This window comes from Pyrus communis, chromosome 14, assembly GCF_041283825.1.
Source record: "Pyrus communis isolate YQ-2024b chromosome 14, ASM4128382v1, whole genome shotgun sequence".
Classification (NCBI taxonomy): Eukaryota; Viridiplantae; Streptophyta; class Magnoliopsida; order Rosales; family Rosaceae; genus Pyrus; species Pyrus communis.
The window spans coordinates 11,182,326-11,254,414 of NC_142578.1; the positions used below are offsets into that span (position 1 = coordinate 11,182,326).

The 72,089-nt window shown below is 35.9% G+C and overlaps 4 protein-coding genes, 3 long non-coding RNA genes and 1 other non-coding gene across 16 annotated transcripts; 2 read left to right on the plus strand and 6 right to left on the minus strand.

The window, feature by feature from the left end:
- Positions 1–7,723: 7,723 nt before the first annotated feature.
- LOC137712004 (uncharacterized) lies at positions 7,724–9,467 on the minus strand. Its single transcript, XM_088683890.1, has 6 exons — positions 9,154–9,467; positions 8,960–9,027; positions 8,810–8,868; positions 8,597–8,695; positions 8,440–8,519; positions 7,724–8,338 (listed from the first exon to the last, which is right to left on the minus strand). Exons 1-4 carry the CDS (start codon positions 9,361–9,363, stop codon positions 8,616–8,618), a joined length of 417 nt encoding a protein of 138 aa, XP_088540016.1. The 5' UTR covers positions 9,364–9,467; the 3' UTR covers positions 7,724–8,338; positions 8,440–8,519; positions 8,597–8,615.
- An 8,220-nt stretch (positions 9,468–17,687) lies between these two features.
- Positions 17,688–21,935, minus strand: LOC137712768 (homeobox protein BEL1 homolog). Its single transcript, XM_068451927.2, has 5 exons — positions 21,547–21,935; positions 20,307–21,390; positions 19,686–20,068; positions 18,958–19,018; positions 17,688–18,718 (listed from the first exon to the last, which is right to left on the minus strand). The coding sequence occupies exons 2-5, from the start codon at positions 21,264–21,266 to the stop codon at positions 18,059–18,061; spliced, it is 2,064 nt and encodes a 687-aa protein (XP_068308028.2). The 5' UTR covers positions 21,267–21,390; positions 21,547–21,935; the 3' UTR covers positions 17,688–18,058.
- An 18,083-nt stretch (positions 21,936–40,018) lies between these two features.
- Positions 40,019–41,747, plus strand: LOC148691227 (uncharacterized). Its single transcript, XR_015955965.1, has 3 exons — positions 40,019–40,258; positions 40,745–40,799; positions 41,263–41,747. It is a non-coding gene; the product is annotated as an uncharacterized LOC148691227 (long non-coding RNA).
- A 4,128-nt stretch (positions 41,748–45,875) lies between these two features.
- Positions 45,876–48,494, minus strand: LOC137738408 (uncharacterized). 8 transcript variants are annotated; one of them, XR_015955602.1, is made up of 6 exons: positions 48,355–48,494; positions 47,479–47,732; positions 47,242–47,302; positions 47,096–47,144; positions 46,572–46,773; positions 45,876–46,072 (listed from the first exon to the last, which is right to left on the minus strand). It is a non-coding gene; the product is annotated as an uncharacterized LOC137738408 (long non-coding RNA). The 8 variants fall into 8 exon arrangements; XR_015955598.1 differs by having other exon boundaries at positions 47,242–47,383; XR_015955597.1 differs by having other exon boundaries at positions 47,242–47,393.
- A 7,729-nt stretch (positions 48,495–56,223) lies between these two features.
- LOC137712993 (phosphoglycerate mutase-like protein AT74H) lies at positions 56,224–58,238 on the plus strand. Its single transcript, XM_068452217.2, has 5 exons — positions 56,224–56,977; positions 57,064–57,183; positions 57,277–57,490; positions 57,726–57,806; positions 57,905–58,238. The coding sequence occupies exons 1-5, from the start codon at positions 56,416–56,418 to the stop codon at positions 58,020–58,022; spliced, it is 1,095 nt and encodes a 364-aa protein (XP_068308318.2). The 5' UTR covers positions 56,224–56,415; the 3' UTR covers positions 58,023–58,238.
- Positions 58,239–58,520: 282 nt separating this feature from the next.
- Positions 58,521–62,517, minus strand: LOC148691228 (uncharacterized). Of its 2 annotated transcripts, XR_015955755.1 has the most exons (8): positions 62,380–62,517; positions 62,112–62,206; positions 61,769–61,840; positions 60,453–61,179; positions 60,049–60,113; positions 59,083–59,211; positions 58,861–58,914; positions 58,521–58,700 (listed from the first exon to the last, which is right to left on the minus strand). It is a non-coding gene; the product is annotated as an uncharacterized LOC148691228 (long non-coding RNA). The 2 variants fall into 2 exon arrangements; XR_015955754.1 differs by lacking the exon at positions 62,380–62,517 and having other exon boundaries at positions 62,112–62,252.
- A 384-nt stretch (positions 62,518–62,901) lies between these two features.
- TRNAA-AGC (transfer RNA alanine (anticodon AGC)) lies at positions 62,902–62,974 on the minus strand. The gene has a single exon. It is a non-coding gene; the product is annotated as a tRNA-Ala (tRNA).
- A 972-nt stretch (positions 62,975–63,946) lies between these two features.
- Positions 63,947–66,818, minus strand: LOC137713160 (BTB/POZ domain-containing protein At1g63850). The gene is made up of 2 exons (XM_068452426.2): positions 65,451–66,818; positions 63,947–65,191 (listed from the first exon to the last, which is right to left on the minus strand). Exons 1-2 carry the CDS (start codon positions 66,468–66,470, stop codon positions 64,250–64,252), a joined length of 1,962 nt encoding a protein of 653 aa, XP_068308527.2. The 5' UTR covers positions 66,471–66,818; the 3' UTR covers positions 63,947–64,249.
- Positions 66,819–72,089: the final 5,271 nt, after the last annotated feature.

Sequence of the window (72,089 nt, forward strand, 5' to 3'; positions counted from 1 at the left end):
CACTCATAAACCACCACCCTCTACCACAATTTCACACCACACCATCCACCACACCTAGAGCCGTGCTTGCCATTCAAAACGTTGGATTGTTGGAGCGTTCCTAGGTGTATTCTATTCTTTGTTTTCAATGTTTAAATTTAATTATCTTTGTTTTGCGAACATGAGGAACTAAATTCGTTTTAGTTAGAGGTGAATTCAAAGCCATGAACATATATGTGATATGAATTGATTTCATCCAATTATTGTTTCATAAATCGTGAATGCGATTTACTTATCTGTTTGATTGATAACTTATTCTTGTATGTTGACTAAGGAGGCCTACTTAGTTTGCATGCATGAATTTGATGCTAGAATATAAGGGAGTTTCACGTAATAGTTATTCACTTATATTCACAAGTAGCGGAAGTCACTAGTCATGATTGTGTTAAGTGAATCCTTGGCAGGAGTCTCATGCATTTCATAGTGATGAATGCCTTGTCAATGCTTATGATTTTCATAGAATTTAATGATTTTTTTATATGTATCTCAATCATGCGTTTCATATAGGGAACTTGAGAAAGATAATTTGGTTGTAATGCGTATTCATTCAATTCAATGAAATAAGGAAAATCTGATGGTTGGTTGTGTGATGCAATTAACTTGGGGCGTAGTCATTCATGGTTTAAAGGAATAATAACTGGAAATCGATTTGTATGCATATATGTCATGTGCGGAGATGAACTCTCTAGCTAGCCATTCAACCATATTTCACCCAATTTCGTCCAAGTTGTTTAAAGTCTTTACAATCTGCTTGTTTTTACCTTAATTTCGTCCAAAAATCCAATCCCCCTTTACTTGGTTGTGTCTTTTAGTTAGAATATGTCCAAATTTATGTTTTTAAGTGTTTTGAGTCAAAGTTAAGTTAGAATTCATCCAAATCATCCTTTAGTATCTAGTTTGAGTCTATTTGATTATTTTGTTATGTTTTGAGTCATAAAGAGTCTAGTTGTCTGTTATTGAGTCTAGTTTAGTGATTTAGAGTTTAAATTGAGTAGATTAGCATCCCTTCTAATCCCCGGTCTAAAACGATCCCTATTTTCATATACTACAATCATAGGGTTTTAATTTGAGTGTTAGAATATTTCACATCAATAATCACTAGTGAATGTCCAATAACACCTAGGCCCCATGCCGGCTCCCTGTCTCTGAGCAAACAGTCAGAGGAAAATACACTTCAGACCCCATGCCGGCTCCCCATCCCTATGCTAATAGTCAGACGAAACACACTTCAGGCCCTATGCCAACACCAAACCGTTGCCCGGGATGGACCGGAATCTATCCCTACATCCTGTAGCGGAAAGGACCACTAGGTAAGTACAAAACCAGTGAACATACATATATTGAAATGCAACTTCATGGTATAAAGTCATCCATCATCTATACTATAAGGAAGTGTTCTAAATATGTTCTAAATATCATATCGTCATCCATCGAATATTCTATAAGAACACGGGTTATAGGAAAAATAGTAATAATTCAAACTAGCCTCAGTAAGCATGTTATCTCATAAAACGTTTCATAAATCATGCTTTTCATGTATGCATTTCTACTATCAAAACATGCATTTTTAGAAGGGGTCCATTTACAGTACTTAGCTATCGAAGACTCACGCAACTAGCGAAGATGGAAACGCCACAATTAATTGTCCCTAAGCACATAAATGGTACAATTAGTCAAACTGTACTCAAATGATTGAATTTGTGAAAACAGACATCGGAAACAGGTTCAAGACGTTGAAATTAGCCTAGGAGGGGTCCCGCACGAAAACCCCAAAAGTCAACGGTCAAAGTCAACGTTGACCGGTCTAAGTCAAAGTCAACGCTGACCGTTGACCGAGTCAAAGACAACGGATCCGGGTCAAGGGTTTTGGGTTGGACCGGGGTTTTGGATTTTGATGGGTTTGGTTGAATGGCCGAAAGGCTTATTTACAAGGGTTTTGGGGTTTTAAAGTGCACGGGCCTAAGGCCCTAAAGGGAAATGGCCCAAAGGCCTTTAAATTAACAAAATAAAAAGAAATAAAAGGGTTGGGTTGGGCTGCCCAGGGTTTTAGGCTTGGAAGGAACGGCCCGAAGGCCTAAAAGGTTTCTTGGGCCGGGTTTCACCCCGAAGAAGAAGGCCGGAATTCGGCCGAAATTTAGACAAACTTTGAACGTCCATAACTTTGTCAATACTCAACAAAATTGAGTGATTCATAAATAAAAATCATAGCTCTCGAAGAGACGAAGAGAATAGTATCTCGCACGACATCTAACTCGCCGTGGTTTGGCTGAAAACGCCTCGAAAGCTGCGGAGGTTGCCGGAAACTGGGTAAGATTCAAATGGATATAACTTCTTCAATACTCAACAAAATTGGGTGAAACAAAAAGGAAAGTTGTAGTGCTCAGCGAGACGAATGATACCTTGCATGTTAGCCAACTCGTCATGGTTTGGCCGGAAAGTGGACTGAAAGCCACGGGTATTTGATGGAATTTGGGTTTAGTTCTCTGAGGTGGTTTTCCTATGTCAAAATGTTCCCAAAACAATACCTATTTTCATTAAAACCACCAGATGATTGAAAATGAAGAATGAGTGATGATATTTCGAGCCTCACTTAGTCGAGAATATTAGAACTCGCTGGCTTGGTCTTTGTGCTTTACAGAGGGAGAGGGAGAGAAGAAAGGTCCAACGATGGTGGTGATGGCGTCGTGTATTTGTATGTTTGTGTGTGTGTGTTCGACAGTGAGGAGGGAACAGTAAGGTCAAGAGAGAGATGCAGAGAGTTTCGGGGAGAGAGGGAGGGGGAGAAAGAGAGAGAGCTAGAAAAAGAGTTAAAAAAATCAAAAAAGAAAGAAAAGGGTAACGGAACCGGCGAACAAACAAATCAGGGGGTGGGCCCCTTGGGCACACCATTTAAGACCCAAAACCATTTGTACAAGGAAAAATATCCCTAAATTTAGTGAAAATACAAAAAATACTCTTTTTGTTCCATAAATTTTGGAACGCGTTGTTACATCATGTGTCGATCTTAGATGTATGTCGGGATCGGAACGTGACACTTCAACATACATGCATGTCATTGTACTTTTCTCTGAATTATAATTCATATCTTTGTCGTTGAGATAGGTCCATTTAAAATGAATTCCAAATCATTCTTCAGGGAATCGAAAACTTGATCAGTTATTCCTATGTCTCAGATATATTCACAGGTCATAACCATTTGAATCACCTGTACAATTTAATACATATGTTTGAAAAACCTAAAGATTTACAAGCAAGCCCTCATGAACAATTTAGTAACCAATCAACATATTTTGAAAGAAAAAACAATATATATATATATATATATATATATATATATTGTCTTCAATATGTGTATTCAATTTACAGCAAAATCTTGCAGTAAGAACTGAGAAAACCACTATTTTATCAACCTTGCAACCGTTGGATGAAAAAGGCATCTTACAGTTCAAGATGCACGCAGCACGCTCATGTGTGAGCTAGTTTTTGTAACAAATCGTACATTAAGTTCTTAAAACGAAAAATACTTGGCTTGTAGTTATTGGTGTAATAGTACCCAGTCTCTACTTTGTTGATGTAAATCTTGAGTTCGAAGTAATTTTATATATTTGGGGCGTAAAGTAAGCTTCTTAAACCCCATGAACGTATGTATCATGCATGCATTGATATGCATTCTTTGACATGATCTTTCCTATACTGTCTCGTGACAATTGATAAGAATTTTGTGGAGCGTCATGTCATGATACGACTATAAATTTTTGTCTTGTATGAGTTAAAAAGAATGCTATGACACGTTTTAGATTGATATGAGTGATCATAATTTTTAACTGAGAGTTAATTGTGTTTATTAGTGAACTTCTGAACGTCCTCATGTGATTAAATGAAGAAAGTTCTTCAATATCAAGGTAAGACCATTGCCCTTCTCTACTGACTACCTTGAGGTGGCTAGAGACATCCCTTAAGGATGAGCGATGGAAAGAGAGAGAAGGGCAACACAGTTTAAGGTGATACACGCACCTAAATGTTCTCTCAGAGGATGAGAAACATTTATACTTATATTGCCTAATTCACTATAGAGTTCAAGTTAGCCATAGACCTAGAAGGTAGGTGGCGTAGCTTGAAGTTCAACGATGACGTTTGAAAGATCTTTAGCCCAGAGATGATTAGCTATACTTGAGTGCAGAAGTGGAACTGCCCTACTCCATGCAATTAGTCCCTAATTTGGGAAGATCCAAATGTATGGTTGCTTTAATCAGAAATGGTTGTTTCAATCCGAATTGCACAATAAGGTGCAGTCTGGAGATGTATCTTAAGCAACTAGCATGGTTAAAACCATGACTAGAGTTGCTTTTGACATTATGATTTAGTGGCTCATTTCATGCATGCGAACGCATTTTTATTAGATATCACCGAGCTTTGAATAGGTTCACTCACACGAATGATTCACTTGGCGCTTTGAGATAGCAAGCAATTAAGTTGAGATATTCATGTCCTAGTTGTTAGATCCCACATCGCTCAGGGGTGAAGATCATGTAAGCCTTATATGTATATTTCCATCTCTATCTAGCACGAGGCTTTTTGGGAGCTCACTGGCTTCGGGTTCCATCGGAACTCTGAAGTTAAGCAAGTTCGCATGAGAGCAATCCCAAGATAGGTGACCCACTAGGAAGTTCTCGTGTGAGTTCCCAGAAACAAAACCATGAGGGTGTGGTAGGGGCCCAAAGCGGACAATATCGCCCGGATGTGACAATTTGGACATCGCTGATAGGAGCATATTCATGCGACTTAAATGGCTTGTTCTCGTACATTTACGTTATGTTTCTTTAGTTATTTTAGTTCTTTATGCTTCTTTTGTGTGTTTTCAGGTTCTAAGGGCTTAGGGAGCAAGAAAGTGCATTTTGAGGCTATTTGGAGCATTTTTGGGCATGGATTGGATAGCTTATCCATGGAGCCAAAGTTTGGACGAATTTGAAGGCCTTATATTCACTTTGGACATAAAACAAAGGGCCTAGCCCATTCTCTCTTAAACCAACCCCAAGGCCATGCATTTCCTTCCAATTCCAAAACCCACAATCACTTCAAAGGCCATGCAAATCCATATTCAACACCTTAAACTACAACCATGCATCATTACACCACCTTCTCCATCTTTATTCCACATATAATTCACCCTAGCTATCACATTCACACACATGCAAATCATGCACTCACATTTCCTAGCCGTGCATCACTTTAACCCACATCTCATTTCATACACAACACACCACCAAACTTCCTTTGCCGTGGCTTCCCATCTCTCCCTTATAATCCAAACACCATTCCTCATCCATTTCCATAATCCCCCAAACCTCACCTTAGACCTTGTGCTACAACAACGAGGAAGATAAGAGGGCCTAAACGTTCATACAATTCAAGTTTGAGTTGTTGGAATGTTTAGGTGTTTCTTTGATTTCAAAGTTATGAGGAACTAATCCCCCTTTAGCTAGGGGGTGATTCGAAACTATGTTTATATTTGCAATATGAATTGATTAACTTTCGTTGGAATTTCATAAGTTGTGGATTCAATTTGTTTAACCGTTTGATTGATAACTTATTTATGAATGTTTATTAAGAATGCGCGCTTAATTTTCATGCATGAATATGACGCTAGAATATAAGTGAATTTCACCTAATCGTTACGAACTTATATTCACAAGTAGTGGAGGTTGCTTATAAACAATCGCGTTAAATGAATTCTTGGCACGAGTTTCATGCTCATCATAGTAACGAATGCCTCGTCAACACTTATAGTTTTCATGATGCTTAATGATCTTTGATTGTATCTTTATTGTGCTGTTCACGTAAAGGACTTTTGGAGAATGTTGTGAATTGCGTTGCGCTAACCCATCCAATTCATTAACTTAAGGAAAACTTGACGGTTAATTTAAGTGGACCTAATTAACCCGGAGTGTTGAGTTTCATAATTTATCGAAAGACCAACTGAGAATCAATCTTGTATGCAAGTGTAACATGTGTGGAGAAGAACCCCTTAGCTAGCATTCATCCATTCATTTTTGAATAAAAAATTCTGCTTTAATTTATAATCTGTGCATTTTAGTTTAATTTAGTCCAAAACTCAATCCCCTTTACTTTATTGTTCAATTTAGTTAGAAATCTGTTTAGTTTATGTTTTAAAGCATTTTGAGTTTTTGATTTGTCTTAGTGTTTTAAAGTTTAGTTTTGTATTCTTTGAGTCTAGTTTAGTGTTTTAAACTGTGTTTTTAAGTTTTTGAGTCAAATCCAAGTGATTAACAATCCCTCCTAATCCCCGGTCCAGAACGATCCTTACTTATACTTATACTACAATTGTCAAAAAGAGGGTTTAATTTGTGCGCGTATAAATCACGCATCAATCGCCTAGGGGTGAGGATCCTGTAAGCCTTATATGTATATTCACATCTCTACCTAGCATGAGGCCTTTTGGGAGCCTGACTTCGGGTTCCATTGGAACTCTGAAGTTAAGCGAGTTCGTGCGAGAGCAATCCCAGGATGGGTGACCCACTAGGAAGTTCTCGTGTGAGTTCCCAGAAACAAAACATTAAGGGCGTGGTCGGGGCCCAAAGCGGACAATATCGTGCTTTGGTGGAGTCGAGCCCGGGATGTGGTGGGGCTCGGGTAGGAATGTGACACTAGTAGCATGGAGTGCATGCATCCGCACATGTCCTGGGCACAAAGAATGCATCTAAACGTGTGCATTACTTGGTACAGCAAAGAATACATGTATATTATCTAATATGTCACCTTAGAAAGATAACTAAGATGAGACCTTATGATGGAGAAAGTCAGTTTTGGAGTAATTCATGGATATATTTCCATGACTCCAAATAGCCTGATTACAGCCAAATGTGAGTTGTCTCAAGTGGGCGCTGAGAGGGCATCTATACCAAGAGACTCAGGCAATGGCGTTGCTATAGTAACTGGACTAAGATTGGTATGACATATTAGTGTTTTTTTTCATACAAAGCGACATGCTCATATTTGAAGTATGAAAATACATCATATCATACATGTTGGAGACTAGAGTTAGGTAGTTGTATGTGCTTTAGCCGACCAAAATAGTGGGAGTAATGAATTAATCCCTTCTTCATTACTATGTGTGAGCAATTAGAGTTTCGAATCCAATATTTGTACCCTTTAGATTAAAGACTATGTCAAAAAAGGATACTTTACAACTTGTTACTTTATCATACTTATCTACAACGGTCAGCAATCATTACCGTCTAAGGGGGTGCGTCTGGAAAAGTGGTTAAGTCTAATCAGACTAACATGAGTGCTTTAGGGAAGATAGTTTGTCATTACACCACGTTTACTATAGCTCATTACACTAGTAAAAAAAACACTTTGCGCAATGTACGTACCTTCGTCGCGCAAAGTCAAAAATCGTTGCCTAAGGGTTTGAGTAACGCAACCTTCATCGCGACGAACAAGTAACGTGCATCGCGCAAAAAAGGGGTTTGCGTGACGCACTCGCGCAAAGAGGCTTTGCACGACGCAGGATGTGCGTTGCACAAAGATTCTTTGCGCAACGTAGGCATGTGTTACGCAAAACCCTTTTTTTTTTATAAAAATTATTTTTCTTTTGGTCAAAAATATTTTTTTTTTAATTTTTGATAAATATTATAATTAAATTCTAAAGAATAATTAATTAACCAAGAAAAATTATTTAATTATAAAATATATGAAAATGTATATACAAAATGTTTGAACAAAAAAGAAAAAACTACAAGTGAACTAGGTTTAATACATCAGGCTACTGGGTATCGGCAGGGCAAGGTGGCTCTGAGGTCGAAGGTGGAGCAAGATGAGATGATGGTAGCGGGATTTAGAGGCCGGACATCTGTATGGCTTGCACAAGGTCTTTCATTGTCCCGACATAGTTCCTCATCTCCTTGCCCTAGGCCCTCAGCTGCGCCCCCATCTACTCACTCTGAGCCATCACCTGTGCCCTCATCTGTTCGCCCTGGGCCCTCATCTGCTCTTCCTGGATCGCAAGCTGAACCTTTAAGGTTGTCACTTCCTCCTTCAATGCATCAACCTCTGCTGTGTTCGATCTGGAAGAAGAAGCACCTGTCTCACGAATCCGCGCTTTGCCCATACCCCGAACAATCTTGCCACGACAACGACCAAAGTTCTGATCCAAGACATCAATCATGATCTGAAAACCTACATCCTCGGGTACCATGATGTTCTCGATCGGGGTCTCCGGGGGAAGCTGCGATGTTGCTTTTTGGAGAACAGCAATACTCTTTTCCACCATAGTAGCCTGTATTAATAAAGAAAAGACATATAATGTTTAATAACAAAATATAAATAATATTTGAACGATTCATACATATAAGAATATTAATAATTACATATGCTTACATGAAGTTGCTTAGTGTTCTCATTATTAGGTCAAACGTAAACGTCCTTGAACATGTCGATCTCTGGGAACTTAGAACCCTCTTGAAGAAAAAACCATTAAGAAAATTTTATTAATCAATAATAATAGTATAAAATTTCAAAGTTAATATACTTTTACCTGACATCTTGCCTCAAGCCTATACGAAAAGGGTTTCGAACCGAAATGGTGGAGAAGTGTCTTTAATGCCCGAGCTTTCTGGCCAGTAACAGATTTCTTCTGTTAAACACACAATATACATGTTAGTGCGACTATTTGAAATAAATTAATAAAAAAAGCTTAAAAACATAACTAAAACAATAATAAATTATTATTAAAATATTATGTACATACCACAAATTCTGGGTCCGTAAAATGTTTGCAGAGCCACTCCCAATCCTTTGGGGCCGGTCCTGCAACTCCGTTGGAACATGTAGGTGAGCAATCTCCGGATTATCCCATCGCTTAAAATACATGTGAAAATTGTTCTTCCATTATTTGTACCTGATTGCTAAGGTCTTCTCTAAGTAGGCCATGGTCTCAGGGGATATGTCCTCAAGATCATAAATAACCTACGAATATGAAAAACAATAAAATAATAGTAAGAAATTTAATAATATTAAGATAATATATTTTGGTTTTTAATATTTGTAAACAAAATTACAAAAATGATAAAGGCTAAAAATTAATATACTAACCGACAACTTGTCTTGCACTAGTTCCCTCGTTTCCTCGGGAATGTCTGCCCAAGACTCCGACTGGAAAGGACAATTTTGTCTAACAACAACACCATAGCTACTAGCGACACCGCTATGCTGCTGTGAGGTAGCCGCTCCACAATGTTGCGAGTCATACGCAATCTTGATCTTGGAGGCACCCTGACGTGCACTATGTGCCTGCTTCAGCATTCGACTAGGCCCCCTGGTGTTTTTTTTAGCTGGCCAAAAATACTTAAATGGTGAAAACCCTAAGCTTAAATTTGTAAAAAAGAAATTTGACACAACCTCCCCTAATAGTATAGCATTTCCCAAAACCTTAAAACAGTAAAATAACAATAATTCACAACCCACAACACATTTTCACAATCCAGGAAATTTTCATCATCATAAAAATAATAGTTTTAAAATGAAAAAAAAATACAATGCAGTGAGAATTAGAAAAAACTACTTGGTTGGGAGGCCTCACCCCTGACTCTGGATGTTGAGGAAGTGTGATTAGAAGGCTCCGGCTCGCGGTGGCGCCAGTGACGCCACTATGCACTAAGCTGCTGAACAGACACTGATGACGTCGATGAGACAGGCACCTGGGACACCGTAAAAGTAGCCTCAGCAGGGGGTGTAAGCTCCCCAATCAATGGAGCACTCATGGCTGAAGCAGTAGATGCTGCTAATGCGGGAGGCGCATTGGTCACACTCCGACAACGAGTGACCAACTGCTACATCTATATAGTTTTTGAACCATAAAAATATGACATTAGAAACTAGGGGTCTTTTGATATGGGTCCAAAGTCACTAAAAATTGGACCTATTTCAAAAGTCAAAAGTCACTAGAAATTGGACCTATTTCAAAAGTTCCTTAGAAACTAATCCTTTCTTGCATTTGAAACTAGAAGAAAAAAGCAAAGAAAACTGAACAAATAAACCGTGTGTGAAAAAAGCATTGATATGACATCTTCCTAGTAAAAACACACTTCAACCCTGATTTAAGAAAAATACATTTAAAAAATCAATATGCTACCAAAATCAGCAACAAAAGTGAAGCACACAACAACAAATAAAAGGACCATGGTAATACATAAACAATGCAGCTACCAAATGCCAATATGGAAGTAATCCATGTTTAAAAGGTCAGTCAAACACTGCTTTTATTTAACAAAGCTAACATAAATAACAGTAACTGAGAACATTTATTTTATAAACTCAATAGAACCAGAAAACACGTCCTGTACATCTCAGCAAACTCTGCCTACCATATGTTATTCCTGTTTAATAACTATGCATATTCTTTTACAATTGAGCCATTAAGAAAAAAAATGAAAATTCTCCATAAAAAAAAAATATTTGATAATTTTATCAAAAAGAATGACAAAAGATAATATAAGGTGGTTTCTCAAAGATCAGACTTTTCTAGTTTTTCCTTTAGAAATCTACGTTCCAATAATAACTGCGGTGATATCCGTCTACACTTAATAGTTTTTTTTTTCTTCTCAGCAAAGGGACGTTTAAAAACGTAAAAGGACTTCCATTCAAAGGTCAACCAGATAACAAGCACACATAACTCAGAATTATTCATCCCTGTAACTATGACTTTCTAATAACAGATCCATACAAAACATTTCGAAACATAAAAGCACTTCCTGCCTCATCAACAAGTATTATGAATCGCTCACCTGAACATAGCAAGCCAATGTAACAAACAAACTAGAAAACCTATGTCCAAAAATAAACGGCTCAAGGTGGAAATGAACTTTTGTGAAATCAAAGTGCATTTTTTCCTGTCATAGTATTACCTGCCTTACCTCTGGATGGGGTTCTTCAACTTTAGATTGCTCACCTGACAATTCAATGAAAAAAGTTCAGTAATTATAAATTAAGTGCATAAACTCAGAACCACTAACTTGATTTACTTTTCATTAATTACATAAGCACCAACAACAAAAGATTGTTAGGATGGAGAACATGATCAGACGGGGAAGTATTTCTTGATGCAAACAATGAAAAAGAACATAAAAGCAAACATTTTCATTGAGCAAAAGATAACTAACCACTACGTTATCAAAAGAATGAGAAAGAATAATGAATTTATGAAGATCTTGCCTTGTAACCCAACGACTCCAATTAAGAGGGATTATCAGGACTTGCAACTTGTCATAGCCAGTAAGCACATAGGCACTTGCAACAACACGCAATATGTTTGCTCTAGCACCCTTAAACAGTGACTTAGCACCCTCATTTTTTATATTTTGCTTAAATGCATCCAAAGAGCTACTATATTTAACTGCTGCTTCTTAGGTCATCATCATCCATGGCGCACTATGTCAATGGGGGTAAGAAGCTAATCTAGCACCAATCGTAATTCCCCATCCCAAAAAGAAAACAAGAAGCTATCATGCAAGCCATCAGTTAAAACCACATGTTTTAGAGAATCGTACATTCCAAAGTAAAGTCCACAATACACGATAATTCCAACACAACTAAACCATTACACTGCCTTTCAACCACCCTTCTTGGCAGCCTTGGCATCACTTGCCAAGCACTGACCTCGTATTCAACGGGAAAATGCTATTGAAGATGGATGCCCAGAAATTGTTAGCATTTTCCTCCATGTTCATACACAAAACACACATCACGAAAATTGCAATTTGACCCTAAACCAGAACCAACATCCAATTTTATCTCAAGATTTGAACAAAGTACTCAGAAATCAACATGCAATTTGAGCCTAAACCCTAAATAACAAAAACCCATCGAAAATCAGAAACCCTTACCTTGATTTTGGGACTTGATTTGCGTCGGGTTCGAGAGCGTGGCGGCCCGTCTTTTAGAATGAGGGGGAGAGATTCACGTGGTGGTATACGAGAAAGAGAGAGGGAGAGATTCGTGTGGTGGTTCAACATTTGGGGTTCAACATTTGGGCAAAGAGAGAGGGAGAGATGAGCGAGAGGGAAGAAAGAGTTGGAGGTCTACGGGAAGAAAGGGTTAGGGTTCAACATTTGGGGAAAGAGTTAGGGTTCAACATTTGGGGAAAGAATTGGAAAATTGAAAAAGAAACCGCCTATTTTTCACTATGGAACCACCAAAATTATCACAACTAGCGCGACGAACGTATACAATTTGACGTCGCGCAAAGTGGTTTTACGCGACGATCACATTAAGACGTCGTGCAACGTATTTTTTGAAAAAAAAAATTTATTATAAGAATTAATGAAAATGTGACTTTCCTCCTTTCAAATTCAATTTTTTTTTTACATAAACCCCACAATAATATATTTTCCTAACAAAAACACACAATAATTTTTTTTACATATATATCATTCAATTTCTTAAGTGTTATAAGTAAAAAATAAATAAATTAAAATATACTTAGTATATACCATTGAACTTCATGGGAAACGCATTGTACAAAACTAGTTTCAAAGATCCAACTGTCAAACTTGTTTGTAAATGCTTTGAGATCGCATACGCCAAAAATCGTAAAAAACAAACATTCAGAGATCAAGTAACGAGGTAAAACTTTTCGATGGTTATAAACGAAAAATCACGATTTAACGGTTATATTAACTCCGATTTTGATGATTTTTTACAGCTACACTCCTTGACCTTCTATGAATACAACTAACTGATTCGATCGTCAATTTAAAATATTTACACAAGTGGATATCACAAAATCTTATGTTATAGTTGATGAAAGTATTAATAAATTCCAAGTGTTAGTGAATCTATCGTTTTGATGGGAAATGCATTGTACAAAATTAGTTTGAACGATTCAACCATCAAACTTGTTTGTATATGCTTCAAGATCGCATACGCCAAAAATCGCAAAAAACAAACATTCAAAGATCAAGTAACAAGAAAAAACTTTCCGATAGGTATAAACGAAAAATCATGATTTAACGATTATATTAACTCCAATTTTGATGCTTTTTATAGCTACACTCCTTGACCCTATATGAATACAACGTACTAATTTGATGGTCAATTTAAAATATTTACACAAGTGGATACCACAAAATCTTATGTTATAGTTGATGAAAGTATTAATAAATTCCAAGTGTTAGTGAATCTATTGTTTTGTTGGGAAATGTATTGTACAAAACTAGTTTGAATGATCCAACCATCAAACTTATTTGTATGTACTTCGAGGTTGCATACGCCAAAAATGGCAAAAAACTAACATTCAGAAATCAAGTAACGGGACAAAATTTTTTTACGGTTATAAACAAAAAATCATGATTTAACGGTTATATTAACTCCGATTTTGATGATTTTTTACAGCTACACTCCTTGACCCTGTATGAATACAACGAACTAATTCGATCGTCAATTTAAAATATTTACACAAGTGGATACCACAAAAATCTTATGTTATAGTTGATGAAAGTATTAATAAATTCCAAGTGTTAGTGAATCTATCGTTTTGATGGGAAATGCATTGTACAAAATTAGTTTGAACGATTCAACCATCAAACTTGTTTGTATATGCTTCAAGATCGCATACGCCAAAAATCGCAAAAAACAAACATTCAAAGATCAAGTAACAAGAAAAAACTTTCCGATAGGTATAAACGAAAAATCATGATTTAACGATTATATTAACTCCAATTTTGATGCTTTTTACAGCTACACTCCTTGACCCTATATGAATACAACGTACTAATTTGATGGTCAATTTAAAATATTTACACAAGTGGATACCACAAAATCTTATGTTATAGTTGATGAAAGTATTAATAAATTCCAAGTGTTAGTGAATCTATTGTTTTGTTGGGAAATGTATTGTACAAAACTAGTTTGAATGATCCAACCATCAAACTTATTTGTATGTACTTCGAGGTTGCATACGCCAAAAATGGCAAAAAACTAACATTCAGAAATCAAGTAACGGGACAAAATTTTTTTACGGTTATAAACAAAAAATCATGATTTAACGGTTATATTAACTCCGATTTTGATGATTTTTTACAGCTACACTCCTTGACCCTGTATGAATACAACGAACTAATTCGATCGTCAATTTAAAATATTTACACAAGTGGATACCACAAAAATCTTATGTTATAGTTGATGAAAGTATCAATAAATTCCTACTGTTAGTGAATCTATCATTTTGATGGGAAACACATTGTACGAACCTAGTTTGAACGATCCAATCGTCAAACTTGTTTGTATATGCTTCGAGATCGCATACGCCCAAAATCGCAAAAAACAAACACTCAAAGATCAAGTAACAGGAAAAAACTTTCTGATGGTTATAAACGAAAAATCACGATTTAACGGTTATATTAACTCCGATTTTGATGATTTTTTACAGCTACACTCTTTGACCCTATATAAATACAATGAAATGATTTGATAGTCAATTTAAAATATTTACACAAGCAGATACCACAAAAGCAGAAGGCAATGCAAGAAACCACCCCCCCCCTCCCAAAAAAAAAAAAAAAAAAAACTTTGCACGATGTACGTCCTGCGTCGCGCAATACATCTTTGCGCGACACAATTCTACATACGTCGCGCAAAGTTTTTTTTTTTTTTTTTTTTTTTTTTTTTTTTTTTTTTTTGGGCTTATGAGTACAAAATAAGTAAATGAAAATGTACTTAGTAAATACATATACCATTGATTTTGATGGGAAACGCATTGTATGACATTAGTTTCAACGATCCAACCGTCAAACTTATTTGTATGTACTTCGAGATTGCATACGCCAAAAATTGCAAAAAACTAACATTCAAAGATCAAGTAACGAGACAAAACTTTTCGACGGTTATAAACGAAAAATCACGATTTAACGGTTATATTCACTCCGATTTTGATGATTTTTTACAGCTATACTCCTTGATCCTATATGAATACAACAAACTGATTCAATCGTCAATTTAAAACATTTACACAAGAGGATACCACAAAAGCAGAAGGCAATGCAAAACATCTTTGAGCGACGCAGGACATACGTTGCGCAAAGTTTTATTTTTTTTTGTTTATTATTTTTGCCCTTTTGCTTACGAGTACAAAATGAATAAATGAAAATGTACTTGGTAAATACATATACCATTGATTTTGATGGGAAAAACATTGTATGACATTAGTTTTAACGATCCAACTGTCAAACTTGTTTGTATATAAGCGAGATTGCATACACCAAATAAAATTTGAAAAGTAGCAAAATTGTGGGGGGAAGAAAGCTCTCACCTTTGGTACGTTTAAATGGTTCTTGTGGCAATTGGGTTTTATCAGTTTTGAGTGGAGTGTTGGAATTGGAGTGATGAGTGTGATAAATGATAGAAGGACATTAATTTGTGGTTTCACTTTGCGCGACAACTGCCCATGTGCGTCGCGCAAAGTTGGGAAAAAAGAGGTAAATATCCTTCGTTTGGCGCCAAAATGTTGGGTGACGCACAAAAGCGTCTCGCAAATGCCTTTTGAGCGACACGACTTTCGCAGCGCAAAGTTTCGTTGCGCAAAAGATATTTTCCTGACGCTTTGTATTTAGCGTCGCGCAAACACACTTTGCGCGACGAAATTTACTCCGTCGCGCAAATAGATTTTTGTACTAGTGTTAGCTGGCCAGCGTTCACATAAAAAGATGGGTGTTTGCGCGACGAAATTTACTCCGTCGCGCAAATAGATTTTTGTACTAGTGTTAGCTGGCCATCGTTCACATAAAAAGACGAGAACATGAGTACTTATTGGACAAAGACATTTATTTCATGAGGGATTAAGAATGTCTCATCAGTGTTTTGTGAAAATCAGTTTAGGTTAGACGAAACGCTTTTGAGATCGAGAACATCTTCATTGGCTGTGCAAGTAGTTTAAAGTTTTATGTTCCTGTGCTGTACATGTTTTCATAGGGTCGCGCCATAATTCATTCTTTGTGATCGTGACAATGTTGGGATGATGAAAAGTGACTGAATGTGAGGATACCACTCGTATTTGTGTGACGGGGAGATATTGGTTTTATTTGACTTAGTAAAACAATATAATCGACCCAAATAAGAGGTGGATTATGATAATGGTAATATGCTTGGTATAATAGCTTTGGCTTAGCCTCCAAAGCCTCCAACCTCTCTCACAAAACTCTCCAAAATATTCGTTTCACCAAGATGGAGGCGAAGACTCAGGGGGAAACTCTTAGAAGTAATTCTAAGTAGCCAACTCACTACCCTACTTCCCAAACCTGCTTCCTCGCTCAGGATAGTTGTAAGAACAAGACGATTGTTCGACTCAAGGTTTTTCCTCTAGATATAATCCCTAAATCTTGAGTTTTTATATATGTTAGCACGTTCATTGGGCTAAAGTAAGCTTCTTAAACCCCATGGACTTACGTATCATGCATGCATTTATATGCATCCTTTTACAGCACTATATATCAAATGAGAAATGTAAAACATTTTTATAACATGATCTTTCTGCTCTATTAACTATAAGAAAGCATAGAATTAACTCAATTGGGGGCCATCGCCTCAAAAGAATAGCCAGGGAACTTCACAAACTTAACCCTTGATCACATGCTCATGATTAATTTGCTTTGTTACATGTCAACAATATAATCAAGCATATTTGTATACCTTAATTTCACCTATATTATATGATTTAATTGTTGAATCGCGTACATACTACCTTTCCTTGATTAGCCTTTTCCTTCTAAATGTTTTGCTTTGTATAATTTAATTGTTGAAGAACATAAGAGTTTTACATAAAATATATCTGATTTGTTACACAATAGTTTGGTGAGAAATCTATAATATTTTATGCATGGAACTCATCAGCATCCATTTTTACATAGAACTTATTTAACCATTGGGTCTGCATGCAATATAGAGCACTGGTTTAATCCATAACTGATGAATTTCATTGGTGTGCACGTACGTGTTCAACCAAGGGTAGGTGCATCCGAAAACCCTAATGGCCTTCACACTATCTAAAAAGGCAGCTAATAAAAGTACCTTTTTTCATTTACAAAAGCAGAAGCATATAGAACCAATCCCCAATTCAAGTTCACAAATAAAAAAAAGGAGACCAATTCTTATTGGTAAGAAAAATATCATCTTTTCACGAGCCTCATGGATTAGGGACCACAACTACACACAAAAAAACCATCACGATATTTTTGTAATTTCCTTGAGGATTTGTCTTAATCTCCAACAAAAAACTATATAAGGACCCAACACCAAATTGTGCTGCTAAACTTAATTGCCTCTATAGAGAACCACATAAACTGATAAAAGCAAAAGTATTCACTTAAACAAGAGCCACAAACGGTTCAATTATCACCTAGCTTAATTAGCCCAACCACAAATAATGGAGAAATGCAATTAAAGAGAGATTTCTAACTGCTTAGGTTAAATCTTTGGAAAAGCAGATTCTACCTATAAGAGGAAACAAAAATCGTATAATCTTGCAAGTGACGGATTGTCCTAATAAATAGGGTATCTTTCTCTTCAGTCTACTGTGTTTCGGGTTTAAACTCTTCATCTTTTTCTAGTTTAACTTAGAGTACTAATATCGCTTGTAATAACAAAAAGAAAAGAAAAAATATCGTATAACCTTTGAGCCAAATCACTGGCAATTCCAAATTAGCCTAACAATAATAAACATGTCCTTCCAAATTTTTTCTAAAAAAACAGGGGGCCCAGAAAAGCTATACCGGCCAGCCATGAAGACGATGAGCACCATATAATTGTTGTCTAACCCAGTATAGCCTTTTATGTATGCATGAAGTATTTAGCTATATATATTCATCTATTATTACCTAATTAAACTACTTAATTATCTATTGCCAATAATCACCAATTCATCACCATCCTTGTGGCACAAAATCAAATTAAAACCCCACTAGTGAACCTCTTGCAGTACCCGATTGAGAAATGTTGTTGTTGTTGTCTTCTATCCTGCCAAGTCATGTAGCAGCTGTGCCCCCATCAAATTTCTGTAAGGCAAATTATTCTCACCTTCCCCATCTAATAGCGAGTACTGAACCGGTTGACATTCTTCAATGTGATCTCTAGGGTAAAATAGAGAGCTCTGTGAGGCAGGAGAGAATGCTAAGCTCACCCCATTTCCGCCGTGCTGCTGCAACCCTAATGTCAACGACACACCACCACCGCCATTGAAACCCTGATTTGAGTGGTGATGATGTTCATTAGCATAAGAAACCGTCCCTCCAGAGTGTTGTTGATGATGATTATACGACGAAAAATCCAGCTCCATGGTCCCAAATGACTCATTTACCCTCCCAAAATTTTGATGCGGGTGAATGTGGTGACTTGAGATGGTATTCTTGCTGCCTCTAGAGTCATGATTCTTCTCCGGGTAGGTGATGATGGAGGAGAGGCACTCGGAGTCCATTTGGACGAGTTGATCGTGAGTCGGCTTTTCATCTTCGGGCCGGGACTGATGCGGGCTAGGATCGGTTGCGATACCATCTGAGGAGGTCATGTTGCTAATGTTCAAGTTGTTTTCACGTTCCTTTGTTTCTTCCATGTACATTTCTTCGACCATTGGCTTCCAAAGCCTAACTCTTGCGTTAATGAACCAATTGGAGACCTGTTGAAACATCCATGTGGCAACTAAAGGCGTCACATATATAATATGATTAATGGTGACATAGATTTTGGATTACAATATACATTATTTTATGATATAATATCATGTACAAATATAGTATTCAACTAAACTATGGATCCTAAGAAGATATGGCCCATAATAATATATATTAATTAAGTGGTGGGGAAATTTGAATTATATTATGGGAGGGATTGAGAAGGAGAAGGATGTGGACGTGCCTGGCTTCTTGAGAGACCCGTTTGGCGGGCTAAGATATGTTTATCGACATCGCTCGGGTACCTGCAACAAGTTTCACACAAACATTCTGTTTCTTTATTTGCAGTTTTTTGTAATTAAATACACAAATAAATTTATTACTGTTATTTCTTGAGAGAGAGGGTTTTTTTTTTTCCCTAAGAAGTAGAATAAGTGAAAATTCTATCGTGAATACTCTGAGTTGTTGGCCGTTAGATTTTCGCCATTCTTTTTTTTTTATTAAAGATCGAACGGTCAAAAACCTTGACGTATAAGATACTTTAGAGCATATTAAAAAATCTCGAATGAGAGACCAAGTGACCCACAATGGAATATACAACATAGAGAGCTTGGGGCCAAGGAAAAATATCAAGCAAAAGAAAACTGATGACATGATTGAAAGTAAAATGAAACAAAAATAAATAAATTTTTTTTTGGAATCTGAAAGGAGGTGGATAGAAACAACCAAGGAATTTGTATTGTATTTTCAATGTCTAGCAAAAATGATTGAGGCCGCACAAGATATGATTTGATGATGATCACAAAACTCTTGCCTTATTGATGATTAGTTAGCCAGTAGAAAATCATAACTAACATCAGCAAACTGTTTGTTTGTTTTTTCTCTTTTCCTTTCTTCTCTTATTACATTGATTCTCCCCAAAAATCTAATTTGTTGTTTACTTCTATGAGAGAGAGAGAGAGAGAGACGTACGGATGAAGAAAGTGTTCAAAGAGCCAAGCTCGTAGAACGGAGACTGATCTCTCAGGGAGGCCACGTTGGGGTCTCCATGGATGGCTTTCCATCATGTTCATCTGCTGAAATGCTCTCTGCTGTCGAAGTGTTTGATCGAGAATCCGAAGCCTCGGAGTCTCCCCTCTCGTCGTGCCAGGCGCCACTGGGTCCTTCTCTCCCATGGCCTTTCTTGTGGCCTGAATCTGACTCACAATCCCATCTTTCAAGCTCCTGAAATGCCTCGACATGGCCTTCGCCGCTAAGGCGGAGTACACGGTGGCAGCCCCAGCTCCTGCCACAGCCTCAAACGACGCCACCACCGCCTTCATTTGATCACAGTAGTGCTTGTACCTCCTCTCCACCTAAAACAAACACACATATGATCACGATAATAATTAAAGAACCAGAGATGGGTTTCAGAGAGAGTCTCAAATTTTAACCTTGATAACAATAAAAATCTAAAAATTTGAATTGGGTATTAATTGAAAAGATTAATCAAGCACAACCCGAGTAAAAAGTTTTTAACTTTGCCTTCTAATACCATTGAGAAATTATAAGAAAAATAAAAATAAATAAAAGATGGGTTTTACTATTATTTACCTCTTCAAGCATTGAAAGCAGTCTGGTTTTTCGCTTCTGCAACTCCACAAATTCAAGGGAGTAAATCTTGGATTGTTGCTTGTTTCTTGAAGAGCTAGTACTACCATTGTCCTCTTGTTCACCCCACCTTTTGTTTTTATGGGGCTTTTGCTTTTGTGTATCAGCAGTCGTTGGCTTTGTTGTTCCAAGGCTGCAGAACTCATTGAGAAGCTGCTGGGCAGGGCCCAAGTACTTTGAGTTCCTCAGCTGGAACAGTCCTTCATGTTGAAGACTGCTTGCCCCAGAAGCAGAAGTATGAGAAGCAGCTTTTCCCAAAAACCTATCTTGCATAAACATCATGTGGTCGTCCTCACCATCATCCTGATGGTCTTGATGCTGATGTGGCTGATTATGACTGGTCTGTTTGAGTTCAAAGGACTGCAACCCAATAGAGGAAGGATTGTTTGAGCTGAGAGAGAGTGAAAGGCCTTGACTTGGCCTCTCATTTCCTTCGCATGGAAAAACACACCTCAAAGAAGAATCATCTACCGGAAACCTGTTATTATTATTATTATTCTCTTGCCAACCATTGGATTGATGATGATGATGATGTGGAGGTCCTCCCACCAATAGATTGTTCTGATGATGATGATCAGTGCTGGTTTCTGAAATTCCAGTTGTGAAATCTGGTTGCTGTTGTTGTTGTTTACCAAAGAAGCCAGCTTTATTCCAGATGGATGAAGCTGCAGGGTTAGAAGCGTCATTTTGCTGCTTGGGGAACCCTATCATCTCCATGCCAGTGGTGAGGCTGAAGATCTCAGCAGGGTTTGACCCAAAGTCTTCGATCTGATTGGTGGTGAAGTGGGTGGTTGTAGGATTGCTGGATGAGACATCATAAGAGTAGCCGAATCCACCAACTGAGGAAGAAGCCATGTTGTTCCTTGACTTGTTAGCTTCACTACTCAGCAGTTCTCCTGCCATGAAAACAAAAGCTTCAAACTTTTCTTCTCCTTTCTTGCTCTTTCTCTCTCTCTGCTTTTACTGCTTTTTTTTGGGTGAAAGATACCCTCTTTTTTTCTCTGCAATTACTATTCCATCAAGATCCCTTGCCACAGAAAAGAAAAGAGAAAATTAATCATTAGATTCCCATTAGAACAGAAGGAGAAGTATATGATCAGTCTATTTCAAGATCAATCATCAGAATTTATGAAAAAATAACAAGGAATCTCTTTGATCGGATGAAGGAAAGAGGGGGGCTTACAGATTAAGTTGTTGAAGAGAAGTGGTGGAGGTTTATAATGGATGGTGGAGGAGGAGGAGGAAGGAGGAGGAGGGGGAGGAGGGAGAAGTGTGGAGGTCCTTTTGCTTTTTAGGAGAAGACTTCTCCTAATAAGCCAACAAAGGAAGCCATGAAAGAACAACCTTGGAAGAAAGAGAGATCCAAAATATGTATATAGATATATATATATATATATATATATATATATATATATATCTCCTCGATCGATCAGAAATAGAAGAAGATGATGATATGATCAGATAGGGCTTGATGATGACCTCCTAACCATGTTCATCATTTCATTTCCTTTCCATCGTCTCTCTCTCTCTCTCATCAAGTGGGGGTCAATGCAGCATGATTTAAATACCAACAAAATAGACTTCCTAGAATGAGAATACTCTAATAACCTTTCCCCCACCCCTCCTCCTCAATTATTTCATACCCAACAAATATTAAATTATTGTTCAGCCAATCAAATTAATTAAATAGTTAAAACTTTAATTAAAAATAATTTAAACCCAACCTGCCCTGAAAAGTACACTAATTCTGCTATTTCAATGGATTTACTCTACTTACATAAAATATATACTGATACATACTAGAATGGTTTTCAACATCAAAACTCACAAGCTCAAAATCCTAATGGAAAAATGATGTGATATTTTATGATCAAAAGGAAAACGAAAAAAAAAAAAAACTCTGTTGATTTGGGGATCGAATCCCAAGAAGTGATTCCTATGATGGGAGTTGTGTTCCAGGCTTTTTCAGATGGGGTTTCAGTGAGCCAAAATAAGGGCTATTGTAATTGGACAACGGTGAAAATGGTAGGACCCTTTTTGGCCATTCCATTTTCTCTGCTGAGTAGGTGTACCGTTTTTTCATGAACCACAAAATTCCGGGAATTTCTTCACAATTGAAAGAAACAGCGAATAGATGCGCCCAGAGTTGTGAAAAATGTTCCCAAAATTAGGGACTCTGTGGGATGAGATGATGAGGTGGTCCAATCCCAATGTTTTCCCCATCTAATTCTAATTAATTGGTGTAATAAACTAGTCCACCCATCTCTCTCTCTCTCTCTATGAAGAAGGACGCATAACACATTTTGCATGGGACCGCGGTGCATCTTTTCTTTTTTTCTCCACGCGCAACCAATGGGATGTCATTGCTCTTCCACAACCCTATCACCCCAATTTCTCAGCCACAAGTGTTTTTAAGGGAGTTAATGACTTGATATTGCAAGGTTATCATGCATGGGGAACCTTATTTGGGAGATTTTATGTTTATAAGTTGTTTTGAAAATCAAATTACAATGATTTGTAACACATTTGGGTTACTCATCACATGATTGATTATGTAGGTTTCGTAATAAAGTAGAATATGCGCGCCTAAACAAATCATGTATATTTGGTCGATGCACATAAGGAATGTAGCTAAAACTTGTTGAAATGCCAAATCGTTGTATAGAACATTGATATGGATATCTTATAGGCAAAAGGGGCGTTGAGGGGGAGCGAAAAGTGCAGTCCCACAGGGCCCCAAATTTGAAAGGGCCTCCAAAATTTTTGTCATCTAATAATTATATGTAATAATGTTCTATATTTAAAAATTATTTTCGTTAGCATTTTAAATTTTATTGTGCACTCCTTATAAGCGTAATTTTTTCCTTTACGTATAAAAATTTGGAGTATAATGAGATATTTTGAGTGCCAATAATAACACTTTTGAAAATGGTATTTTTTTTTTCAATTTTATTATATAATAATGTTATATATTCAAGTGAAACTTCAAAGTTAGAGCTTTTGTAGTTTTTTTTTTCTTTTTTCCTTTTTTTTAATTATTTTTTTTATTTTTTATTTTAAGATTGAACTGCTTTTGATTATTTAGTGAACGTTATGTTTGTAGCTCTTTATACTTATTATTAATGACATTTTTTAACTTGCAATCAGTGAGTGCTAAACTTTGTTTTGATTTAAGTGATTGTTTTCTAGCATTAATATATTGTCCTACCTTTTTTTAAAACTATCTTAAGGAATGGCCTTTTTATAAATTTTGCACAGGGCCCTCAAAATTTCAGAAACGGCCTTGCTTATTGGACAAACGATTGTCCTAATTTGATTTCGAGAGCCTAACAAACCTTTATCTTACCTTGGAAAATACACATGATGTAAGACTGATCTTTCATAATCCATTTTCAGAAATAATTTCCAGTATGCCTGAACTTTCAAGCCATGTTTAAAAATTTATGCATTTGCATTTCCATAACATCAAAACTAAAAGACCATTAAATTGGATTGTCATCAAACAATTGTCTGAAAATTAACTTTATAATATGGATTTCCAAACACGGTTCTCATTTTCAAAAAAGAAAAAAAATGGTAGCTTTTGACTTGTAAAGATTTTTCTATAGAATAAAACAAGAAGCCATGACGAGGATTAAACAAAAAATGAAGCAAAAATTGAGGGAAATGGGTGTGAGGCGAGGTGCGATTGGCACCGTGAAATATAAAACGTTGTCAACCAGCCATGCATAGAGTTGGGTGACTGAAGGCACATCTGGATTAAGTCCGGACATTAACGTTCGGATGAGAGAATTTCTAATATAATATAAATTACTCTGTGTGTGTGTGTGTTGTGTGTGTGAACTCAGAAGATGAAAGTAAACTTATATGTCATTACTTGCTCCTTAAGCCTTAACCCTACATATATCCCACAAATTTGACATTCCAAAACACATTTAATTTCTTTCAACTGAGATTTAGAAAACGAAAATAAGTACTGATTGGATTGTATTTATATGCTTTTGTATGCAATTTAATTTTATATATGTGTATTTGAGTGTGTGTGTGTGTATATATATAATGTGAGGCGCACGCAGAGAAAATATGAGAGTGAGAAGCAATTTTCATAGAGTGGTCTGTTAAAAGGAGGTGGTCCTCTAAAGGAAGCCTCCGCCGCCTACCATATTATCCATCTCTCTTCTCCTTCTTCCTCCTCCTCCTCCTTCCACATTTACTCTACACCTACACCACGCTGACCTCACCCTATGTGCACACTGCGCACCCTGCGTACCCTAGCAATCTGCAGTCCCCAAAAAATTGTATCTTTCCCTGATGAATCTCTGGACTTTTCTGGTCTCTCCGCTGCCACACTGGAAGTAGTAGCAGTTTTAAATGCTTAACAATCAGGCTTACGTAACTTTCACCCAGATTTTATATGTTAAAGGCTCAAATGCTTGCATATCGGCTTATGTCAATCTGTCCTCTCCCACTCTTCCCTCCCAAAAAACCAAAACTCTGCAAACCCTACTTTTTAAGGGTCGTATAATTATTTTTCAAGGTCAATTTTTTTGGTGAGGACACCCACAAAAGACGGGTGCTGCTCTGTGTACATAACTCTGTGGTGTAGGAGAGCTCGCTGTGCTGGATGTACAGTTTGTTTGAGCTGGGTTTTTGAAACTTGTAACTATATGAATGTGAGCTAGGTATATGTGTGGTCCTTGCAATGCACTGCAAGGTGAGGTAAGGTACTTGATAAATACGATACAATGTTTTTTCTGCATGGACCATCCTAGCTAGCCAATAGTTAAAGGGCACTAGATGCCACTTTTTGTTATGCAGCTTTTTTAACAGGGTTAGAGTTTGTGATGTGACCATGATGAAGCTCAAACTATGCTGGATCCAAGGACTCAACAAAATAATTGAAGTTATGAGATTCGATTCTCTACTATGTTCATACATTTGAGATTTTGACGGTTTGATTCTTGATAAAAAAAAATCAATAACCAAGATTTAACAACTAAAAATATGGATATTTGAGATAGACCGGAGCATAGTAGAAATTTTGTAAAATATTTTTTTTTTTTTAAAAAAAGAAGAACCTTTTAGTTATTGTTTGGGACCTTTTGGGGCAAATGATTGGTGAGTATGGTGTGTGGAATTATTGTTGTAGGGACAATATGGTGTGTAAGTGCTTAGCAAAACTGCAGCTAGCTACAAAAGAAAAATAGGGTAGAAAACGAGATCGAAGCAGCAAGTTCGACTTAATTAAACTCCAATTTAGTTTTAGTTTTGTCCACAAGCCAAATGAATCTTAGGTTAATGATTGTTAATTAATTGTTCAAGGTTAAAATGTTAATAATAATAATTGGTTTTGACCTTTTTTTTGTTAGAAGGTACCGAATATTTATAAAATAAAGTCCAAACGGACATATTACAGCATACATAGCCCTAAGAAGGACAGACATACAAAAAAAAAGACGTCATTTATGCAAAACACAGTATAAGTAAAAGTTCTTCTCTAAGCAGTTACAAAAACTACATAAAAGAAAAAACATAAAACAATGTCACTCCAAAAATTGATTCGTTTTGACTAGGGTTTGAGAAAAATTGATTCCCATTTGATTTCACCAAATTCTAGAAATTCATATTATATATAAAAACCCTAATTGGGTAACATCTTAAAAGTAATAAATTAGTTAATAGTATTGCTGTTAAAAGGAATAGAATCCTTTTCGGATTATTTGTATGATTAATTAATTGTGTTTGTTCATCATATATCGTGCGGTTAGAAATTATTTTAAATTTTAAATTTTAAATTAAATATAAATAGTACCAAACGAAAACTGACCGTACAATATACGATGAACAAACACAATTGATTGATTCCCAGATCCAAATTGTGAGAATCCGGAGAGAATACTTGTCCCTGTTAAAAAGCAGAAGACTTTTTGCAGAACTGCTACAGTTACCAGAATTGGCATTCTGATTGTGTCGTTGTTGATTATTTATGGGATTAATTAAACACTCGATCGCGGCCGTCCAAAAGTTCCTTAACAGATGAAACCATTTATCTTGCTAGTCCAATCAAGGTTGTTTTCATATACCACTGAATGTGAAACATATTAACAAATCGTTGCAATTAGTCACAAATGCGACAGTGTGACATTTTAGAACGACCTTTGTCACATTTTAGAGTCAATTTTCAGCAATTGTTTGCAATTTTGCAAGCATGGATTGTTTACCATTTTGTTTTTTGTTTTTAAGATTTCTTGTGCAAGAAAATATAGAATTGTCATCATGTGTTATTTTCATGGAATACAAAACCGTTTGATGAATATTATATCATAGTGAAGGTGTTCGTGATCATTTGACCTTCATTAGTCGTTACCATGAAATTATGACAATGGTTATTGCCTTTTCCCCATTGTCCTTATCATCCCATAATTATGATTAATTTTTTTCATATCAACTCGATTGATTGATCTTTTGCACAATGACGGTTGCATTGAAATTTATACCTTGCCTTCGACTTCTTCAGCAAGCCCAAATGTAATAGAGAAGGCCGCCAATGATCACAATCATCATTAAAACTATCATTATAAGTACAATTACGGTTCGTTTACTAATTCATAATCTCATTAGGGAAAATTGTCGAGGAGGAGTTGGAATAGGTTGTTATTAGAATCAGATTCTTGTTAAAGATGTTTATTAAACTAGCTAGAATTGGAGTGAGACTGATGAAGATTCCATATTAACTGTTTACTAATTAACTTGATGAATTGGAATCAAAAGCAATTTGATTACTAAAATACTCTTGTACAAAAACAGATTATAAATTTTATTCAGCTAATTATCTACCCTAAATCATTAATACAATTTATTCAATGCAAATATTAATTAATTAAACTACTCAAACTTGTGTGCTATCAATTACCAGAAAAGGAGAAATAAAAGCCCTTTAATAAAACATAACGAAATTGAAATCCCAAGGCCCTCTTCACCCCTCATCGACGAAGGATCAAAGTGGAGATAACCCACAACACAAAAATTTCTCCTCATCAGAGTTCCTCTCCTCACCCTCTAAAAATCCTCATCTTCTTCCCTTATGATTCTTCTTTTTCTTAGTTAATCTATTAATGATCGAAAGTAGAAGCAAAGACCTGAAACCCAATTGAGAACCCAACCTAGCTCCCAAACAAGCCAGGGAATTAACCATTGAAGGTAGGCCTGGCAATTTCTGACACGACCCGATAACCCGACACGACACGACACGAAATTAACAGGTGTTTGGGTCGACACGATAACGAATCGGGTCTTATCGGGTAACCTGATAAGCACCTGTTAAGATAACGGGTTGGGTCGGGTATACACGTGGGTAAACACGACGATAAGCAGAATATTATTTTTATAATTTTATAACCCTAAAAAAATACTGTAATAATTATATACATTAATTTTACAATTTTATACCCCTAAAAATTATAATATATATATATATATATATATATATATATTAAATTAACTATAAAATTTATAATAATTATAATTATTATATATACTATAATAATTATACCCCCAAAATATTAAGTCTATCTATACTAATTATATATATATATATATATTAAATTTTATAAAAACTATAATGCATATTAATTAATAATTTAATATGCATGAATCATGATCATGCATTTGCCAACTTGCCGCCTTTTTGAAAAAAAAAATGGAGGGAAAATGAAAATGTTAAGAAAAGTTGAAAATAAAACAAAAAAGTGAGGGAATTAGGGAAAGATGTTGGAGGGAAAAGTGAAAATGATAAGAAAAAGTTGAAAAGGAAACAAAAAAAAGAGGGAAAAATGAAAATTAATAGAAGTGGTGAGAAATTTTTTTTTTTTTTTTTAAGTTATTAACTTTTTATCACACACATGACTGTCATGACATATCTCACTATTTTTATAATGACACGTGATGTATGTACTATTCCGTGTACCAGTCAATTATAATTTATACGTACAAAATAAATAGATTTAAATCTACTTAATAAATATATATATATACACACACACACACGGAACTTGATTGATGGCATACGAATTCTCCAAAACTAATTTCAACGATCCCAACCGTCAAACTTGTTTGTATATGCTTTGAGATCACATCAACAAAAAATCATAAAAAATAAACATTCAGAGATCAAGTAACGGGACAAAGCTTTTCAACGGTTATAAACGAAAAATCACGATTTAATGGTTATTTTAACTCCGATTTTGATGATTTTTTATAACTACACTCCTTGACCCTATATGAATATAATGAATGAATTCGATCTTCAATTTAAAATATTTACACAAGTGGATACCACAAAATCTTATGTTATACTTAATAAAAGTATAAATAAACTCTAAGTGTTAGTCAATCTATCGTTTTACTAATTCTCCAAAACTAATTTCAACGATCCAAACCGTCAAAATTGTTTGTATATGCTTGGAGATCACATCAGCAAAAAATCACAAAAATAAAACATTCAAAGATCAAGTAACGGGACAAAGCTTTTCAACGGTTATAAACGAAAAATCACGATTTAACGGTTATTTTAACTCCGATTTTGATGATTTTTTATAACTACACTCCTTGACCCTATATGAATACAATGAATGAATTTGATCTTCAATTTAAAATATTTACACAAGTGGATACCACAAAATCTTATGTTATACTTAATGAAAGTATAAATAAACTCTAAGTGTTAGTCAATCTATCGTTTTACGAATTCTCCAAAACTAATTTCAACGATCCAAACCGTCAAAATTGTTTGTATATGCTTGGAGATCACATCAGCAAAAAATCACAAAAAAAAAACATTCAGAGATCAAGTAACGGGACAAAGGTTTTCAACGGTTATAAACGAAAAATCACGATTTAACGGTTATTTTAACTCCGATTTTGATGATTTTTTATAACTACACTCCTTGACCCTATATGAATACAATGAATGAATTCGATCTTCAATTTAAAATATTTACACAAGTGGATACCACAAAATCTTATGTTATACTTAATGAAAGTATAAATAAACTCTAAGTGTTAGTCAATCTATCGTTTTACGAATTCTCCAAAACTAATTTCAACGATCCAAACCGTCAAAATTGTTTGTATATGCTTGGAGATCACATCAGCAAAAAATCACAAAAAAAAAACATTCAGAGATCAAGTAACGGGACAAAGCTTTTCGACGGTTATAAACGAAAAATCAAGATTTAACGGTTATTTTAACTCTGATTTTGATGAATTTTAACAGCTACACTCCTTGACCCTATATGAATACAAAGAATGAATTTGATCTTCAATTTAAAATATTTACACTAGTGGAATTTATATACTTAATAAAAGTATGAATCAACTATAATATTAATAATTATATACATTTAATATTTGTAATAGATTAGTAGTGTATGTATTATTTTTTTTATTAGGCTTTCATTTTCGAGTGTAGATATAGTACTTGAACGAGAAATGTTTTGATGTTTTCAAGTAATATTTATGTCGCAATGTGTGGTATGTGCAAATTGTAAAAAAAAATATATTTTTCTTAACGGGTCATAACGGGTCTGGTCACTTTACCCGTTGGGTAAAGTGACACGACCTGTTAAGGACCCGTTAAGATAACGGGTGTGACACGACACGACCCGTTAAGATAACAGGTGTTACACGAAAACGACACGAACACGACAGACACAACCCGTTTGCCAGGCCTAATTGAAGGGTACTCAATTGAAGGTTTGTCCATTGGCTGAAACCTGCATAATCTTCCAAACTCTCAACCATTCCTTTGATATTGATTCCTGCCCACAAAATGCTATCTCCCAAGACTTCCTTTTCATCTCCCATGCCCAAATGGATCAGAGGTGGAAGGTAGTTGGTAAAGGGGTGGAGTCATTTTGCAACAACATAACAAGAGATGAAGATATGCAGAGATAGAGGTGGAAGGGAGAAGGGGATAAGGTATTTTAAATAGAAAAAGCTAATTCAGAATGGAAGCTTTCTCTAAGAATCCAAATATCACCTGTTTCTCAATAATCTAATAATTAAGAGTATGATTCCCCATTTTAGGTGGGCCACAAATATTTTTTCATTCCCCAAGTGTTGGTAAATACTTGAAGCACTTAGAATGAATGCAACTTTCATTCCTTTCATTCTTTTCCCCTTACGTAAAAACACAGCATACGTGGTGCGCATGATGAGAAACTACTAAGTTAACTACGTCCTTGTGAATACGAGTGTGCCACCTCGTGACCAAGCTTAGTCAGACGAGTAGAATAGATGTGGTGCTGTAGTGTTAAACGTGCTACTAACTTCTGCAATGAGCGACTGTGGCTGAAGAAGGAATGCCTGTAGGCCTAGGGTTCTAGAACCCTAAGACAAGCCTTTATTGTAAAGTTCAATAAGGGTTTGGTTTTCAATTTGCCAAACACTGAGCAACACCTTACTCCACCTAAAAATCTAATGAAGTGACCTCGTTCAGTGAGAGAATCAAGGACTTCTCACCAGCAAAGACTTAGATAGGTAACCAACCGAAATAAAAGTAGTGTTGTTAATCCAAACTGAAGATGCTCCTTGATTGCTTGATTTTAGGACTCTAATACTGTTAATCTAAACTGAAGTTGTCATCGGTTGTAAACACAGTGTTGTTAATCCAAACTGAATGTGTGTTAAAGAAAGGGTTAGAATAATTAATATTTTCTCAGAGGTGTGTAAAGCTAGAGTTTCCGAGTAGAGTGTTTAAGTTTGTGTGTTGAGTTGAAGAGAGTCTCTCTCTGTTGCAGAATCACTTTTATCTATAGAGGTGAATTTCATGATAGCCAAGTCTATCGAAGTAGAGTCCTACTAGGATTATGACTCCTCGACATCTACCTAGATATTCTTGACTTTATCTTATTAATCCCCTCTTCTACCAAAACCCTTTCTCTATCTGTTCTTGACCATTTTGACTTGAATTAAGACTTTGAACCTAGTCCTTTATTCATCCTAGTCACTCATTTTCTAATCAACCATAAGTTTTGTTTCTTGGCATGATTCAAATCTTATCAAAATTGATCCTAATCCTTAGCAATTTTACTTTATTTAGGACTCAACCGAGCTACGCCTAAATCTAATTCCTTAGTAATTCCAATTCTATTAGGACTCGGTCGAATTGTTCATTTCTGGACTGAGAAAACCACGTGGCCTAAAGACCCACCATTGGGTTGAGAAAGCCACATGACCCAAACAATAGATTAACAATTTTTTTTATATTTTGATATTGTTTAGTTTCAATTGCAGCTATTTACTCTGGTGAAAAAGAAAGATCATAGCCACTAGTGTAGCAAGAGAAGGTAGGCGAAGTGCCTTTACTTCCTCCCCTTCTCTCTTCTTTTTATGTTTTCTTTTTAGTTGAGTGTCTTTCTTTGAGGTGAATAATATTCTCTTGTTTTGAAAAAAAAAAAAAAACGAAAAGAAAAAGAATAATATTTTTTTTTGTGGTGATTTGATCAGGCATGCTCATATCTGAGTTTCTGAATACTATATTTTACTTCTTTTTCATGTCAATTCCACTCCTATTCTTTGCTCCAAGATTTCATATTTTCTATAAACTTCAATAAAACATTGATTTGAAGGATTCCATTGCATTATGCTTATTAACACTCAAAACTTGCAGGCTAACAAATTAAAACAATCAACCTTTGGTGGACTTGGAATTGAAACTATAATGAAATGGACTCCGAATTTAAGTGGTTCACCCTCAAAATTTGAATTACTCAAAATTTTTTTTGTTTGATCACTTTTCGCCCAAAGTAGATTCTCATGTCGATAGAGTGGTTTGGACGGGGGAATATGAGTTCACTCTCAATGAAAGCACCAATTGCTGGAACCAAATTCGTGCACATCCGCGAATAGAGGTGAGATCCAGTCGGACTAGCCTATGATCCCAATAAGTGAAAATGAGGTTGATTGCGGGGTGTGGTTGAATTCGAATATGATTGCCTACATATTTGCTAGAAGGATAATCAAACCACGGGTGTAGTTCTAAGGAAAAACAAAGTAAACTATTATTGATTAATAGCCTATGGTAGGGCGTTAAGTGATGAGTTCTCCATGGATGTGTCTATGCGTAAATGGCGGCATAAGGGCCTCTATTAGGCATTGAGAGAATATGTGTGTTGTAGAGAATATCAAATTTAGAGAGAAGTAGATTTCCCCCGGTAAATACCCTAGCTAGAGTATTTATAGGGATCTTGAGTAAGGAAAGTAATCTTCATCAAATCGGAAAACTGTTTAGGAGGAAATCTAGAATAAGATATCTAATCCTTCTAGAATGATAATTACCTTAAGATATCCAGACTATGCTCCATGGGCCTTGAGTATTCTGATCCTTCTCACCACGTATCACGAGTCCAGAAAATCATGGTCCCACAAAGATCTTGGAAAATTAGAATATATCTTGGGATTATAAGTTGCCTAACAAGCCAAGGGCATTACAACCTCATAGTAGAAATATGCCTTAGAAATTTTCGAGGATACATGCTTTCTTGGTGCAAAGCCTATGAAATTACCCATGGAACCAAATCTCACACTCACAAAAACTGATGGTGCACTACTGAATGATATGTCTATGTGTATATAAGACTTGTTGGAAAATTAATATACTTGACCATTACAAGACCTGACTTGGCAGTACATGTTCTTAGCCAATTCATGGACAACCTCGTATATCAATCAAACAACATAACAAGGTTGTTTCTTTTGAACCTCTAGATCACTTTATTTGAGAGCCTTTTGTGGTGCTGACTGGGTATGCTGTAAAGACATCAAGAGATCAATCATTGGCTATTGCATCTTGCTTGGTCATTCACCAATGTCTTGGAAGACCAAGAAACAAACTACAGTTTCTTGTTCAATGACTGAAGGTGAGTATCGGTCCATATCATCCAATTGTTGTGAGATCCTCTAGTTGAGACATATACTTGCTTATTTGATGTCAAACACTTGTAGCATGTTACACTACATTATGACAATCAGGTGGCCTTCCACGTAGCAACAAATCCAATCTTCCACGAATGCATGAAGCACATTGAAATCGATTGTCACTTGGTTTGTGAAAAGCTCCAATATGGAATGTTCAAGACTACTCATGTTCGAATACATCATCAATTAGCAAACTTGTTTACCAAGGCGCTGGGTTTCCCACAATTTATTTTACTACTTAGTAAGGTAAGAGTGATTAATATACACTCTAACTTGATGCATAATGTTATATAAGGAAATGGTCAGTGTGATTCAACTAACAAATCAATCCTGCATATATCAAGTTAATTGTAATATATTTTTCCTATTCTATTATATGCTAGCTTAACTGTAGGAGTTAGTTTAGCATCCATTATGTTATAGCTATTGTATGTAACCTTGTATAATGTGTTGAATAACTCAGAAGAGTAACAATTTACTCAAACAAGATTTCTTTGAAATTTGATTCGTTGGAGGAAGTCACTGTGTAGAGTTATGAGTTAATTTAGGATTTGAGTTACTTTGAGTTATGCTTACATTTGGTGATGTGAGTCCATATTTATTATTACCATTGTTGTCTATTTTGTTTATTCGGTTTGTTTCAAGTTAGTTTTTCAGCATCCATTCTAGGATTATTAGTTTAATTGTTAGTTTCTTCTTTGATTTTTGTAGACTTCTTTGACATATTGTTTAACTGTATCTAATGAATATCGTTTCATATTAAAAAAAAAAAAATTGTATCTATTTACTATAAAAATAAAAGTTAAGGCAAGGGATTTTGTTCTCATGTAGTTAAAAGTATTCACTCATACATATGTTTTATTTTGTTTGGATTCACCTCTTTTGATGTCGCTGATAAGACTACTTCAGATAATTCAGCAAACCCTAAACATCTTTCCACGTCAGCACCAATTCAAATTGAATATTCCTACTGCAATCTGCAACAGAAGAGTTTGGTTTCATCTCAAACATCTTTTGTGATATCGTAACAACACAGTCCATCATCTACATAACTCTCCTATCTGATGACATCAATACTTTCAAATACTTCTGTATACATTTCAAGTGTTTGTATTTATCTTTCAAGTGTAACAAACTAATCAATTGTAACTCTATACAAATGAATGAATGAACACTCACTCATTATCGAGTTGAGCTTACACAATTCGACTTACTATAATTCAGTTTCGAATCTCTTTTATGGTAATATCCATTCTTCTATCAGTAACAATATTATCCTCATAATTTTTCCACCTATTCCTACTTTTGTGGAAAGGAGGAGAAGAAAATAAGAATTTGGCACTAGTTTGTAGTGCATAATACACCTTAAAGTCGACCGATGAAAGCACATAATATCCATTCTTCTGTCGGTAACCATATTATCCTCATAATTTTTCCACCTGTTCCTACTTTTGTGGAAAGGAGGAGAAGAAAAATAAGAATTTGGTACTAGTTTGTAGTGCATAATACACCTTAAAGTCGACCCACATTGGAAATTTTTGTTCTGATGGGACAAGGTACCATAATATCGATTATAAAATTTGAAGGCTTACTTGTGGGATATGAATTTTAGCTCTAATTTAATTTTAGTTCTTGACTCTTATATTAGTTTCGTTAGTCATCGAATTTAATAATGTGTTGCCTTTGACAAAAAAAAAAAATAATAATAAAATAAAATAAAATTATACATATAACAATGTGTTGCACCATTGGTCATTTCCACAAACGCCTTTTTTTTCCGTTAAATATAGAGGTATATTAGGAACTTCAACTTAAAACTTAAAAAAGACAATTAAAATAAGCTAAAAAACAACTGAAAATTTATAAATTATTATCTTGACGAATTCGATACCAAATTAGGTTGCCCATTGTATGGCTTAGCCGAACTCACTCTCCCCCTAGTGTAAAAATATCGACGTACTCAAAAAAAAAAAAAAAAAAAAAAAACTTAAAGCAAAATAAAATTTGAACTATAAAGATACAAAATGAAAACAGTTGGACTTTAGCAACTTGTAAATATTAGGCAATGCTATTTCAAAGTCGGTAGGAGATCGAACTATGGATGGACTTGAAAACCTAACAAAACACATGTTGAACTACGAAAAAAATAGACGGCATTAGTGAAAATGACCAATGGTACAACACATTGGTAAGTTGCCGGGACTAAAGAAACTAATACTAGAGTTAAGAGACTAAAACTGAACTAGGGGTAAAATTCAAGGAATATTGCTACAATTAAGCCAAAATCCAAAATATAAGTTTAAAATGAACCTTTTTGTTTTCACAGCCGTTAAAATTAGACGTTAAAATCTTTACCCATTTTTGTTCTTGAATGGACTGTCAAGTTCAGGTTGCATGATTTCTGGGGCAAATAAGCAGAAAATCCAATCAAATAAGTCGTCCATTCAAACAGTTAACGGTCCTAATCGACCGATCGATCAATCTGTAAAGAGTGTCAAGTCCACAGAACTTGATCAGAGAAGTAGTTAACAGATAGAAAGAAGCTAATCTTATAATCCCTTGTTTAAGGCAATTAAAACATAATAAATCATGGGAAAATAGTGGGGCACTTAAACCCTAAACCCTCTTAAAAAAACAGGTATGCATTGAAGTTGAACTTTTCGTTTTTGCATTTAAGTGCCACTACCTATTGTGATTCAGTATAGATTATTATCTCTAAACTAACGAAATGACCCAAAAAGGAGTCCAAAAAGAAAAGGAGAGCTTTTAGGATTTTCCCATGATTTAATATGTTTCAATTGCCTAAAATAAATTCGCACAATTGCACTTTGCTTTAAGATCTAACAATATGAAGTAGATAAATAAAAGAATCGGGGGAAAGGTGACGTTGGAGATATATCAATAATCCCTGATAAATTTATTTATGCTAATAAATAATAAATGTAAATAAATAAATTAACAGAGTATGAACAAAATGAAATAATATTAAACAGACAAATTGAAGATCAAGGCTTGCGTACCGCAATGTCCTTGAAACAGAAATTTCATCCCTACTCAGTACTTGTAGTGCTACGGACGTTTGCTTCACCAGGATTCAACGATCTAAGTCAGAATTCTAGCACCAGAAAACTTGACTTCTGACAAATTTCTTTGTGGTTCTCTCAGTAAGAATGACACACCCCAACCGAAATCAGGGCGTGACTTCCCAGAAACAAAATCGTGAGGGCGTGGTCGGGGCCCAAAGTGGACAATATCGTGCTACAGCGGTGGAGCGGGCCCAGGAAGTGGTCCCCCCCGGGCCGGGATGTGACAAAGAATGTTTGGGATTGTAGAAGAAAATTTTGTTTTTTCTGTGTTCTAAATGTCATGCCGATGGATTTATATATAATATGTTTATGCTTGTTCGCAACAGGTATGAGAATGAGATGCGTCTATTGGGAGACATCTTCTCAAAGGGGTGCTTTGCTCTCTGGCGTTCTTTCATCACTTCAGACTTCATCTCAAAAGATAAGTCAATTGATAAAAATAATTATCAATTAATTAGAACACCCCAAAGCCCAACCCCAAGGCTTAGTCCAATTTTATTCTTCATGGTCTATCACTCCAATCACTTTCTATAAGGGACAAAGCCTTATAAAATAAGGGAACCTTTTAGTAATGACCAATGTAGGACAATGAAATTTCTACTCAAAAATTTCCAACAAGTGGAACTAGCTAGAACCAGTTCAACAATTATAAAGACAAAGACAACCAAAGAAGAATAGCATAAGGGCAAAAGGCAGATTGAACTGAGACAGCTATGCAATAATATTTGGCACAGAAGATGAAGGAGATACATGTGAATGTGCATGTACACAAGATAGCAATTCTACTAAGAACCCTAGCTAATAATTTAATTTTAGAATTTCTTCTCAAATATGAAGAGGACATTGATCTTTTGCATGACATCTAACATATTAGCATACTATGAATTTGAGCGTGCATATTTGGACATGATATATAATACCTATATGACTCGTTAGTACAAATACATGTTTGCGCGACGCAGCAAATTTTGTCGCGTAAAACATGTTTGTGCAATGCTAAACACAAATGTCGCGCAAACGCCTTTGCACAACGGCACTTTGTGCAACGATGTTTGGCGTCGCGCAAAACAGTTTTGTGCGACGAAGGCACACCTACGTCGCGCAAAACCGTTTTGCTCAACGACAGACTTCATCGCACAATGTGGTTGCACAAAGGCTGTTTGCACGACGTTTTTTGCGTTGCGCAAGATTTTGACACCAAACCAAGAATGTTTTACCGTTTTTTTCTAACTTTGCTGCGTCGCTCAAAACAGTTTTACATGTCGCTTAGCTTCGTTGCACAAAGTCAACACGGAAATGTCACTTCTTATCTTTCTTTCCTATGTTCTAACACAAGTCAAAAGCATAAACCTTGCAAATTGCAATGTATATTTTTTTTCCTTCATTTAAAAATTTGAAGTCTATACTCTCTCTCTCTATAAATATATTGGAGAAACCAAAAGCGAAATTGGAAAAGCAGATAGTCACAAAACAAAAATAAATTGTGATTCCCGTTTCAATCAACAACCACAAGTTCATTTTCGAAACATGCAACGCAAATAATAAAAAAATTCAAAGTTTGGAAGAATTGAAAAGAAAATCATAGAGGTTAGGTTTGGATTTTGGATGTCATATGCAAAAGGGGGTAAAAAAAAAAAAACTTTGCGTGATGTAGGTACACCTGCGTCACGCAAAGCTGTTTTGTTTATAGCCATTAAATCGTGATTTTTTGTTTATAGCCGTCGAAAAGGTTTGTTGCGTTACTTGATATCTGAATGTTTGTTTTTTGCGATTTTTGGCGTATGCGATCTTAAAGCATATACAAACAAGTTTGACGGTTGGATCATTGAAACTAGCTTCGTACAATGCGTATCCCATCAAAACAATAGATTCACTAATACTTAGAGTTTATTTATACTTTCATTAAGTATAACATAAGATTTTGTGATATCCACTAGTGTAAATATTTTAAATTGATGATCGAATTAGTTCATTGTATTCATATAGGATCAAGGAGTGTAGCTATAAAAAATCATCAAAATCAGAGTTAAAACTACTGTTAAATGGTGATTTTTCGTTTATAACCGTTGAAAAGGTTTGTCCCATTACATAATCTTTTAATGTTTGTTTTTTGCGATATTTGGCGTATGTGATCTTGAAGCATATACAAACAAGTTTGACGGTTAGATCGTTGAAACTAGTTTCATACAATGCGTATCCCATCAAAACAATAGATTCACTAACACTTGGAGTTTATTTATACTTTCATTAAGTATAATATAAGATTTTGTGGTATCCACTAGTGTAAATATTTTAAATTGACGATCGAATTATTTTATTGTATTCATATAGGATCAAGGAGTGTAGCTGTAAAAAAATCATCAAAATCGGAGTTAAAATAGCTGTTAAATCGTGATTTTTCGTTTATAGCTGTCGAAAAGGTTTGTCCCGTTACTTGATGTTTGAATGTTTGTTTTTTTGCAATTTTTGGCGTATGCAATCTCGAAGCATATACAAATAAGTTTGATGATTGGATCGTTGAAACTAGTTTCATACAATGCGTATCCCATGAAAACAATAGATTCACTAATACTTAAAGTTTATTTATACTTTCATTAAGTATAACATAAGATTTTGTGATATCCACTAGTGCAAATATTTTAAATTTAAAGATCAAATTCATTCATTGTATTCATATAAGGTCATCAAGGAGTGTATCTGTAAAAAATCATCAAAATCGGAGTTAAAATAACCATTAAATGGTGATTTTTTGTTTATAACCGTCGAAAAGTTTTGTCTCATTACTTGATCTTTGAATGTTTGCTTTTTGCGATTTTTGGCGAATGCGATCTCGAAGCATATACAAACAAGTTTGACGGTTGGATCGTTGAAATTAGCTTCGTAGAATGCGTATCCCATGAAAACAATAAATTCACTAACACTTAAGAGTTTATTTATACTTTCATTAAGTATAACATAAGATTTTGTGGTATCTACTAGTGCAAATATTTTAAATTGAAGATCAAGTTTATTCATTGTATTCATATAGGGTCAAGAAGTGTAGCTATAAAAAATCATCAAATTCAAAGTTAAAATAACCGTTAAATGGTGATTTTTCATTTATGACCTCAAAAAATTTTGTCCCGTTACTTGATCTCTAAATGTTTATTTTTTATGATTTTTGGTGTATGCGATCTCGAAGTATATACAAACAAGTTTGACGGTTTGATCGTTGAAACTAGTTTCGTAGAATGTGTATCCCATCAAGTTCAATGGTATATATATTTCTTAAGTAGCTTTAAATTTATTTATTTTGTACGTATAACACTTAAGAAATTGAATGGTATATATATTTATTAAGTAGCTTTAAATTTATTATTGTAATTCAGATCGAGTTTTTGTTAGAAAAATATATTATTGTGTTTTATGTTAAAAAAAATGAATTTGAAATGAGTAAAGTCACATTTTCAGTAAATTTTATAATAATTTTTTTTTAATATAATTTGTGTGAAGTCATACTACGACATCACGCAAAGAGTGTTAGCGCGACGTCGTAATGTATACCTGTGTCGCGCAATTTGTTAAAATTGTGGCGGTTTAATTAGAAAAAAATGGGCGCTTTTTGTTTTGTATAGCCCTAGGCTAGGTGTTCTCATTCTTCCCTTCAGAGACCACCACTCACCACTCCACTCTCGCAACCCCGCAGCCGCAGCCTCGCAGCCTTTGGAGCCCCAGTTGTAGTCTGCAGCACCCACTGCAGTCTGCAGCACATCTCAAAGACTCAAACCTTTCACCCTCGAGCACTCGCTGGCTTCACCGTCGACAGCCGTCACAGCCCACAGTGATTCCGAGGTAAATTATTTAATTTCGCATCTTAATTTCTCATCACAGCAAGCCCACCTTAATTTCTCTATTTGTATTGGAAAGCTCTGTTTGCATTTTAATGGGAATTACGATTAAAATAGAAAAATTGATGAATACAGGAATGTATATAATTAAGAGAAAGAAGATGAATATAGCCACAACCCTGTTTGCATTGGGTTTTCGTTTTAAATTTTTTAAATTCATGATTATTTTCTGGGTAATTTCTTTGTAGATTTAGCCTATTAAGATTTTTGATTTATTTATGGTGTTTATTGTTCATCAATTATTTTCGAAATAGAATTCAATAACTTAGTCATGAGATTTGTTTCATTTTTTTATGTTAAATGAAACCCTCTTGTTTTCTATATGCGTGTGTATATATATGTAGACATAGCACCAGATAAGAAAACACAGATCTTGTTGCCTCTTGGAAATATCGATTTTATGAACTAACGTTTCTCACTTTGATTGGAGACTTGGAGTGTTGGAGACCAAACAAGAAGAAAAAAAATGACAAGAGATTATTCAGGTAATTTGTTATATAGTTTTTGAAATGACATCCACTATCCTTGTGGGTATTCTGTTGGGTTTTTTTATTTTAATTTTTAAAAATATTTTTATACAGACTAGTTTGAGTTGAATAAATCAATGGGTGTTGGAAGAAGTTGTCCTTGATCAGTTCAGTTGGTCAACACAACACAACATTGCAGTTGCTTAATTCATGTTAATTGTATTAGTTTCATTGAGCTTCTGTGTATAGTATAGCTGCCTTGCCTTGATTATATTTATTGTTTCAGCTATTTCAAGTAAACCATGTGTTTGGAGTTGATCAACCAAAACTACTTTTGAATTAGTATGCAATACTGCTTTATATATATGTGAACAAATGCAAGAAAGGATATGATATTACTTTTCTTGCTAATTGATTAGTTTCAAATGCAAGAAAGAATTAGTTTCTAATGTTAAATTTTTAAGGTTAAAAAATTGTATAGATGTCACAGTTGATCACTCGTCGTCGGGTTGTGACCAATGCTCCTCCCGTATTTTCAACACCTACTGCTTCAGCCGTGAGTGCTCCATTGATTGGGGAGCCTACACCCCTTACTGAGGCTACTCCTAAGGCATCCCAGGTGCCCGCATCATTGACGTCATTAGTGTTGGTTCAGCAGCTCAGTGCAGCCCAGGAAGCAGCCCAGGATGCTCGGAAAGCCTAGATTGCAGCCCAGTTTTCGGCCCAGGACAAGAAGATGAGCATGATCTTACGAGCCTTACAGATGTCCGGCGTCCAAATCCCGATGCCAGCACCTGATCTTTTTCCACCTTTGACCTTCCAGCCACTTCGCCCAGCCTATACCCAGTAGCCTGATGTATCAAACCTAGAAGACTAGTTGTTGTAGTTTTTTATTTTTTTGTTCGGACATCTTGTATGTATATTTTCATATATTTTATAATTAAATACTTTTTCTTGGTTTATTAATTATTTTTTAGAATTTAATTACAATATTTATTAAAAATTAAATAAAAAATATTTTTGCCAAAAAAAAAAAAAAAACCAAGTGTTTGCACGACAAAGAAGTAACATGCGTCGCGCAAAACTGCTTTGCACAACAAAGATACCTGTGTCGCGCAATTACTTCTTCGTTGCGCAAACCATACTGTCACTGCCTTGGCACGACGGTTAGCGCACAACGCAGGTTTCGTTGTGCTATTTTTTAGGCAACAATTTTTGACTTTGCACGATGAAAGTACCTACGTCGCGCAAAGTGTTTTTTCTACTAGTGACTAATGATTTTAATTTTCTAAATAACTTAGTAGACTACCTGATATGAGAAACCAATCGTTTTTTAAGTCATCCTTCCTTCAACTAGAAGATCAACCGCGTATAAATTTAATGAAAAAAAACCGTTTAGTTATATAACTGTAACATAAATAGACGTAAACACAATTCTGTTGATAAAACAACAAAAATGTTCTATATATATGATATGATTTAAAATGTTTGACATTTACAATAATAATATATTAATATACGACAATATACAATGATTCATTTCATTGCATTGCATATAGAACTTGGGAATGTCAACCCAAATCCAAGTTTTTCTTCATTAATTTATGTTTTCTTTGACAGATAGTTTTGAAGGGTTTCTCTCTATATATACACGGTATGTTTATTTCAAGCTTTCAAGTGAGAAAGCCACTTGTAATTCTCAAGGATTGAGATTTGTAGTCCATTTCAATTTTGCACTACAGTTGGCATCAAAACATTTCTAGGATAAGGCGCATTTCTCGTAGTAGTTATAGAGACACGACTCCAAAAAAATGCCTTGCAACCCTTATTTTGTAACTTCAATTTTTTAGGTTTCCTTTGTGCTTTTTTGTTTGCAGAAAAATTACAGATTCCATTTCCATTTCCTTTGGGGCTTTGTGCCTTCCTCCTTCCAAAAGAATTAATATTCTGATTTTTCTGAAACGATTTTCTTTTCCGATGTGCTGACTTCAATTACATTGCACAGTTTGTACTACTACCACCACATTAATGATCATCTGTAACTTTATTTTTCTTTGGCTTCAAAATTTTTGTGTTTATGACATTGGAGCCAGCCCGACAGATTCGTGTATTTTATATAAACTCCTCGCACCACATTATCATATCATGTGGTATTATGTCGATATACATTAACGCAAGTGAGATAAATTTATGTACGTGGAATTATGACTTCTTGTATTGATCTATGAAAAATATTACAATATATATAGGGTTATGTTAATCCCTATTTAGATTAGAATTACATTCACATATTACATGCTACAATCAAGAAAAAGATTCCAAATTAAAGTCTAATCTAACAATGTAAATATATATAAACTCGTCACACCATTTCGGCATGTCATGTAGTATTGCAGTGGTAAAAAGAAAAAAAAAAAATCATATTATATCATCCTGTATTTTGAAACCTATCTGACACTTGGCACGAAGAAAATATGGTTTGAACCCAAAAAAAAAAAAAAAAAAGCGTACAGCCGCAAAAAAAATGCTAGCCTTCAAGCTAGAATTTGTTCAAATTCCCAAAGCATAAGAAAAACGGATTATGTTCACATGCACAATATTCGTAATTAACTCATAACTACGGTGTGTATACGTGTGTACGTGTGAAAACCCTAAATAAAACAAAATATCATGTTTGCATACGCTTTGAAGATAAATCAGCCTTTCAACCTGCAAGGCTTTACAGCAGATCAAAGAACAAAGTTTCAAGTCCAAGTCTTACGAACCATACCAAACGCTGTGAACTTGCTAAGTTTTCGTTGACTTTTGATATCCGTTAAAGAATAAGCAATCATGCCTTCAAATGCTAGCTCTGCAGTTAGTAGGCATTTTTCAACTTAAGATAAATCACTTATTCGTCCTACCCTAATGTTATATGAACTGTAGTTGCTCTCAAGTATTATATCTCTCTTTTATTTGCTTTGTGCTGTCCCGCGTAGTGGTTTTGTGTTAATTAATTGCTTAGGCAAGATGTTTGTGACTTTACTGTTCTTGCAATGGTTGTATGTGCTCACCGTTGCTAAGTCTGTTGCGTTTGCCGTCTTACTGGTGTCTTGATGTTCATGTGTGGTAGACATCACTGGAGAATTGTACCCATGGAATGTTTGTATTTGTTTTGATCAATGAACTTCTCTATTGCTCTATTAGAAAAACATGTAGTTACTTCCAAGAAGATGTTGTGAACTGTAGCATATATATGACCAAATTCAAGACACGCCATTAACTAGACAACAAAAATGGAGAATTATATCCCAATTCCAGACACCTCTAAGATATCATAACCTTGATAAAAATTAAAGAGGTAGAAGCGGATATATTAATTAATTAATCCCATTATATACAATATATATAAATATTTTTTTTCTTATTTAATTGTTTGCAAGAACAATGAGTCAGCAACAAGACTAAAGTCGATATAAATGACAAAACCCTAAAGAAGTAAATAGCATATAGCTTGTTGTCTATTGTGCATCTGTCTCTTAACATGTAGAGACTAGTTTGGTTTTTTCCTTTCCACCCTTAACCCTTGTGTTGTTGATCGTCGAGCTGAATCTCACTAATAAGTTAATTTTGCTCGCATGCATGTATGTATGCATGTCGGATATACAAATCTATTTTATTAGGTTGGCAATCACAAGAAGTTTCTCCAAGCACCTTGCTACCATTGCCATTGGATGCATGATTTAATTAGCTTTTTCTTTGTACATACCTAATCAGAGGTACTCTTTTTTGGATGTTTAATAAATCCATTTTATTGTTAATATAACCAAATATTATATTTTAGTGTATATATAACTCAAGTGGGGCTGCTTGACTTTAAGGTCTTGGCACTTTTTATTTTGGCTGGAGGGTCTTTCCAGTCTAATTAATCAGGAAGACAGCTATCTGCAGCAATATGTACCGAGTTAGATCACAAATTGGTTACCAAGTTACTATATTTTGGTTATAAAATTTTAATTCATTTCAATTTTAATAACAAGTATAGCGATTTAAAGTACTTTACTTTCTATTTGATCCACATTATATACTTTTATCAATTAGCTAGCACAATGACGTTTTTCTCCTTCTGTTGATTCATAATAAATATCCTAGATTAACACCGCGTACTACCCTGTTTTGCAAGTAAATCTAAATATGATTCGGTCTACATTAAGCATTTTGTCAAAAATCCCAAGGGTCGATCTTTTATATATTATCTATTTATTGCTTACTAAGATCAAGGTGGGATTCAAATGGAAAGTTCTTGTATGTTGCTACTTGTACATGCTAAGCTCCTCTAAATAATCGAAAACATCCTTGTCAACGAGCATCGCTCTTAAGCTCTTCGCAAATAAGAAAAGCCATAGTTTTTTTTCCGGAAGTATGCATGTCATGGATGATCCTATGAGTTCATAAAAACTGGAAATGTTAAATGCTTGTGTTTTACCCAGTGTTTAAAATTTTGATATCGGTGAAAATATCGATAGTCAAATTTGTGGAAATACCAATGGATATATCGTATATCGATATTGATATCGATTTCCTTCGATGGAAATTTGCTCAAAAACATGGAAATTTAAAATTAGTTTTTAGGAAATGTCAAATGAAGCCACAACACATGTATGAATAAAAAAATTAATAATTGGATAATGTGTAAACAATAAGTATGTGATAAGTGAGAAGAAAAACTTTCTTATAATGACAAGTAATAAAATAAAGCATTTCACTAGAAAGAATAAATTATCACTACCAAAAAAAGGGCCTTTTGCGACGGAACGGGAATGTCGCAAAAAATGCTAAAAATATCGTAAAAAGCTTTTAGCGACGGCCTTACGACGATAATGGACGTGTCGCAATAAACCTATGTCACAAATGTTTTGACACCATATATGACGCAAACTAACCGTCGCAAGTACTATTTGCAACAACCTTGCGACACTATCTGAAGCGTCGTTAATAATAGATAGCAGGTGTAAAAAATATATATATGACGTCATATTTGACGCCAGATATAAATTATTCTATTTAATTTTATAAACTAGAAATAAATAATTATTAAAATGACTAATCTATAAATTATGTAAATATCTATAAGCTAGATATGAAGAATTGTTATTAATAATGAACTATAATTAATGTAAATCATTATACAATGTATTATCATATACAAGTACCAATAAAACTACGAAAGCAACGCTCCACTTTTACTTGAAGTTAGTTGAATGGTCCTATACATTATACATCCATGGCATCATGTAGTCTTTAGCCAAAACCTGCAACAAGCGGCATTTTTGGAACCATCAATAATGTATGAAATTTTTTACAAAAATCATAGTTTCATATCAATAAGAAGAAAACAGATATAACTAAAGTAGATGAATTTTAATATGGTCAAAACTCAAAAGCACCAACAGGATCTCATATCAGGGTATTAATCATACTAGTTGTACAAAGACCACTCAGCACGCGCTGGAAAAACAAGATGAGATGAAAACCCAAAGGAACTAAACAGATTACAAATTTTGTCACTGATGCAGGAAAACATATTACATTCATACGTCAGAGTTGATCAGATCATGCACCACTAGAAAATTGGTGAGCCACATTTGATTGTTTGTTAAAATTAGTGCCAACCAACAACATTAAAGTAGCTCTAAAATTCTAAATTAACAAACACGGTAAATCTGTAAGTATAATCTAGCACTAGCAGTGATAAATAATCCAACTGTTGACCAGCAAAATAGAACCGAAACAAGCCTGAACCCAAATTACCTTTGCATACAGATCAATATATTTACGGAACTCAGGATCCTCCACTAAAGCTGCATAGGTCGGAAGTTTCAGCAACCCCCAGTGTATCACCCCCATATAGTGCAAGGAGGGAGAATTACCAATGTATCACCCCCATATAGTGCAAAAATATCCTTGTCAGATAGCCCCATTCTATAGAACATTTCCCTAAAATATGGTGCACCTATTATCAAAAGATAGAACACACGGATAAGAAACTAAACTTCTATTAATGAACAACCAAAAACTTCATCTCCCAAACAATTTAATTGAAAATGATACACAAGCAAGCATGAATTAAGAAAGCCAGGATACAGAAGCACGTATAAACTAATAGACATTATTAGAGAACTTCTAATCTAGTCTAATAAAAAAACTTCTAAATATCTAATACTGCAACGCATAACGTTTATGAATTATAATCCAACTAAAATGCTAGCATATGAGAACTATTAAAATAGGGAAAAATAAAACTTGAAGAAGATATATTAAGTACTCGAATAAACCTCGTTTAGCACCTGGAAGTCGTCCTTCCTTAGGAGAAATTTTAGAATCCTAAGAAAAAGTACAAAAAACAGATGAAAACTTGAAAATAGTGATATGGAAACTAGCTATGTGTTCTTGAAATAAGTGATCAGTGGCCGCAACATACCTTCCTGCCTGGAAAAAAAGCAATGGCAGGGCAGTGAACTCAACTGCAGCACACCAGCAAGCTGAAAATACAAGTAATCATGCCCCTTAATTGCTGTCTTCATTAAAGAATCCATGCTATCTCCCACGTATTTTAGGAAAGCCTGTGATGGTCTTTGTACAAGGTCTTCATTTGCAAATAATTTGAAGAGCTAAATTCATACAATCGGCTGAGTAAATTATTCAGAACTATAATCACCTGGTATAGGTCTGCATATGTAATCCTTGGATGCTTTGACATAAGAGTCATGACTCTCAAACTCATTACCAAGATATGTATTAAGCACCCTGTTCTGATCTCTGTTGTGAATCCAAAGTATATGAACTACAACACTGATCCTACCTTAACAAAAACTTCCACAGCTTGCATCTGATTCAAAATCTTAATTTCCAACCTCAAAAAAGATCCCAAGCATGTTGCTGAATCTATCAGAAACAAAACTTCATAATGTCCTGGCAACAAACATTGCTAAAACTCCTTAAATCACGAACAATGCAGATTTATCCCGAATGAAAAAGTGTGCGAAATTGTACACTACAAAGAGTCAAAGACATTAAATTTACCAAACTCATACTTCCTGTAGTTTTACAAGTTTTCAAACTAATTCAACACAACAAAGTCCCATTAGCTAACGCAAAAGCTAAACAATTTTCAAACTAATCCAAAACTAAACAATCCCATTAGCTGCACCAAAAGTGGTTCGTGTTTCTACTAAAACTTAAAACCCAGTTAAAAAAAAAAACACAACTCTGAATTTAACTAAAAAATATATTTTAGCAAAATCTACTGAGTTCCAGATCAAATTCCGTTACCACCCATACCGAAACGAAAAATAAATCCTTGTATATCTCAAAACTCACTTGAAAGCAAACGACAACAAAAATTGGAAACAAGAAAAGAGGGGATCTCAAGTACATAATCTTTCCAGGTAAACATATTAACAAGAATTAGAAAAATCAATCCAATATTAATAAAAACAGTGATCTTCCGGATTTGAGAGGAACCCTAGAAATCACTTAGCAAAAGTTATTGAATAAGAAAAGAGAGAAGATGGAGATGATTGTAGTGGCTTACAAGAACTCCGATTGTGCTCCAGAATCTCCGATTGAATCTCTAATTGGATGGATTAGGGCGAGAGGAGCTCCATACTTTTAGTCGAATAGGGAAAAGTGTTAGAAGTAGTGGTTTTATCCACTACGTAAGTTTAGGGTTAATTATGTAAGCAGTTTCAACTGCATGGTGAAATAAACCCTAGAATCTAGGGATCAGTTTTTCCTTCAGACTTAGTCTTCTACCACGTTTAGGTTTATGTTCAACGTGGGCTGCATGTTTTTCATTCAGTTACTGTGTAAGGCTTATATAAAGCCTGTTTGTTCTTCGTTTAATATTAACATGATTTCTCATAGCTTGCAAAAGATCTCTGTTGACAAAACTCAGATTTAACATTTGGTATCAGAGCCCCAACCTGGGGTTTCTGATTAAAGCTTGAGAGAGAGTAATTTTTGAGTGAAGATATATGAGAATATGGCAGGAGAAGGAAGTGGTTTTGTGCAAGCATCCATTCCGAAACTGGATGGGCATTATGACCATTGGGCGATGCTTATGGAAAATTTTCTACGTTCAAAGGAGTATTGGAGCATTGTAAAGTATGGAATCACTGCAGCAGCAGAAGGAGCCTCACTCGCGGAGGGGCAAAGGAAGGTGCTTGAGGATCAAAAGTTGAAAGATCTAAAGGCTAAGAATTATTTGTTTCAAGCAATTGATTGAACTGTTTTGGAAAAAATCTTGAACAAGGATACGGCTAAGGAGATTTGGGATTCGTTGAAGCAAAAGTATCAAGGGACTGCTCGTGTCAAGCGAGCACAGTTGCAGGCACTTCGAAAGGAGTTTGAGATGCTTCACATGAGGACAGGAGAGACTGTGAATGAGTTTTTTGGTCGAACTCTAACCATAGCCAACAAGAGAAGAATCAACGGTGACAAATTGACAAATGTAGAAGTTATTGAGAAGATTCTGAGATCGATGACTCCTAAGTATGATTATGTGGTTTGTTCAATTGAGGAATCCAAAGATTTAGATCTTCTCTCAATTGATGAACTGCAAAGCAGTTTGTTGGTACATGAATAGCAGATGATCGGACATGTTGTGGAGGAGCAAGCACTAAAGGTGGTCTATGAAGAGAACTCTGGAGGAAGAGGACGTGGTCGAGGAACCTTTCGTGGAACAGGCAGAGGGAGAGGTCGACAAACCTTTAACAAGTCAACAATTGAGTGCTATAGTTGTCAAGAATTAGGGCACTTTCAGTATGAGTGTCCTAAGAAAGACAAGGAAGCAAAGGTCAATTATGCTGAGGCTAATGAAGAAATGTTGCTAATGGCGTATGTAGATGCTCCAGAGGTCAAAGAAGATATTTGGTTCCTCGACTCGGGGTGCAGCAATCATATGTGTGGAAAGAGGAAGCTATTTTTTGACTTTGATGAAAGTTTTAGAGAAAGTGTGAAACTAGGGAACAATATTAGTATGACTGTGTTGGGGAAAGGAAACATTAGACTACAAGTGAGTGGGATGACTCAAGTGATCACAGGGGTTTTCTATGTGCCTGCTTTGAAGAACAACCTTCTAAGCATTGGTCAGCTTCAGGAGAAAGGTCTTGCTATTCTCATTAAACATGGAAGGTGCAAGATCTATCACCCTGAAAGAGGACTGATCATGGAGACCATTATGGCTGCAAACCGTATGTTTATTATTGTTGCTCAGCATCAACTCAGTGTCCAGGCATGTTTCAATGCTCTCACAGATGATCCAGTTCAGCTGTGGCACTGTCGTTATGGGCACTTGAGTCTTGGTGGCTTAAAGACTCTCCAACAGAAGCAGATGGTGAGTGGACTGCCTCAGATAAAGGACCCCTCAAGAGTGTGTAAGAATTACATGGTAGGCAAGCAGCCGAGAGACCCCTTTCCAAAAAGGAGTACCTGGAGGGCTTCTCAAAGTCTACAACTCATTCATGCAGACATATGTGGACCAATAAAGCATGCATCCAACAGTAAGAAGAGGTATCTACTGACCTTTATTGATGATTTTACTTGCAAGACTTGGGTCTATTTCCTGGTAGAGAAGTCCAGAAGCTTTTCAATTTTTTAAAGTCTTCAAAAGTCTTGTTGAGAATGAGACTGATGCAAGCATTAAAAGTCTGCGCACAGATCGAGGAGGGGAGTTTACATCTCATGAGTTTGTTGAGTTTTGTGTTGAGAATGAGATTCAACAACAGTTAACTGCAGCCTACACCCCGCAGCAAAACGGAGTAGTTGAGCGTAAGAATCAAACCATCATGAACATGGTTCGAAGCTTACTAACCGAGAAGAAGATGCCAAAGACATTTTGGCCTGAAGCAGCAAACTGGACAGTTCATGTGCTCAACAGAAGTCCCACACTTGCAGTAAAAAACAAAACACCAAAGGAGGCATGGAGTGGTACGATACCGTCAATAAGTTATTTCAGGGTTTTTGGGTGCATTTCATATGTGCACATCCCAGACAACAAGAGAACCAAGCTGGATGATAAGAGTATGAAGTGTGTGCTACTTGGGGTTAGTGAAGGGTCCAAAGCCTATCGGCTATTTGAACCAGTCTCACAGAAGATCATAATTAGTCGTGATGTTAGGTTTGATGAGAACAGTAGCTGGGTTTGGGATGAGCATCATCATGAAGCTGTCATAGCAGATTTGGAATGGGATGATGATGAAGACACAACAAGTGAAGCTAATGAGGTTGACAGTGAGGGAGGAGATGAAGATGGATTCAATGGAAATGACAATGATACAAGCAACAATAGTGGATCAAATGAAGTCTCAGAAGCAAATTCATCCAGTTCAGAAGAAAGAAGACCTAGAAATCTGCCAGTATGGATGCGGGATTATGTGACAGGAGAAGGTTTATCTGAAGAAGAGGAAGCCACGGTGCATATGGCTCTTCTTGCGAGTAGTGATCCAGTTCATTACAATGAAGCTGTGAAAAATGCCAAATGGAGGAAAGCTATGGATGTTGAGGTAGCAGCTATTGAGAAGAACAACACTTGGGAATTGACAGATCTACCTCAAGGAGGGAAGATAATTGGAGTTAAATGGGTTTACAAGACTAAACTGAATGAGAATGGAGAGGTGGACAAGTACAAAGCTCGGTTGGTGGCAAAGGGGTATGCTCAAGAATATAGGGTTGATTATGCTGAAGTTTTTGCTCCTGTGGCTAGGTTAGATACCATTCAAATTGTGATTGCACTTGCTGCTCAAAGGGAATGGACAATTCATCAAATGGACGTGAAAAGTGCTTTCTTACATGGGGAAATCAATGAAGAAGTATTCGTGGAACAACCACCTGGGTATGTGCAGAGAGGTAAGGAGCATAAAGTTTACAAATTAAGGAAAGCTTTATATGGACTTAAACAAGCCCCTCGTGCTTGGTATAGTCGTATATAAGCTTATTTCTTGAAGGAAGGGTTTGTGAAGTGTCCCCATGAACACATTTTGTTCATCAAAGCAGAAGATGGAGGTAACATTCTCATTGTTTGTCTTTATGTTGATGATCTCATTTATACTGGCAATGATGAAAGCATGTTCAGTAAGTTTAAGCAGTCGATGATGAATGAGTTTGAAATGACTGATCTTGGTAAGATGAGATACTTCCTTGGAATTGAAGTATTGCAGAAACCAGATGGAATATTCATCTGTCAAAAGAAATATGCTCAGGAAGTGTTGGAGAGGTTTAATATGGGGAATTGCAATCCAGTGCATAATCCTATTGTTCCAGGTACCAAGCTAACGAAGAACCTGACTGGTGAGAGGGTCGACCACACTTACTACAAACAAATTGTGGGGAGTCTCATGTATCTCACAGCCACTCGGCCTGACACTATGTTTGTGGTAAGTTTAATTAGCAGGTTTATGAAAGGTCCAACAGAAATGCACTTGGCAGCAGCAAAAAGGGTTTTGAGATATGTAAAAGGCACGATCGGCCTTGGAGTTCTTTACAGAAAGGGAGAACATGCTGAGCTCAGAGGCTATACAGACAGTGATTATGTAGGTGACTTGGACGATAGAAAGAGTACATCAGGATATTTGTTCATGTTAGGTTCAGGAGCTGTGTGTTGGTATTCCAAGAAGAAACCGGTGGTTACACTATCAACAACTGAAGCTGAATTCATTGCAGCAGCTTCATCTGCTTGTCAGGCAACCTGGTTAAGAAGGATAATGAAGGAATTAGGTCAGGTTCAGCAAGACTCTACAACGATTTTCTGTGATAATAATTCAGCAATAACGCTCTCCAAGAATCCTGTGCTGCATGGTCGAAGCAAGCACATAGAGGTACGGTTCCACTTCCTTCGTGAGCTGACTAAGGATGAAACTGTGCAACTGGTTTATTGCAACACTCAGGAGCAAATAGCAGACATACTAACCAAGCCATTGAAGACTGATGCCTTCCTGAAGTTGCGAGAGTCTATGGGAGTGTGTTTGGAATCAGATGTAAACTGATTGCTTAGCAGTCAGTTTAAGGGAGGATGTTAGAAGTAGTGGTTTTATCCACTACGTAAGTTTAGGGTTAATTATGTAAGCAGTTTTAACTGCATGGTGAAATAAACCCTAGAATCTAGGGATCAGTTTTTCCTTCAAACTTAGTCTTCTACCACGTTTAGGTTTATGTTCAACGTGGGCTGCATGTTTTTCATTCAGTTACCGTGTAAGGCTTATATAAAGCCTGTTTGTTCTTCGTTTAATATTAATGTGATTTCTCATAGCTTGCAAAAGATCTCTGTTGACAAAACTCAGATTTAACAAAAAGAAACGGTTGAGGGAGAGAAAAAGATTTTTCTTTTTCGGATAGAATGGCAAAGGAAACGTGCGCTGGGCTATTTCATCTGAAAATTGAGCGCGTATATAAAAATTGGAGCACTGAATTGTATTCTGTCGTTCCGAACCGTCGCAAACCCTTTGTTGAAGACGATAGATTGTTATTTCTAATCTTTTTGCGACTTTAATTGCGACATTACTAACACCATCTAGCGCGCATATTTTGTGTTATTTGCGACGGCCGTGCTATCTGACGCAAAAAACCTGTCGCAATAAGGCCTTTTTCTTGTAGTGTATACATAACTTAATTGAAATTTTCGTCATGAAAGCAACACAAGTTTTATTGAAGTAAACTAATACCATAAAGAAAGAAATTTAAAAAAAAAAAAGAATGCATAGGCTCATGGATATTTTCTGTAAACTTTTTGCAAATTGTCTGCAAACACTGGATATTTTCTGAAAATATAGAAAATATTGAGGAAATTGACTGATTTCCAAAAATATCATGGATATTTTGTTTGAAATTTTTAATATTTTCGTGGAAATATAGAGTATACCCAAGATATTTCAAACACTGATTTTACCATAATATGTTGAGGTTTCCAATGCAACTTTTACGCATGGAAGACCTACAAAACACAGCTTGCGCATTAGAATTTAGAAGACAAAATTGAAAGGAAAAAAATTTATGAAGTGCAAGAAATTATATGGAAAACAATAAGAAGATAGGTTGTTAAATTTTTTTTTTCTTACCAATATGTAGTTTCCTCTAATTAACCTCCCATCCCAAATCCCAACCCCTCGATTTTTTTTTTATCAAGAAAAATAGATAGAGATAGGGAAGTATTCTTTTGTCCTGACAAGGACAAGAAACCAATTGTGGGTTATGTTGTAACAGTACGTTATCCCATAGGGTTCTGAAGTAGGCCGAAGGATATAGTGTGGAGGACGGAAGAGGATCCTCTCCGGATCCATTTAGGATCCCCACGTTCCAGCTGCTCATTGTACCTCATGCAGTTAGTTTTCGTTAGATACTATTTGTGTTTAATTTTAAATAAAAAAATTCAAATGATTTATGACCACACAATACACGATGAACGGCTAAGATGTGGAAATTCCTAAGATCTCCATAAAGTAGATCCGGATGGGATCCAATTCCGTGGAGGACAACAACCTAAGCCAAACTTTAAAGGGTTTTATAGGATTAGGTCTAGAAATGCTTAGGAGACTCTTTCAAAATGAGACTCTCTATAGACTATCTCCCACTTCATGTTTGTGACACAATGTTTTATAATGTTGGTAAAGAGAATTGTGCCAAAAGCATGAAGTGACGGAGAGTCCATTAAGAGTTCCACTTTTAAAAGGATCCATAGAGAGTCCTATTTTAGAAAGTCTCACTTTTAAAAGAGTCCAATATCAATGAATTATTGTAGTCGATCTCTATACTTTATTTATTTCCACGGACTGACCAAATTTAGAATAGTTTATAATTATATAGCTAGCCCTAGTCAAGAGCATGGAATAAGAAGTTCGTAATTTCATAGTCTACCATATCGTGAATTTGACAAAATAACAATTAATATATTACTAGGAGATTATGCTTCCTTAACGACTAATCTATGCATTAGGACCTCATACCGAATCTCGTAAAGGTGTAATATGTCTTTGTGTTGAGTAAAGTATTGGATTTAGGGTTTTAAAATCCCCAATAAACATCGACTTTGGATTTCCAGAATCACTAGACAAATGTAAATGATTGGTGCCAATCAAATTTCTTGCCCAACAACTTGCATATAACGAATGATTTGTACATGTGACTGACAATAACATATATATTACATGTATCACCAACTTTGTCTTAAGACAAGATGAATTTACGAGTAAATAATACGAATAACCCACATACTAAACGAAAACACAACTTAAGAAAAATACCAAGATACTGTTGTCATACTCAAAACTGCGTACTGCATCCCTCCGACTACTAGCGATCTTTTAATTATGAAATTTCTAATGTTAGAAAATAGAAAAAGCGTTGAAATAGATCAGACTAATGGATGTATACGAACTTTTTTGATTAATTATTCATGTTGAGTCTTACTCGTTTTTTAATTGTGAATCTTATTTTTATCTTTAACAAATAAGATATTGTATCTACCACTGAGTTGCTATCCAAAGCTTAAGATTTAAGGAATTTTAACGAAAAGCTCACAATACTATTCATTTTAATGAAAAATCACATTTTTACACTAAAAAGTCAATCCTGGTACTATTCACTTTACCCTTTATTTTATTTTTATCATTAAAACTTAAAGTTTTCAAGTCTCTTTTATTAGTTTTCCTTATCCCTGATATATGTAATATTATTGAGATGATAACATAGTTTAAAAATGAAGAAAGAAATTGGGCTAGTCTACTTTTGCTTACATTTCTTCACATCAAACATGGGCTCGACATGCAAAAAGTAGAGTCTCAAAACCCGAGTCCAAATCCTTGTATAAACATGTTCTTGCAAGCAAGTCATCGACCCAATCTCCTCTTACTAGCACAAGAGTCCATTAGACTGATTTTATTTTTTCCATATAATTTCTTTTTAATCGTTTTGGATAGAACAATGAAAATAAACACTTTCTTTCCATATTCCAATTTTTACAACCCAACAACTGTCGGTCTATGAAATTCGAACTCAGAATCTTCTTAAGCAATTTTAGTATAGGTGCTTTAACAAATTTCTTTACCCTAACATTTTCAAGAATCATATGGGATTATACTGCTTTTTATTCTCAACTCTTCTACACAAATTGTAGTGTAACCTAGGTCATGACTAACACTACTCGTAAAAAATCATCCCACAAGATATAAACTGGGACCCAAAAGCACTAGGCACATTGGTCCCCTCCAAAACAAAGACAAAAAACCTTGCTAGGAGTAGGAGGGAAGCACCCAACTCTATTTCCACAATTCAGTAGGTTCATCATGCCCTTTTGTATCTACCAATAAACCTCTCACAACACAACAAAACATGCAAAGGGTCCCCTCCCCATTTGCACCACATGAATAAAACACAAGTGCATTAAGACTTTGAAAATTGGCATTTGATTGACATGGCTAGATGGGAAAGCATGAAAGCTCCTCCCTACAAATGGAAAATAATAACCGTTAAAAAAAATGGTGTGCTTAGAAAAAAAAAGTAATGTGCGGTTATCATTTCCCAAAATAAAAATCTGAAACTGCTTTCGAGATTTGAGGCTCACAGGACCATTAGCCTTGAATTTGCAAGCAAGAAATCAGTGTTCATGGCCATGACTCAATTTTGCTTGTCCGGTTCCTTGTGTTACAATCCTTGCTTTCGAAAAAATTCATATCTTTCTCTCACACTTCCCTCAGCTTCACCTAAATGTAAGCCACTAGAAAATGGGGTGCTTAGCTTCAACACAATACAATGCTCTGTGAGCCAGAATGGGACAATTGAGTATTCTGACAATGGGTTGGCTAGTTTTCCCGAAAAGCATTTGCATCGAAAGTCCGCTGCTAGTTTGAAATCTCCACCTCCTAGGCCTCGCCGGATAATCTTGGTTCGACATGGGCAGAGTGAAGGAAATGTAGATGAGAGTGCTTATACAAGAATTTCTGATCCGAAGATTGGACTAACAGAGAAAGGGTTGGCTGATGCTGAGCAATGTGGGAGGAGGATAAGGGAGATGATTGAGAGGGACAAAGTGCATAATTGGAAGGTGTACTTTTATGTGTCTCCTTATAGAAGGACAGTTCAAACACTGAAGGGTTTGGGTAGAGCGTTTGAGCGCTCAAGAATCGCCGGCATGCGAGAAGAGCCTCGGCTTAGAGAACAGGATTTCGGTATGTGCCCTTACTATCTATATGCTTATCTCCTTTTCCATGAAATTTGAAGCGATTTGCATTTTGTTACATTCTCCCATGAAAAGGGAACTTTCAGGATAGGGAGAAGATGAGAGTAGAGAAAACGATTCGCATGCTTTATGGTCGTTTCTTTTATCGGTTTCCTAATGGGGAATCTGCAGCTGATGTTTATGATAGGATTACAGGTACAGCTTCCACATATTTTGTTTATCGATTACTGATCACTATGAATTCAGCCAACAAGTTTTAAGACGACGAAGTGTACTTGACTTGAGCAGGATTTAGAGAAACGCTGAGAGCAGATATCGATATAGGACGATTTCAACCACCGGGCGAGAGAAATCCAAACATCAACTTGGTGCTAGTTTCACACGGTCTAACGCTCAGAGTGTTCCTCATGAGATGGTACAAATGGACAGTGGAGCAATTCGAGAGGCTGAATAACTTTGGCAATGGAAGCATGGTCGTTATGGAAAGAGGCTATGGTGGAAGGTATTACTCCTCCACTACTTCATTGTAGAAAGTTGAAATCAATTTTTGCAACAAAGCGATATTCTAAACTACTCTAACCTACCTAAACAAGGATTTCTACTTGAGTGCAAAGAGTCAGGCACACTACCTTGATCAACTGTCCTAACCTACATATGCATAAATCTATTTTCCGAAAACATAGCAAAGTAATATGAATTCGCTGCGTTTCCTATTTCCCAATCTCTAATTTCCGCAGGTACAGCTTGTTAGTGCATCACACTGAAGAGGAGCTAAGACAGTTTGGATTGACAGATGAAATGCTTGTTGATCAAGAATGGTAGAACTAAAAAAAACTAAATCTTTTAACAAGTTCATTGCAGTGAGTTCTCATTTGTATTTAGTACTCTAACCCTGTGTGTTGGGTTCTGATTCAAGGCAAAAATATGCAAAACCCGGGGAGCTGAACTACGATTGCCCGATGCTAAATTCCTTCTTCACCCACTTGGGTGATGATGACGATGATGGTGATCCTGCGGCCGTTAGCACGCTCTAGTTGACATAACCATGGAATGGAAGCCTTGGAGTTGATGCATCAAAAATCAACAAAACCATAGATAATATACTAACAGCTGTATGGTGTAGAAATGCAAGTAAACCAACATTTTTTCTTCTCTCTTTTCACTTTGATATGGTAGTAAAGAACAAAGTCTGTAGAGCTTTTATCTTTGCAAACAAGTTCAACCCAAAATAAACTCAAATAATTATCATATTCTGATCCGAGTCCCTTCGGCGACATCCGAAAAAATAAAACACATGATTAAGCACTGGTTTATGAAATTAAGGGAATCACACATGAAAAGGGAAGCAAATCTTTTTACACAAATAGAGTTGATTGGCCTTTGATTTTTGATAATACTAGCAAAAATGCCCGTGCGTTGTTGCGGGACTTGAATGCATCAGCCTTAACCACATGAATAAGACATTTAACTTGAAAAAAAAAAAAAATCAACATAATCATGAATGAACAAAAGGGATAGATGAGAGAAAGATGTTGGTAAGATAAGCAATTCGACTTTTATATACATTCAACCGAGCTGATTACAAAAGATACAGTTGCAATAAATGCTCTGTTTCTTGAGAAACATAAGCAACATGCATTTAACACTTACATTGCCCTTCAAGTTACGATAGCAAAATATACGTCCAGCAGGCCAGGCATGTGTTTTAACAGCTAAACAAAAAAGCAAAAAAAGTGTGATGTTCTTGTTTCAACAGCTAATCCTTCAAGACTAATGTATGGATTAATGTATAATATCTGACATCCTATTTGTTTTTTATTGACTGATGCTTCAACATCATACACCTAATTCATATCACACATCCATAGATACCTGAGAACGCTTATTCTCACCGCCATTGCGTTGTTACTTTAGTATGTTTTTTCACTGAGAACAAAAGGAAAGAGCATCATGAAAAACACTAACAATTTCAACTCTATAATTTCAACTCTAAAACGTCACCTTATTCCTATAACCCGCCTCAATCAACAACAAAAGAAGAAAAATAATTGATCCCTTCAAAGTGTTCAAATCATAAACTAAAAGATGTCCTACCCATCCAAACGAAAGTGGGATGTTATTTTCAGTCCCATGTGATATCGGCACAATGGAGGGCGACACTGGTAATTTCAGATCACAAATAACTCAAAGAATCCAGTTAACCACATCATCCCCACCAACAATCTGAGAATAAATATATGTTAGAAAGACAGCTACAGCACAACCCAAAGACTAATTAAAGAAAAAAATATCCAAAATGTATGTCAGAAATTGTTGAAATTATAAATACAAATCCAAAAAAAAAAAAAAAACATGTTGAACAATTGGCTATATGGGATAAATTTAACATGTTATTCATTACAATTGAACACTATCAAGTTAAGCATGTTTACAATCATACAGGTCAGATTTCCTTTTTAAAATCATCATTTCAATATGCCTTTCCTCAAGGAGAGACAATTACAAAGAGAGAATAATACCTGTTTTTTTATTAAGACAGTAGCCAAATTCGTTATAGAGTCGTCCTCCAAGCTTTTCATCTTTTATATCAACAAACACTAAAACTGGGCAGCTTGGTATATCAACAGAAGGTTTACCATCCAAATCATGTTTAAGCAATTCATCAGTTATATCATCTCCTTCAAGAGATGTTTGGACCAACAATTTGATCCGCAGCATTCTTATTGCATGTAAAACTAATTTTGGGGAACCAAATCTAAGCAAACCAAATAAATCAAAACCCCAAATCAATTATAAAAAAAATTAGGCCAAAAGAACCCCACACCTAACAAAACCCCAGATTCGCTCAAATAGAGATTTATCTTATTTTAGCAAAATGAATTCCAACTGGCCACAAACCAAAGCCTTGACCAAAATGAATGGCACTTAAGTGTCAACCAAATTCGCAAACATTTAAAAGTTCTTCGATTTTCACACACCAAAACAACATATCAAATTAAAAAACCAATGCAATGTTAGTGAAATAAACTCGCAGGGTATTTTAAGCTGTAAAACAATCACCTTGCAAATGAATAGGCATATCTGATTCTTCCAAATCCTTTCACCTCCATCCTAGAATTTGTCCCCTGTGTCACCACAAAAACATGTAAAAAAATCCAAGAAAATCAAATGCTATAAACACCAAATTCCAAATTTGCAGTCAAAACCAAATTCTAAACAATGATTGTATGCATATCCGAGCCGTAAGGGAACCAAATTAAAAAAATTATTTGGAGATGAAAAGCCTAATGTAAACCCTAATAAAGTTTATAAATTTTAAATTTTATAATAATCCTCTGATGTGGGACAACATGAAGACACTATTGTTAGTTGTGTTTGTATTCTGTTCCAAGGACTGCGTAACTAACAAATCAGGGCTCAAAAATTCAGATTTATCTTTCAGAGGAAGAGAGAGAGAGTGTTACAGTGACAATGGCAGTGAGAGCTAAGAAATAGGAATCCATGACTCTACCCATGGAAATTGTTCTGAATTGTTGCTCTTGAATAAAAAAAACTCTCTGCTTTGCTTGCAGCTGCTGAGTTATCAAAAGTGGAAAGGAAGCCCTTCGAAAATTCAATACAACAGGAAAAATTTATTTGCTGCAGTTTAACACCGTCAGATTCCAAGTAAATCATACTATTTTAACACCGTCATGTGGATTTGGAAAACTAATTTTGCTCAAAAATAATACTTTGAGGATTCATAAGAATGCAGGATTGAAAGAAGAGTGCAGTGTCTTGAAATAAAAGTAACTGCAAAGGAAATTAACAGTTTGCGTCATTGAATCGAACTAAAAACATAGTAATGCCATGAAATCTCTCCTCTTAGAATTACATATCATTGTTTATATGGTTTGCTGTAAATAGTAGAATTCAACTAAATACTTTCAATAAGAACAACTGAAGGCATCTAAATGGTAATATTGTTAATTACCAGTCAATTTCTATTAACTAAAAACACTACGCAGATCAACATTAAATAAAAAGCAATTTTTCAGTGGCCAGTTTGCCATTGCAAAACCTTCCAGTAGGCTGATGGTTCACAAAGTCCCTTCCATAAGGAGGGTAATCAACCTTTCGGTGTCTGCCAAACACCACCTTACATCCAAAGCCCCCATCTGCAGCAACCTAAACCAACCAAAATCCAAAATCCTGAAATTCCCAAACACAATAAATCCATTAGCAATTCTGAGACTTTCAAATATAAGGAGATGGACCAACACAGAGAGAAAAGACTTAAATTTACAGCAAGATGAAAGCTTTTTTCAAATTTGAGGGCCAAATCTAATGAAATTTAGCAAAATGACCAAACAGATGTGGAATCTTTTGCATCCCTGGGAATTCTCGATTAGGGTCTTACGGAGATGAAGATAAAAGCAATAAAAAAAACCCAAAGAAAAAAGCTCAAATTATATACCTCAAGCACAAACAGCTTGGAAGCCTACACACAATACAAACAACAACAACAACAACATAGCCTTTTCCCACCAAGTGGGGTCAGCTAAATGAATCCTAGAATGCTATTGCGCTTCCAAAAAATGAAAACCACTGTTTTTTGAAAACAGAAAGAACCAAATCATACACCCACACTCAGAATTCCAACATAAAAACAAAACCCCAAATTTTATGCAGTTTATATAATATCCAGAAATAATTCATAGCAAAAGGGCAGAAATGATGACAATCTATGCTAACAGTAGAGAATCGAATTAAAAATTGAACTTAGCTCAAAAACACTTACCCTTCAAGGTTCGGAGCCTCAGAAAAATTTATGAAGTTGACGCAAATATTTTTAGGTCTCAATGCACCTATCCTGCAAACCAACGAAAATGCAAATGCATTAATACAAAGCCAATGCGGATTTCTAAGATTTTAGTATTCTCTTTACCCTTGCAACCGAAAACCAAAAATCCCAGAAAAATGAGCAAGAAGCTTAAGCAGAAAAAAAAATACATATTTTCAACCACCAAAACCCAATACCCATTTAATCATACACGAACGAAAAATCTAAATACAGAGTGATAGATCAACGAACTGAAAACCCCCCCAAAAAAAAAGCCACAAAAAAGAAGAAGAAAACTGACCTTAAAACAAAGAACAATGCACAGAACAGAGAGATGCATCCCCAAAATGAGAGAAAATGAGAGAAAACGAAACAAAGGAACCCCCAAAACCTGACCTAACAGTGCAACAATCCGGTAATTCACATCAAAAAGGATGAAATGATAACATCTATGCTAACAGTAAGAATGGAATAAAAAATGGAACTTGGCTTTCGAAATCCAGCCATTCATCCGACATGCAAAAGGGAATGGACGATCCAGAATGATTCATGGACTGAGGGGACCTTACTCGGCTCTGTTCACCATCCCAACCCCTCCCTCTCTGTTTCTCTCCCTGTTATCCGGACAACCACTCTCTTTCTCTCACTGTCACCCTTCCACTCTGCCATGGCAGGATCGGCACGGCTTTGCCTGCGCCGAAGAAAGAACGAAGTGACGGGTGATGGAACCTAACCCCAATCTGAGACCCTATCGATTAAAAGACGATTCCACCCCTCTAACTCATCATCCTAACCGTGGGATATGAAGATGATGAGATGGCCACTGTCGTCATTTTACACAACAAAAAGTTTCTGAAACCCTGTGGCAACTGGTAAAACCGTAAATATATTGCAATCTGTTCAGAGACAGAATTACCCTCCTAACTTTTGAGAATTACCCGCCCAACCCATCCACATTCGGCTGGTATTGTTGTAAATAAAACAAAATGAAGAGTGGCTACCCCCGCTCCTACTTTAGAATAGATAATTTCTCGGTGGGCCGGAGTTTTGCTGATTTTGTTTGGGAATCATGAAAAAATGATGATGAAAAATGGAGAAGTGGGGTATCGATCCCCATACCTCTCGCATGCTAAGCGAGCGCTCTACCATCTGAGCTACATCCCCTTGTTGGACTTTACGGTCATCCTTATATATTTGATTATTTTGTTTGTTTCTATTCTCGCTTATCTTAAAACTATTTTTCCAATGCCAAGAAAATTTATGGACGAATCGTCGTTTTTCCAGTAACAATTACATCAAAAACACGCATATGGAAGCAGTTGTGTCCTGTGTGTACGTAGCAGACTTGAAATGTTGAAGCAGATGTTGCTTTTGTTATGAGGAATAAGGAGAATAAATGGGCGATACATGTGCTATTAATATAAATGGCGACACTATCTCAGTTATGAATGTCATTTCTTTAAAGGAAGACCTTTTGTATGCCAGATGCAAAGCTTTTAGGAGCATAATGGCGGCAGGGAACTCCAGGCTGGTGATTCACGCGATGCAAGGTTCTTAGAATACTCCTTGGGCCAGGGCACTCTAAGTCAATTTCGGATGACGGCTATATAGGCCTTTAAATATTGTTTATCAATGACGGCTACATAGGCCTTTAAATTTGATTGTACGAGAAGCGGTTGTTGTTTCAAGTTTTAATATATTTCTTTATTTATCAAAAACATGGGCATAAATTTTTTTTATTTTTGTTTTTTTTTTTACAGACGATATTGACACACTAAGGGATGGAGGAGTGAACTAAACCTCACAATAATGAGGATAAAGTGTTTAACTAGACCTCGATAAAAACTTTGCCAGGACTTTCAACCTGATCGATGGAAAAAAGAATATCCAACACTTACACACTAGAGTTACTTATATTCTCCATCACGTTAATCACTTACGCCCAAAACTCGAGATCTAAACCCTAGCTCAAGAGTTTGACAAACAAAACACCGTTAAAGTTCATACTAAGATAATTTCTTATTCTTTGTTTATTATAAATACTCCATGTAGCTAAAGCTAAGATGGTAAGGAAAGAACAATAATTCCTATTTCAAAACATTGGATTGGAGGGAGAGAGAGACTACAGGTCCAAAATAAGAAAACGAACAAAACAAGCAATTTCCGAATTTTATCCCAAAACACTATGAACACTGCACCAACATGTCTGATCATCTTCCCAAACTAAACCTAGGTACATCCAGTCAAACTATTACATCGTGCACCAATCTGAAAGCCAACTACTCCACAAGGGGCTTCCGGCCTTGGTCCCGAAATTAAGAAGATCAAAAGACAACCAATTAAGAACAAATGAGAGTATAGCCATCCGAACAAGGTAAAGAGAGAACAAGAGACAGACTCGAGAGCACCATTATCCCGGCATTGTGTAATTATTGATTTCTATGAGTTTTCAATGGTTGCGGTTGTAATTCGTAACGGCCGTGGTCTTTCCTGGTCACCATTCCGCTTCCAAAAGGCCCTCCTCCACCAAACTTCAAATCCTCTTTGTATATTGGGGCAATCTTCACCTGAGTTCAAGAACCGATTAAACCAAGCCAGCAAAATTTCTTGCTGCCATGCTAATGGCAGGGTCAGGATTGTGTTGCTTAGACCATCCTCAATTGAGTGCCTATCCAGGCCTTTCGAAGCCCTTTTCATCCAGGCAAAATCATCGTAAAACGGGACCAACCATGTACGCAAAAGCAAGAACCTCAGATCCTTGGAAACCAATAGCTGCCCCTTTCCCAGCCCGACAAAGAGACGAGCAGTAACTCTGCTAATCTCGTATCTATGAACTGCAGCCACTTTAGAATGCACCTCAGACAATTCAGTTTGGGATGCCCATGTTGTCAAGAAATCTTCAGCCATTTGTCTGTCAATCAAAATATCCAAAATCCAATGCAAATTATCTGCTTGCCTCGCAATCTGACCCACATCTTGCAAGTCTGACTCTGCTGCCCGAGAAAAATGGTGGCGAAGCAATTGCAAACACCCATCACAAGCCGAGTACAAGGACTCTTTCCGGAGATCATTATGAGATGAATTCTCACGAAGCATCTTCAACACCAATCCTTTCATCTCGCGTCTTGCCTTTTCGTCTTTGCCTTCAAGAACCACATGCAGAAGCTTTATAAGAACTTCTTCGTTGTCATTACCCACTTCAGTCCCATTGGCAACTTCCACAGAGACCCTCTTGAGTACTTCCCCAGCTCCAACGCCTTCAAGGCGAAGCTCAAACATCAGTGATGCCACCTTCTCCTCTTCATCCTCAGCCCATGGGGCAGCTTCTAAGTATTCTAAACAAGATAAAACACCGGCATCGAATCCAATTGCTGCCGAAACCTAAAGCACACAGAACACCCACAAATGCCATCATTCCCATAAACTGCATTTCCATTTTTAGCTTGTTATAAGTAACACAAAGTCAAAATTAAGAAGGAACACTCAAAAATTGAATTCGAACAACTGGGTTTTTTCGAATCGAAAAAAAGGATTTTAATCTGTTTCCATTCTAATTATCTAACCTTTCTAAGCAATCAATCATAAGCTGTAATTACACACCAAAAAAATAGAAACTTTAAAAACGAAAAGTAAATTTTACCTTCAAAATTCCAAGCACTTTAGGGACATCCTCCTTCATCAGCCTCCTCCTCAGATCCTTACAGTACATCAACCTCAAGGCCTCGATATAAACCTCCACGTCATCACAATCCGCAATCTCCACATTGTACGGCGGAGACGACGATGGCGCCGTTCTCTGCTGCTTGACCCACCTCTCCGACAGCTTCACCGCGAAGAACCGACTGTGCGCGACCAGAATCTGACGGTGTACATTCATCGACACACTGAACCCATCTTTGGAGCTCAGAGTGAGCTTAATGTCACTGCTTGACGGGTCATTGAACTGGTTCCCGGGGCTCCGATTCCCCGTCAGAAGATGTGAGACCCGCTGCATCATCAACGCCTGCTTGTCCTGAACGAAACCCACATGGGTTTTGCGCCCGCTTGCCGACCCGACGCCGTTCTGGTGGATCTGGGCTCTGGGTTGGGCCATTTCGGGCTCGCTAGCCATCATTTCGAAAAGGGTCGGGCTGGACCGGTTCGTCTTGTCGGATTGCGGCGGCGGCGGCGACATGGGGTTCAATAACCCAGCCGTGAGCATTGAATTGAACCTGCTGAAGCTGGAATTAAACGAATCGTTTTGACCAGAATGGCCATTTGTCAACGCCGGACTAAAATCCATGACCGGAGAGCGACTACCCGGGGCGAATCGTATCCGGAACGAGGACGGCGAAGAAGAAGGCGATTTCCCAGATGGGTAATACTGAACCGGATCGGGTTTACGATCCGGGTTAATGGGTCGCGCCTGGCGTGGCTGGGCGGAGATGGGTTTCGAGTCTTTCGAGGCGAAACAGCACCAGGAGTTATCGGGGGAGACAATGGTGGGCGGGCCGAGTTTTCGAGGCGGGTTGAGAGCTGCGGATGCGGTTTGGGAAGATAGGGTGGTGGAGTCGCGGTGCCTCCGGCGTTTGGTTTTGGTTTTGGAGGGGGTTGTGTGGGAATTGAAGTGCGTAATGTTAGTACTACTAGTAGTTGTCGTTGTGCCTGCCGCAGCTGCCATGAAATATTAAATTGAAAAATTGGAAAAAAGACATAAATTGTTAAGCCATATGCTTTTATTCTTGTCCTTTAGTTTTCAGAGAGATTGGTATGAAATTAATCAAAATCAAAATTATGAATTTTTTGGGATTATTTTTTTCCTTTCTTTTGGGTAATGACAAAGAAAGTGCATTAAAAATGGTGGTGTAAACGAGATGGATCAGAGCTTAATAAAAAAGAAAAGAAAAAAAAAAGGAAGAGCGATGAGAGGAGACTGAGAAGAGAGCATTTAGTGGCGGATCGATGAGAAATGAAAGTGAGAGAGACAGAGGAGAGAGAGAGCCCTATATACATCTGGCTTTGTTTGGATGATGAAACCAAAAGCTGAGGGTTTTTTAGGGTTTTGCGATGGATGGGGTTTTTGGACTCTTCACGAAATGAGGAAGATTGTAGATTTTAGAGATCAATTTATTTTAATTTTCATCGTATATCGTGTGATTAATTTTTTTTAAATATTATTTATATTTAATTTTAAATAAAAAATTAAAATAATTTATAATTGCATAATTACTAATGAACGGATGAGATAGACTGTTCTTTATATCCTAAAAAAAGAATCCGGATAGAGGCAGAAAGCCAAGTCTTGTGATGGATGTGTTGTACGATTCATTGCTTCAATTGGTGTGACTGTGCTGTTGTGACAGTTACGTCTTTTTAGTCTCTCACTTCTTTTCTTTTCATTTGCTTGGTTTTGGAATCTGCTTCAAGTCTTGCGTCAAATAGGGTGCTTCTATTTGTAAAATTGGATTGGCTTTTGTCATGATTTTACAATTGGGTTCATGTTCATACAATTTTTGAACAATGGCACAAAACGATTTTATTGTTACGTAGCATTTTTATTCACTAGACAATAACATGTTTTAGGAAAACAAGAAGTCACAATGACGACGAATGCATTTCATGTAAGTTCTTTTCTGTGTTTTAAGTCTCCAAATATTAACAGACAAGTAATTTCCTCACTCTTGTATAGGATGCATGCAGGCCGTTGGATTCTATTTTGTTGTACAAAGGGCTTAGTCCCCTGTTACATATCATGAACTATGATGCATCATGTCACAGTCACCACTTCATTTTAATTAATATTGGTCATTAAAGTAGGTATTATTTTTTTAATTGCAGTATTAAATTTCATCCATTTGCTGTTTAGATGCTTTTTTTATTGGTATTTTAAATTATGTCTCTTTCCACGAAATTCATGCTACATTTGAGACTGAAAATGATTGAGAGTAACCAAGCATTCAAACTAAAATTCCCACCACAAATGCCAAAGGAGTCAAAATCACAACTATATATCTACCCAACCCAATCTCATTCCCACCTACCATCCTTGCATTGCATATAGATTTATTAAGCATAAAAAACTCTCTAATCACACTTTCATTTCATGATAGAAAATTACTTTCGCACTCTTTTCTTTTTCCGTTCAAATTCTATTTTTTGTACAGTCGTTAGAATAAATAAATCAAAAAAGAAAAAAAATAAAAAATAAAAACTGAAGAAAATAATATAAAAAAACACTTGCAATTATTGTACTATGTTAATTTTTCGTCTTAGTGAAAATAAGCTACCTACTATTTGTAACAAACTTGACAACTAAAGCCAAACACATGAAAGATAACGGAAAGAGATCATCTCCGGATCCCTTGCACTAAATCTTCTGAATCAATTAATCCGGATCTTTGAAATTTGATTCAACGGCTACAAATAGGAAGCCCCTTTAAAAGATGTAATAACTTTAGCCGTTGAATCAAATTTCAAGGGACCGAATTGATTGATTGAGAGGATTTGGTGGAAGGGATCCAAAGTGGATCCCTTTCCAAATATAATTAACATAGTGGTAAGGGCGTGGATTGCGATTCCCTAATAAACAAAAAAGTGAGAGGTCTCGGATTCGATTCTCCGAGCTGGTAAGTCTGCTTGACTGTGATCACAGACAAAGTGAAGTTCCCCATAACCTCTCTGAAGCCAAAAAAGTAGATAACGATAATTTACTACCAATTATCCCTTTTTAAAAAAGACAAAAAATTAGCACGGGATGAAGGTACCTCTGATCTGTTTCCAAGCTACGTGACATGAAAGTTTTATTATTTTAAGTTGATACTTATATAATGGAAGTTAAAAAGGTCATTCTGTTATTATAACAGATAATACCATACTTTTTTTCATCCCAACTTTTTTTGTTACTTCTCTCCTTTCACTTTACTTGATGTCATTTCGTGTTTCATGTGGTGTGCCTCCCTCTCCCTCTCCCTCTCTCATAATGCATACAATTTTCGCATTTTTTATAGTATTTTGGAGTATTAGTAATGCTAGATAAATTAAATAATGTATTACTAATAAGAAATAAGAATGTTAATTAACACTTAAGTAATAATACAATTATTAATTTTCATGTCATTTAGTTTACAACATTTAGTTAAATTTAGTCTTCTTAATATTACCTTTATGATAATTGTGAAGATTTTAGTCGTTAAATTTTTATCAAAGATACAATGTTTAAGATTATTAGTCCATTGTGTGATTGCCCAATTTCCCACCTCCAATATTGTTGTATATAAATAAAACCAATTAAAAACTTCAAATTATAGAATACTCCGAATCATCGTAGAATTCCCACAAAAAAAAAAAAAAAAAAAAAAAAAAATCCTCCATTATATTTCATGTCATGGGTGCCACAACCAAATGCTATTTCATGCTCTTTGCTAGCTGTACTATCGGATCACCATTCTATACACATTTCCTATACGTTCTCACCAAAAATAAAGGAAAGCAAGGAAGAATTAAAAAAGAAAGTGAGGGATATAGAAAACCCTACTCACTTTATTGGCATTGGAGGGGGACCGACATTGTCTACACAGATACAAATATTGGTCCACATCTAATAATTTTTGTTGTTACCCATTGATTTAACCCTCATTAAGTTTCATTCTTCCTTGGCTACAAAGGAAAAGAAAATTAACTTGATAAAAAAATGTGCCCCTTATTTTGCTAAATTAACCAATATATTTTTATTAATATATAATTTCCGGTGAGAATTTTTTGGATAAACTTGTGTGTTACTTAAGTAAATTGAAAGAAGTTGAACAACATTGAGGAATAAGGACGGCAACTATGGAAAACCATTATTTTGTACATTTGGTTGGATATGTTGGATTTCCTTTGGGGCTCAAAGGCCCCATACAAGAGAAGAGACTTGGCTTTCGGCTTTTGTTATGCAAGTATGGTGAACAGATTGAGACTTGGAGAGCATAGATATTGTCTTTTGCATGCCAGCGTAACCAATACAAATCTTCTAGGGTTGGGAGGATAAGTGTTGCAAAAAGTAACCAAGCTCAAACCTCTAATGAGGAGGAGTGATGAGGCTTAAGCCACTCTAATGGAGAATTCGATTCTACACAAGCTAAGCAGGCTTAATATGATGCAGTTCGTAATCAGCAGTTGTTAGCAGTCCAACCCGTCACAACAACTTATGTTATTACTTAACCATTTCTGTTATATGCTACTTTAACCATTTTATATGTTACTTTTTCTTACCGGTATTACTATTAGGCCTTGATAATGTTATGTTATATACACACACTCAACAGTTTAATATTATATAATAACTAGCCTTTCTGCAAGTGTATATGCGCATGCAATAGACATTTTATTTATTATGGGCGTTGCTTGCCCCTAAAGATCCGTTAAAATTGATTAATGTATAAACAAAAATGACGTTAATGTTTATTGTAGGACGTAGGTCACATTTTTCAAACCATCGTGACCAAATGATGGTATATGATACATTGATTAAAAAAAAGAACAATATGTAGATAGAAAAACATAAAGTCTACTTATAACGTGATATTTCCATTACCAAATCATGGCTTGTTTTAATGTATCAAGCGAAGCAAAATATAACAATATGTACATATGTAAACATAACGTCTACTTGTGACATCAAAGCCACGCTCGCCACTCATTTCTTTGCATTTGATGCTTTAGATTTTCATGGTCAATTTGCAAACAATAATAGTAAAATAAGAAGTCAAACTAATTAAGGTGGGAATAATGCATTAAGGGCTAGTTTGGTATTGCTGTGCTTTGAAAAAAAACTACTTCTGCTGTGCTGTGAGAATAAGCAGTTGTGAAATAAAGCAGTAGAGTGTTTGGTAAACTTTTTTGTAAAAGTGTTTATGGAAAAAAAAAAGCAGTATTATAGTGTTTGGTAAACTTTTATGTAAAATAGCTGTGGCTGTGTGAAATGACCCAAAATGGTATAATACTAGATGTGCCATTAATTTAATTTTCTCCATCTACATCGAGTAGTCTCTCCCACTACCCCACTACTGAACCAGACTTTCCAAAAACCAAAAACATCTCTCTAGAAGTCTCCCCCACAACTCCAATTTTCTCAATTTTTATTTTTTTTGCTCCATGTTCTTCTTTTTTTATTTTCTGCTCCGTTCCTCAATCTCTCTCACCTGTCATTTGATTTGCAGTACATATATGGTCTAGCTACTTGAGGAGTTCATTATATACATCAGGCAAGGCCAACGCTCCAAGATGCTGGTTTCTTTCTTCTTTCGGGACTAATCATTTTTTCTTTTTGAAACTGTATAGTGTGAATTTGATCATATGAAGTAGTTTCCTATATTTAATTTTGGGTATTTGGAATAACTGAGTTTTGGTGTCCGTCTGGGCAGTCTGGGCTCTCCTAATTTGCAGAAATACGAAGATCAATCGTTTGTAAGCGGTGCAATCTAGGAAATCTAGGCAAATCTATGATGCCAAAACCGATTATGGTCCTCGTTGGAAAAGATGGTGGTATTTCTCGGCGCGATTTTGTCGGCATATGAGTGAGAGGACGAACAAGAGATAGGAGGAAGGACAGAGGCAGAAACAACGTCCTAGGGTATGGAATTCAAGGTCAATGACGGTGATTGTTGAAGTTGGGAGTGAACGACGTTGTGGCGAGATCGACGAGGACGACCTCCTAATTGAAGTTGGCGACATTCTCCAGTTGGTATTATGTGTAATTATTTAATTGTTTAAGGTCATTTTGGGTGTTTGAAAGTTTCATTAAATGGCTGAGCTCCTCTTGCAAATTAGGTTTGCGTATAAGTTGTGGAAGCAAAAAAAGCTGGTTTTTCAAAGCTAGCTTTTGTTGCTTTGAACTTTTAGCTTTTTTTCACCCAAAACTGTGAAAAAAAAGCTGAAGTTAAATATTTACAAACACAAAAAACTCCCAGCTTTTTTTTATACTCACTTTTTTTTAAAAGCACCTCAGTACTTTTTGTTTTGTTTCCAACAATCTTATAGACAGAAAACTTTGTTATGGAGCAATCAGTCAATATAAGTGGCATTAAGAACCCTCATGCTGAGAAACTAGAAAAATTTAAGGAAGGAGACTTCAAACATTGGCAACAAAAGATGTTTTATTCAACAACATTGAATCTTGCACACGTTGTGAAGGAAGAGGCTCCTCAACCAAAAGAATTCCCAGTTGACAAAAGACATTATGAATTCATTGATGCTTGGAAAAGAGAGAGATGGCTTGGTAGGCAAAAACTCTATTCCCTTTTTTTATGTAAAGAAAAAG

Bases quoted from the DNA above. Each gene is read 5' to 3' on its own strand.
- LOC137712004 (XM_088683890.1), bottom strand. From the start codon at position 9,363: ATGCTGAAGCAGGCACATAGTGCACGTCAGGGTGCCTCCAAGATCAAG. The intron at 8,869-8,959 runs GTACAAATAATG...ACGGAGTTGCAG, and splicing joins GAGAAGACCTTAGCAATCAG to GACCGGCCCCAAAGGATTGG. The intron at 8,696-8,809 runs GTATGTACATAA...TGTGTTTAACAG, and splicing joins TTACGGACCCAGAATTTGTG to AAGAAATCTGTTACTGGCCA.
- LOC137712768 (XM_068451927.2), bottom strand. From the start codon at position 21,266: ATGGCAGGAGAACTGCTGAGTAGTGAAGCTAACAAGTCAAGGAACAAC. The intron at 19,019-19,685 runs GTACGTCTCTCT...AACTTGTTGCAG, and splicing joins TTTGAACACTTTCTTCATCC to GTACCCGAGCGATGTCGATA. The intron at 18,719-18,957 runs GCACGTCCACAT...ATGTTTCAACAG, and splicing joins CGGGTCTCTCAAGAAGCCAG to GTCTCCAATTGGTTCATTAA.
- LOC137712993 (XM_068452217.2), top strand. From the start codon at position 56,416: ATGGCCATGACTCAATTTTGCTTGTCCGGTTCCTTGTGTTACAATCCT. The intron at 57,491-57,725 runs GTATTACTCCTC...TAATTTCCGCAG, and splicing joins GAAAGAGGCTATGGTGGAAG to GTACAGCTTGTTAGTGCATC. The intron at 57,807-57,904 runs GTAGAACTAAAA...TTCTGATTCAAG, and splicing joins ATGCTTGTTGATCAAGAATG to GCAAAAATATGCAAAACCCG.
- LOC137713160 (XM_068452426.2), bottom strand. From the start codon at position 66,470: ATGGCAGCTGCGGCAGGCACAACGACAACTACTAGTAGTACTAACATT. The intron at 65,192-65,450 runs GTAAAATTTACT...TGTGTGCTTTAG, and splicing joins AAGTGCTTGGAATTTTGAAG to GTTTCGGCAGCAATTGGATT.